The sequence below is a fragment of the Heterodontus francisci genome, chromosome 1 (assembly GCF_036365525.1).
Source record: "Heterodontus francisci isolate sHetFra1 chromosome 1, sHetFra1.hap1, whole genome shotgun sequence".
In the NCBI taxonomy this organism is placed as follows: domain Eukaryota; kingdom Metazoa; phylum Chordata; class Chondrichthyes; order Heterodontiformes; family Heterodontidae; genus Heterodontus; species Heterodontus francisci.
The window spans coordinates 199,745,940-199,818,028 of NC_090371.1; the positions used below are offsets into that span (position 1 = coordinate 199,745,940).

The following is a 72,089-nucleotide window of genomic DNA, read 5'->3' on the forward strand; positions in this document are numbered from 1 at the left end:
GCAGACCATGCACCAGCTCAGACAGTTGCACTTCGATGGGACCAGTAACAGAGATAGTTGGGATTTTCAGTTGGTGACTCACATTTCACAAGTGAGGAAGAGCAGATGGTGGAAACATGGATTGCAGTGGAGAGTGTTCAAAGGGCACAGTCCTCTGCAAGCTCTGCTCAGCTGAGTTCAGATGCTGTATCCCGGGGGCTGTCGATGAAGTGGATAATCATTGAGCAGCAGCAGAGAATGTGTGATGTACGGACAGGCCTTCCAAGCATACTGTCTATGACTGCAGAGAGACTGAAGGAGTCCACATCGAGCATGAGCGGGTTGACGTCACACAGCAATGATGTCTTCTTGCATTGATACAGTGGCCAACTGGATGGAACATCAAATGCAACAATCAGATGAGTCCATGCCAGCCTTGAGCAAGGGGTTGCAGAATCTGGATGCCTTCTTAAATAGGATGAACAATACCTTAGCCTTACAATGCCTCACTAATCTGCAGCAAAGTACTCTCCAGCACAGTGGTCGAAGTGAAATGTGGCTGGGCCAAGAGAGGGATAATGGTAAATGGAGACATGGAAGTCAGGATTCCAATTAAAGCACTTCCACTTCTCACCTGTTGCAACCATGCCCCCGCCCCCCACACCAGTCAGTACCCAAAATACTGCCTCATTTACTAATGGCAGAGTTTGCCCCTACGCAGGTGAAGCAGTCCTAGGCAGGGTCCTCAGGGGCTCCAAAACCCAGAAAATGTTGGGCACGAGCACCTCAAAAGTCAGAGCAGGGATGTGAGTAACCTTACTCTACCCCTGCTGAAGTCACAGAGGTTACACAATGTAGAAGCACTAGGAAAAGGAAGATTAAAGATTTGCAGTTGCACAAGGATGTGCACAAGGGTGCCTGGGACATTGTCATCACAGGCAAAATGGACATAATTGGCAAAAAAGCCATCAGCTGCCTGTCTTATACATTTGTGGGCCACCAAGTGCAAGATCCTGCAAATATCTACAGCAGAGCCCTGGAAGGATACAAAGGCAAAGAAGTTGAGAGTGGTGGTGACGTTGACCAGGTTCAGCTAGCAGCAGGTCTTTTCCCTACAGATGTCTGACAGCACCTTAAGTGACAGCCTGAGCCTCCTGAGACACTGTTGTTCTGATATGTCAAGGAAGCTGATCTTTTGCCTGTAGACCCTATGTGGTGTGTATGGCCTCCTGTGAGCTGCAGCCTTCTGCTGCTTCCCTCTCTCCTGTGCAGCCCAGCAACCTGCTGCTGTTGTTGCTGGTCATCTTGGTCCTTATCTGAGTTCCAATCTAAAGCAGCATATGTGGCATTGCATCCTATGATACCTCCAAAGTATAGAATAAACCTCTAAAATGTAAAAGAAGTCTTTCTTCTGGTGAGTTTCAGGAAGCCTGGGAAACCTCTGACATCTTAAACTGAAAATACTGTGTTAATATAGCTCTAATTGAGCAATTAACATATGGTATTTGGCAACCATCTCTCCCAAGGGGGATATGCATACGCAGCCTAATACACTGGAGTGAAACCTGGTAGTCGATGGGTTGAAGCCATTTCCTGATACACTGCCAATTTCACCTGCTTTAACCACCCCCCTCTCCCCTTCCATATTTAAATTCAGGTCTTGCTCTCTATTTGTCACACAGTGTATATATATATATATATATATATCACTGTGCATCTCTCAATAACTCGCTATATATATTCCTGTACCCTCTCTCTCTTGCTCCCTGTCCCTTTTCTCTGTATCCCTTCCATATCTGCTTCCCCCTCACTATTTCTCTCACAACTCCTTCTTTATCCCTGTCTCCATATCCCTCTCTATGTATCCCCCACTCACTGTATTCTCTTTGTATACCCTCTGTCTATTCTCTCCTGTATCTCCCTCTCCGACTCTGTGTATCCCCCTTTCTTTGTAGCCCTCTTTCTATATCCTATCTCTGTAGACATCTCTCTATGTATATCCCCTCTCTGTATATTTCTATTTCCTCTCCTCCTCAACGCAATGGAAGCCCCTGCGCCGGCGGTTTAATGTTCAATGGGAACGGGGAGGGGGAAGGAATTTAAAGGCGGAACCTACAAGTGCGTTCATTGAGAGAGCAGGACGAGATTGCGCAACGGACTGGGGAGCAGCAAGTCGGTGCTCTGGCTGATGGTGTTGTGGATTCTGTCGCAGTTTCTTCAATGAGCTTTGTATAATTCTTTGCTCTTTCTATATTTTCCTGCGCCTGCTACTAATGATGAACTCAGAGGCGAGGCAGGAGGTGAGTTTTAAATGTTGCGGCTGGCAGGTCGTCCCGCGCCGATCTCTGGTCGCCGATGACGTCGCCGCAGTCCTGGGCATGACGTAATGGTAGCTGGCCTGTCAATCAGTGACCACGAGCTCTCTGACCGTGGTCATGTGTGCAGCAGAATTTGCAAATGGTGCTATTTTAATGTTTTTTATGTATGAAGAAAAATAAGGAAATGTTTTTCTAACGCCACAAGCATCTGTCCTCAGGACTGTAACTGATAAACTCTGGCAACTTAAGGGAGTGTTGTGTCTTTTGAAGTTAAATGCTATTATGTGTGAGATGGCTTTTCGGCTGGGGGTTGTGTGCCTCAGGATTTTAATATTATCGAAACACTTCTGTTGATGTGTACTTGAGATCACATTATATTGTGAAACTGAAAGGATATCTGGAACCCAAACTTCCCAAGTATCATTCTAAGTGGGGCTGATCTAGTTTGATGTTTAAGACTACAATAGGCTGGAAGTAGAGTTAGCTCATTTGCCCTTCCATTTTATTAGCCATGGTATTTTTCTCTCTCTCTCATTTTTTCACAGGAGCTTCTAAAACAAGCCACATAAAGAGATATTAGGACAGGTGACCAAGAGCTTGGTCAAAGTGGTAAGTTTAAAGGAGGAGAGAGAGGCTTAAGGGAATTCCAGAGCCTAAGCCTGAGCTGCTGGAGATGTGGCTGCCAATGGTGGAGCAATTTAAAATTGTGAAGTAACAGGCCAGAATTGGAGCAATGCAGCAATCTTGGAAAGTTGTAGGCCTGAAGGAGATTAGGGATGGGGAGGGGAAGGCCATGAAGGAATTTGACAACCAGGATAAGAATTTTAAAATCAAGGCATTGCTTAACTGGGAGCCAATGTAGGTGAATCAACACGGGAGGGATGAGTAAACATGACTTGGTGTGAGTTAGGATATGGCAGCAGAGTTTTGAATAAGCTCAAGTTTATGGAGGGTGGAAGTTGGGAGGCTAACCAGGAGGGCATGAGATGAGTCAAGTCTAGAAGTAACAAAGGCATGAGTGAGGTTTTCAACAGCAGATGAGCTGAGGCAGGGCTGGCGAGGGGTGATCTGGAAGTAGGTAGTCTTGGTGATCAAGGATGTTATGGCTATATTCTAGCAGGACACCATCACAAATGTAGCAGTCCTCACAAAGGCAGAGCTTCCAAGTGTGTTGGCACTAATCAGATAGGCAGATTTGGTGGATTGGACACATCTGCAGAATGGAAGACGGTTGCATACCCAAGGACCTTCTGTATAGTGAGGTAGCTGGGGCCAGACAACCAGTGGGGCACCCAAAGCTCAGCTTCAAGTATGCTTGTAAGTGTGACATGTGCTAAATGTCAACCATTGCACCTGGGAGACACTAGCTGGCGAAAGAGGGAAATGGCGATATATCCTGTGGACTGGTGTGCACTACCATGATGACCAGTTGCTACAGCAGCTTAGCAACAGGTGAGAATGTCAAAAACAACAACTGAGCGTCACTTGGCCACTTCACGTGTAGCACTTGTGGCAGAACCTGCCTCTCGAGGATTGACCTTCACAGCCATCAGCAGAGGTGCACCAAGAGAAGACACCCCACTTAAAAGAATTGTCTACTCCTTTCCCATCATCTTTCATAGATGGAAAGATGCCAACCTAACCTAGTCTTGGTGATGGAGCAGAAGTTCATCTTTGAGTCAAATAGGTTTCTATGGTAATGAATGCCTCCAACAGTGACCAGAGAGAACGCTGGAATTGGTGGTAAGGGAGCAAACTTTGTGGCAGAGAACAAAGATTCTCTGGCTCCATATATAATTGGAGGAAATTTCTGCTCACCCAGACCTGCGTATCGGACAAGCAGCATGACAAATTGGAGACTGGAGGGGTTGAGAGAGGTAGTGGTGAATTAGAGCTGGGTGTTGCCAGCCTGGCTGATGAAAATAGGAGGGGGCAAAGGCTAGATCCTTGAAAGACTTGACTTACCTTCCTTCTCCTGCATGGGTAAGCCATAGCAGGTGATTCTCTGGCTATGACTAGGTAGATAAGAATGTGACCAGATGAAGGCAATCCCACATAGCTGGATGACGGAAGAGAGACATTGGAGAATGCAGCCTTTGATGACACAGTTGACCACACCAGACAGATCGACAAGGAAGAGGAGGAATAATTTTCCATGGTTACAGTCACATGGAGCTGAATTTTACTAGCCCTCCAGTGTCGGGGGTCATGGCGGGGGGGCCTGGAAAATTCTTGAGACCCACCATATTTTGCCGGTGGCAGTGAAGCCTCTGTGCGGCCCCCCACCACTCGGGGGCAAGGCCTTCATTTGCCTAATAAAACCTATGCTAATATGTGTTGTTTAACTTACCTGGACCATGTGGCCATCCCATGCCAATATTCCAGCCAATGGCCGGAAGTCCCATGCCTTCCGATTCCCCGTTTAGGGATTCGATTTCAAGGCGAGACACTGGTGGGGAGGGGGGAGGAGTTTAATTTTCAGGTCGGGGGGTGGGGGCGGAATCGAAGGAAACTTACTCCATTGGCTAAGGGGATGGTGGGAAAGGGTTGAAGGGTAAAGATCATAAAGTTTGGGGGTGAAAGGTCAGGACTGGCAAAAATGGCTTTTTGGGGGAGAGGGAAATAAAATTTATTGATTTACAATTTGGGGGGGGTGGAAGAGGGGCTTTGTGTACTTTAATGTTTTTATATAAATTAAAGATAATGACTCCCTTAAAAATTAAAATTGCTGGTAAGAGCTTGCACCCCTTTAAACAGGGTGCAGCGTCTGCGTGGTGGCACCGGACACCATTGCCAGGTACGGAGCGGCCACCCCCTCTGTCATCGGTGGCAGCAGTTCTGCCCCCTCCATTTAAATGAGCCCCCACGCAAAATATCGTGGGGGTTCTGCGATGGCAGATCCATGCGAGCAGACCGCCGAGATCAGAGCAGCGATTTGCGGTACGCCCATAAAATTTAGCCCATAGGGTACCATTTGTGACTTCGATAGGGGCTCTTTCAGTACTGTGGCAGGGCAGTAGCCTGATTTGGAGTGAATCAAACGGGGAATTATCAGAAAGATAGGTACAGATTGGGGAGGCAACAACATGTTCATGGACTTTGGAGAGCAACTCTTGAGTTTCTCCCAGACCTGCAGGAAAAGCTTCTGTCGATTTGCTCAGTAAGAACCCCTGTAAGATAGGAATTTGAGTCCCGCAGCAGCTGCCTGCCTGTCTGGTCCTATTGCAGCTTTCCTTTGCTTCTCTACTGGTGCTTGGTGTATCCTTGTGATTGTCCTCAATCTGATTATTCCCCCGCCCGCCTGCCACCCTTTTAAAAAGCAGATGGTTTTTGGGCTGATGCTTAAGAGGTCTGAGTGCAGTTGTGATGGGGTGGCTACCCCACCACCCCACCTTTCCCCATGGTGCTTCTATTGGGAAAGCCCTATGCAAAGAAAAGCAAATACGGTCACTGAGTGTAGAGTACTAGCAAGAAGAGGAAGTTAAAGTGAGGACTTGTCTTTTATTGCTGGCTTTATTTCTCATCCATTCCCTCAATTACCTTCTGTTTATGGAGAGGGCCTGCTCCTCCTATCAGTTGAAGTGGTGTAGGTTAGGTCGTCTATCAGTGTGTGTAGCATTCTCCTACCAAAACACTATGAACAGAGAATTTATGTATTGGAGTCTATACTGACTATCCACTGGAAATGAGGAGCAGGGAGAATGCATGTAGTTAGAGGAGCCACAGTGACTCAATGAACAAGCATGCAACAAATCCAGTTTTGCATGAATTTGAACACTTCCCTTTTTGAACTTTCTGTATTTTTTCAAAATACTTCTGTTTTTCTTTAGCTTTCTTCCCACTACCTTACTGAAACACTGGCTTTATTTTGAGTCGTTTTTGATTTTGATTTTTCCCTCAAGACTGTTTTCATAGCTCCCAAATCTACACTGCCAAAGTCTTCCATTAGCACATTGTCAAAGTAAAGCCAATACCAACACTCTTAATCATATCTAAGCAGGTGCTCAACCTTCAGGTTAAGGAACAGTTCTTATGGACATTAATAAACAACACATCCAACACCGCCTCTGTTTGAGTAACAGAAAATGTTGGAAATACTCAGCAGGCCAGTCAGCAATTGTGGAGTGAACCGGCAGGTTTATGTTTGTATATAACCTTTTGTCATAACTAAAAAAATTACAGATAAACAAACAGCGTTTTAAAAAAAGGAAATTGGAAAGGTAAAAATAGAATGAGCAAGAACATATGAAATGTTTAAATGGGGAAATCAAGATGTGGTTAAAAGGGCTGAAGTGATATTAACAGATGGTAAGAAGAAACCTATTTGGTGAGGGCAAGGCAAATATGAATTGAAAATAGTGCAAGCTGACAAAAGTGAAACAGAATCCAGCAATCTGAGGGAAATAAAAACAGAGATTCAATGCCAGAATTCAGGCTGCCCTACCAGCACACAGTTTTTCAGCAGAAGATCCCCAACCTTGAGTTTTAATAAAAACAGAAAATGCTGGCAATACTCAGGTCAGGCAACATCTGTGGGGAGAGAAACAGCATTAACGTATCAGGTCATTGGCTTTCACCAGAGCTGGGAAAAGTTAGAAATGTAATAGGTTTTAAGCAAGTGAAAGGTGGGGGGATGGTGGGAAAAGAACAAAGGGAAGCTCTGTGACAGGGTGAAAGACAAGAGAGATTAAATGAACAAAAGCGTTGATGCAGGGAGTGGTAATGGGACAAGTAAGAAACAAAAGATGTGCCTGGAGGAGGTGTGAATGGCAGAATGATGTACAGCTGCTATCTGAAAGCAAAAATACAAGGAAAAAAATGTGTAAAAGCTGCAAAGAAATGGGAAACAAATGAGGCAGAGGTTGTGGTCTGGAATTGTTGAATTCAGTATTCAGTCTGGAAGACTCTAAAGTGCCTAATCGAAAAGTGAGGTGCTGTTCCTCAAGCTTGCATTTGAGCTTCATTGAAATGCTGCAGGAGGTCGAGGACTTGTCCCATGACCCATTGCTTTGCCTTGTTCCTCTCGCTTTTTGGCCTTGCACCAGCAACTCCTTTTTTTTTGTCATTTAATTTCACCTGTATTGCTCCCTATTACAGACCATCCCTTTATTTTGTTTTTCCACCCCCCACCCATCCCCGCTTGTTTAAAACCTATTGCATTGCTAACTTTTCCCAGTTCTGACAAAAGGTCATCAACCTGAAATATTAACTCTGTTTCTCTCTCCACAGATGTTTTCTGACCTGCTGAGTATTTCCAGCATTTTCTGTTTATTTTATTTCAGATTTCCAGCATTTGCGGTATTTTGCTTTTGTGCTCTAGTTTTAATAGTCTGCTTTATGTTGCGAGGAAACACTTCCTGATCAACTCAGTGAATTTGTTTGCATTTTCACTCTTCCTCTCATAAATTATCTTTCCATTCTACCTCCAGGATGGTGAAATCTGCTTTAGTTAACTTTCCCTACATTGTAATGTCCTTCTCTCCACAAACAGCTGTATGTCTGTTTACCTTTGGCTGATGTTTTGTGGTTACCGATTTAATTATTTTCAATCCTTATTAAAGAAGGAACTTGCAGTTATATATTGCATTTCGCAACATCCAAAAGTACATCACAACCAATGAAATATTTTTGAAGTTCAGTCATTTGTAATGTATTACTATTCTCATCTTTGCTCTGTATAACATCATTACTTAATACAACTATTTCACTTTAAGTCTAAGGTTGCAAAGCATTTCATATCTCTCAACTCCACTGTCTCCAGCTATATTTTGGCAGTTATCAATATCTTTGATTTAGCATATACTGCACATTTAATTCCAATATTTTGATCCTTTTATTTGTATAAAACATGTAAGCTGTTCTTCAAACATTCTTTTTCTTATTTGATCTCTCTAAATGAATTTAAATGCTATTTGCATTAATTTTCCTCTTTGTTCTGTTTACTGCTGTCCTATTTACGGCTGTCTTGTTTTAACACTTCCTTGATTTGGAGTTGTACAGTGTTGTGTGTAAATGTAGGAAAGAATATATTTCACTAAGATTATGCCAGCTTTAAAGCCATTTCCTTAATTGCTAGAAAGTGCAAAGATCCTTCTGTTGGATATTTTTCTTGTTTTTTTTTTCCATAATTGATCTAGTTTGTGTTCTACTTTAAAAAAAAAGTTAAAACATTCTATTGGTATTTAAACCATTTCATACCACTCAGCAAAGGAAAGGAGAAAATTGGATAGGGGAGGACTTGAGAGATGATGAGTTTAGTAAATACCAGTTGTCCTCCAGTGCATTGCCCAGGTTACCATTCTTCATGTGTAGATGCTGACTGTAAACACCATTCAATGGTGCAAGGCAGGAAAAACAATATTTCAATGAACCCAGATCCAGCCTTAGCCCAACATCACATGCATGCTTTCTATCTATGTAGCAATCAGTCATGGGATACCTGACTGATTTTTGCTTTCCCTAACCCTCGAAAGGAAGACATTGTAGCACCTTTACTGCCTCTCCGCTGATCTACACAGCTCGGATACAAGCTACCCCTGTGCTTTGGAATAAATATTGTGGACTTCTTTGGAGTTAGACTGTTAGACTCATTTCTGGAACACCATACAAAGTCCTCATTTATAAATTTATTGGCATTTGCCGCCCTTTCCATGCATATATGCCCTTCTGACTTTGGCCTACATTTTGTCTTTCCTTCCCCTACTGAAACCTTTTTTCTCTACCCAATCAGCAATTTGAGCCCTCAGCCATGTGGCTTCACTTTTTCTTTAAAGATGTATCCCTAAACCCTTGATAAGTCTCTCTCTCTCTCTTCCCAACCCGTAACTTGCACCATACCTTATTCAATCCACCCCAACCCCCTCACCCTGCTATTCTTTATTCCTTGGTACCTCAGATGTCTCAGCTAGCAAGGCACTAAAGACCTCTTGGGTGCCTTAAGATGCTTATTGTAAACGGTGCTTTATAAATGGTGCAATGTCAGCTGTGGCACAGTTGGTAGCACACTCTCCTCTGAGTTGTCAGGTTGTGGATTCAAGCCCCATGCCAGGACTTGGGCACAAAAATCAAAGCTGACACTAGTACATAGTCAGAGTGCTGTACCTGCTGACTTTCTCTGTTTCTTTTACGGGTACATCCAAGTCTCTCTGTTCATCAACATTTAGAAGTGTCACAGCTTTTTAAAAACATTCTGCATTTCTATTCTTCCTATCAAAGTGAATAGCCTTACAGTTCCCAACATTATACTCCATCTTCCACCTTGTTTCCCACTCACTTAACCTGTCTATATCTTTTTGCAGTCGCTTTGTGTTCTCACTGTTTACATTCTCACCTAACTTTTATTCCATCAGCAAACTTAGATGCATTGCTCTTCATTTCTTAGTCTGTCATTAATATAGATTGTAAATAGCTGAGGCCCCAGCACTGATCATTGTGGCACTCCACTAGTTACAGCCTGCCAACTTGAAAATGCCCCGTTTATCCCTACTTTCTACTTCCTGTCCATTAACCTAACCTCTATCCATACATATATATTAACATCCAACTCCATATGCCCCCTATCTTATGCGTTTGCCTTTTGTGTGGTACCTTATCGAATGCCTTCTGAAAATCCAAGTGGACTACATCTACTGGTTCCTTTTTATGTACCCTATTAGTTACATCCTCAAAAAGTCTGATAAATGTTTTTCAAATTATTTCCCTTTCGTAAAATCATGTTGACTTTGTCTGATCATACTATGATTTTCTAAGTACACTATTGACTTTCTTAACAATAGATTCTAGCATTTTACCAATGATTGATGTCAGGCAAACTGGCCTATAGTTTCCTGTATTTCCTTTCTTACTCCTTTTTTTTGAACAGCAGTGTTACATTTGCTAACTTGCAATCTGCTAGGACTGTTCTAGAATCTAGGGAATTTTAGGAAATCATAACCAGTGCATCCACTGTCTCTGCAGTTACCCTTTTTTTTTTTAGAACCTTACTGTGTAGGCCATTATGTACTGGGGATTATTTAGTCCCTTAAGTTTCTCATACTTTTTCCTCTGCTGATAATTACCCTAAGTTCCTTATTAACTCCATGGTTACCCTGTATTTTTGGTATGTAATTTGTATCTTCTACTTTGAAGACATACACACAATATTGGTTCAGTATCTCTGCCATATTCTTATCTCTGCCTCCTAAGGGACCAACATTTATTTTAACTCCTTTTTATAAACTTGTAAAAGCTCTCTCAATCTATTTTTATATTCCTGTCTAGCTTACTGTCCTATTCTATTTGTTCCCTTTTATCAACTTTTTGACTGCCCTTTGGTTTCTAAAACAGTCCCAATCCTCAGGCTTATTACTATTCTTTGCAACATTATAAGCCTTTTCTTTTAATATAATACTATCCTCAACTTCCTTAGTAAGCCATGATGGATCTTTCTTGCTGCATTTTTGTTATTAAGTGGAATGTGGTTTTGTTGAACATTTTGAATTATTTCTTTAAATGTTTTCCACTGTTTATTAACTGCTATACCTTTTACTCTATTTAACCAATCAACCTTAGCCAGCTCTCCCCTCACACCAATGTAATTGGCTTTAAGTTCAAGATTCTTGTTTGGACTGGAGTATGTCACTTTCAAATTTCATATGGAATTCAATTGTATGAAGATTTTTTTCCTCGAGAGGATCTTTTACTTATTGCACAATACTAGGCCTAAAAAAGCTTTATCCCTCGTTGGTTCCACAACATTTTGTGGCAGTTTCCTGGAACAATAACATTTTACAAACTCATCTTCTGGACTACTTCGCCAATTTGATTTGTCCAATCTGTATGAAGATTAAAGGTCAGAGGTGCTGTCTTTCGAGTAAGACATTAAACTGAGTCTGCCCTCTCAGGTGGATGCAAAAGATCCCGTGGCATTATTTCGGAGAAGAGTAGGGACATTATCCCCAGTGTCCGGCCAATATATATCCCTCATTCGACATCACAAAAATGGATTATCTGGATATTATCATGGGCCGTTTGTGGAAATGTGCTACCTACAATTTGGCTGCCACATTTCCTACATTACAACAGTGACCACACTTCAAAAGCACTTCATTAGCTGTAAAGTGCTTTTGAGGTGTCCTGTGATCGTGAAAGGCACTATATAAATGTAGGTCTTTTTAATAGATCCTGTCCTCATGATGCCATTAAACTTTTCTGAGTAAAGCAAGTGCTTCGTTCCCAGAGGTTTCTTTCTCCAGGTTCTACATCTCTTCCACATATTCTTCTTGTTTGCAACTATCTCATTCACCAGATAGATGTCTGCTGTTCCTATTGTCATGCAGACCCTCCCACCTGCCAATAATGAGGCATGTTAATTTTGTCATATGAACATTGATTTTTAAACTGTTGCTGGATCGAGGAAATGAATTGTTAAATAGATCAGTCATGGCTGAAAAGAATATTTGCATACTCGCAGACAGTGCTTGAAGGGACAAAGGGGCTATTCTCTGCTCCAATTTAACCCACAATGGAGCACCAGGTATTGTGTGTAAGAAGAGACATTCCAGGGTCAGCTTCAAACCGATTGTGGTCAGACCAGCTAGTCACATGACTAACCTGCTTGGCAACCTGGGTTTTTCTGAATTGTATGAAGAGCTTGAACTGAGGAAAGACTGTTTGTTTGCTCCTGGAGTGAGAAGACGTCTCCTGTCTGCTCCCATCTCTCAAGACTTTGGTCCCACTGCAGGCACATGAACTTCAAGAAAGAAAAGTCTCCTACCTCAAACAAGGTATAAGAAGAATAGTGGGCCCCAACGCAAAGCAAGACCTACCTACAATCAAGGATTTTACAGTGAGCTCGAAGGACAGTAACCAAAACCATCTTCATATTGCCTCAAACCTTTCCACTTTATTTCTTGTGTGTATTGTGCATGCATGCTAGCGTGGGTGCGTCGTGTATTCGTAGGTGTTAACCGAATTAGAGTTTAAGTTTAATAAAGTTCAACCTTTTTTCTTTAAACCTAAGAAAACCTGTCTGACTAGTTTCTTTGCCTTTATAATTGGAAAACGGTGAACAAGGATTCACCAGGGGGGAGTTTAAAAAAAAAAGTGTGTTTAAAATTAAACGCTGTTTTGGTAAGACTGGGTGAAGGCTGAGAGGGAACCACTGACCTGGTCGTAACACTATGTAGATTTTTCTGAGTTCCAGAAAAGAATTTGGTTAGATTGCCTCTCAATTTAAGGGGGTGCCCCAGTGACTAGCTGAGTCAGCCAGACTATATGAATTTTGATTCACATGAAGTCTGATCTCAGTTGTGCTCGTTTTGGGAATATAGCAATTGGTCTTGGTATCCCTAGGTTAAAGAAATTCAATCAGCTCTGTTTCCACATTGCTCATTGCTATCCAGCATCTCTAGTGTATGTCATAATATCTCTCATCGATGCTAATGTGTTGCTGAGAACATTCTCAATTTCATAATAATTTCAAAAGACTCTTTTAGAATAGCTCCAAATGATGCTTCACCTCCCGAAGGACGTAGATGAGCTTTCCGGACGTAGATGGTGGGCACTGAGGAAATGGCTTATTACCTGCACCAGATTCCACCCCCCCTCCCCCCCCCTTTACCCCCCTTCCACCCCCCCCACCCCCGTCCCCTTCCCTGCTCCACCCTCTCAGCTCACCCCCTCACAACCCCGTCCCAGCCCGCCCCCCCCCCCGCACCATCTTCACCCCGCACCCCCTTCCCCTGCACCCCACCCCCCACCCCCTCCCTCTACCCCTCCCCCTTGCATCCCCTCCTCCCACCGGCACCACCCTACACCTGTGTAGGGGCCCCAACAACCCCACTGCCTTGTGGGCGTCTCGGGAGAGACCAAGGCTAAGGGAGTAAACCCTAACAGAAAATCCGGAGCGGAACCCCGTAGGCGGTCATGTGTCACCTTTGGCATGTTTCCGGCAGTTCCTGCAGCCATACTGGTGCCAAACGTCGTGTCCTGCACTCCTTTGGACCCCACCAGAAAGGCCGAGAGGGGGGTTTTGACGACTGGGCAACTCTCAACCTCCATAAATTTGCCCAGGCATGCGCCATGGAGAGGTCACTCCATAGTTGCCTCACAGCGACTGAAACAACACGGAAGGCAGCAGTTACGGGTTATAAGTCCAGATAAATTGGCGTAGAAACTGGGCGCCACGGGTTGCCTATGTCGGTGGGAGAGGTCATTGCACCTCACTGGACAGCTACCGCCCGCCTCAAACCGGGCAGCCCCCGGTCAATAAGGTTCTGTCCCGCCACAGTCTGCCTGCTTCAATGGGTGCTTGGAGCTCAGGGTCATTGCCCGAAAGGTGGACTGATACACCGCACCAAACAACATGAAAAAAGGAAAGAAGGTACCAGCCCTTCGCTTTGCAAGCTGGAACGTCAGAACTATGTGTCCTGGCCTGTCGGAAGACCTTACACAAATCAACGATTCTCGGAAGACCGCCATCATTAACAACGAGCTCAGTAGACTCAATGTGGACATTGCAGCACTTCAGGAGACTCGCCTCCCCGCGAGTGGCTCTCTAGCAGAGCAAGACTACACCTTCTTCTGGCAGGGCAGGGATCCTGAAGAACCAAGACAGCATGGAGTGGGCTTCGCCATCAGAAACTCCTTGCTCAGCATGATAGAGCCTCCCTCAAATGGCTCGGAACGCATACTGTCCATCCGACTGCTCACCACCTCTGGTCCAGTACACCTACTCAGCATCTATGCTCCAACACTCTGTTCCGCACCTGAAGCTAAAGACCAGTTCTATGAACAACTCCATAACATCATTAGCAGCATCCCCAACACCGAACACCTATTCCTGCTGGGGGACTTTAATGCCAGGGTTGGGGCCGACCATGACTCATGGCCCTCCTGCCTTGGGCGCTATGGCGTTGGAAGGATGAATGAGAACGGGCAGAGACTGCTTGAGTTGTGTACCTATCATAACCTCTGCATCACCAACTCGTTCTTTCACACTAAACCCTGTCACCAGGTTTCATGGAGGCACCCAAGATCACGTCGTTGGCACCAGCTAGACCTCATTGTCACAAGGCGAGCCGCCTTAAACAGTGTTCAAATCACACGCAGCTTCCACAGTGCGGACTGCGACACCGACCACTCCCTGGTGTGCAGCAAGGTTAGACTCAGACCAAAGAAGTTGCATCATTCCAAGCAGAAGGGCCACCTGCGCATCAACACGAGCAGAATTTCTCACCCACAGCTGTTACAAAAATTTCTAAATTCACTTGTAACAGCCCTTCAAAACACTCCCACAGGGGATGCTGAGACCAAGTGGGCCCACATCAGAGACGCCATCTATGAGTCAGCTTTGACCACCTACGGCAAAAGTGCGAAGAGAAATGCAGACTGGTTTCAATCTCATAATGAAGAGCTGGAACCTGTCATAGCCGCTAAGCGCATTGCACTTTTGAACTACAAGAAAGCCCCCAGCGATTTAACATCCGCAGCACTTAAAGCAGCCAGAAGTACTGCACAAAGAACAGCTAGGCGTTGCGCAAACGACTACTGGCAACACCTATGCAGCCATATTCAGCTGGCCTCAGACACCGGAAACATCAGAGGAATGTATGATGGCATGAAGAGAGCTCTTGGGCCAACCATCAAGAAGATCACCCCCCTCAAATCTAAATCGGGGGACATAATCACTGACCAACGCAAACAGATGGACCGCTGGGTTGAGCACTACCTAGAACTGTACTCCAGGGAGAATGCTGTCACTGAGACTGCCCTCAATGCAGCCCAGCCTCTACCAGTCATGGATGAGCTGGACATACAGCCAACCAAATCGGAACTCAGTGATGCCATTGATTCCCTAGCCAGCGGAAAAGCCCCTGGGAAGGACAGCATTACCCCTGAAATAATCAAGAGTGCCAAGCCTGCTATACTCTCAGCACTACATGAACTGCTATGCCTGTGCTGGGACGAGGGAGCAGTACCCCAGGACATGCGCGATGCCAACATCATCACCCTCTATAAAAACAAAGGTGACCGCGGTGACTGCAACAACTACCGTGGAATCTCCCTGCTCAGCATAGTGGGGAAAGTCTTTGCTCGAGTCGCTCTGAACAGGCTCCAGAAGCTGGCCGAGCGCGTCTACCCTGAGGCACAGTGTGGCTTTCGTGCAGAGAGATCGACTATTGACATGCTGTTCTCCCTTCGTCAGATACAGGAGAAATGCCGTGAACAACAGATGCCCCTCTACATTGCTTTCATTGATCTCACCAAAGCCTTTGACCTCGTCAGCAGACGTGGTCTCTTCAGACTACTAGAAAAGATCGGATGCCCACCAAAGCTACTAAGTATCATCACCTCATTCCATGACAATATGAAAGGCACAATTCAACATGGTGGCTCCTCATCAGAGCCCTTTCCTATCCTGAGTGGTGTGAAACAGGGCTGTGTTCTCGCACCCACACTTTTTGGGATTTTCTTCTCCCTGCTGCTTTCACATGCGTTCAAATCCTCTGAAGAAGGAATTTTCCTCCACACAAGATCAGGGGGCAGGTTGTTCAACCTTGCCCGTCTAAGAGCAACGTCCAAAGTACGGAAAGTCCTCATCAGAGAACTCCTCTTTGCTGACGATGCTGCTTTAACATCTCACACTGAAGAATGCCTGCAGAGTCTCATCGACAGGTTTGCGTCTGCCTGCAATGAATTTGGCCTAACCATCAGCCTCAAGAAAACGAACATCATGGGGCAGGATGTCAGAAATGCTCCATCCATCAATATTGGCGACCACGCTCTGGAAGTGGTTCAAGAGTTCACCTACCTAGGCTCAACTATCACCAGTAACCTGTCTCTAGATGCAGAAATCAACAAGCGCATGGGTAAGGCTTCCACTGCTATGTTCAGACTGGCCAAGAGAGTGTGGGAAAATGGCGCACTGACACGGAACACAAAAGTCCGAGTGTATCAGGCCTGTGTCCTCAGTACCTTGCTCTACGGCAGCGAGGCCTGGACAACGTATGCCAGCCAAGAGCGACGTCTCAATTCATTCCATCTTCGCTGCCTTCGGAGAATACTTGGCATCAGGTGGCAGGACTATATCTCCAACACAGAAGTCCTTGAAGCGGCCAACATCCCCAGCTTATACACACTACTGAGTCAGCGGCGCTTGAGATGGCTTGGCCATGTGAGCCGCATGGAAGATGGCAGGATCCCCAAAGACACATTGTACAGCGAGCTCGCCACTGGTATCAGACCCACCGGCCGTCCATGTCTCCGTTATAAAGACGTCTGCAAACGCGACATGAAATCGTGTGACATTGATCACAAGTCGTGGGAGTCAGTTGCCAGCATTCGCCAGAGCTGGCGGGCAGCCATAAAGACAGGGCTAAATTGTGGCGAGTCGAAGAGACTTAGTAGTTGGCAGGAAAAAGGACAGAGGCGCAAGGGGAGAGCCAACTGTGCAACAGCCCCAACAAACAAATTTCTCTGCAGCACCTGTGGAAGAGCCTGTCACTCCAGAATTGGCCTTTATAGCCACTCCAGGCGCTGCTTCACAAACCACTGACCACCTCCAGGTGCGTATCCATTGTCTCTCGAGATAAGGAGGCCCAAAAGAAGAAGTGTAGATTCCTGATGGTGTTTGTGTTGGTATATTGCATTATTTATCCTCGATCAGCTAAAACCAAATGGTGTACCTTTTGGTCTTGAAATTTATTTGCTGACTTGCATACTTGAAGACATTGGAATGAATATCAGCTGTTTTGGAAGTTAATACTTGTTGTCTCATGCTTTTGCATATCTTGAGTCTGTGAAGATCTGTCAAGCTGACGGTAGGGTTATTTCCAATTGGCCTCTGTACCCCAGATCAGGAAGTTGAAAATCCTCCATGTTTCCCACCCAGCAACACTGGTACATTAGCCATAACTCAATAGCCACTGTAACCGAATACAAAAGCAAAATACGACAGGTGAGAATTTGCTCAGCAGGTCAGGTAGCATCTGTGGCAAGAGAAACGGTTAATATTTCAGGTCTGTAATCTTTTGTCAGAACTGGAAAGTGTTACAGATGTAACCTGTTTTAAAGAAGTACAGAAGTAAAGGGAGGGGAGGAAATAATAAAGGTGATGTGTGATGGGGTAGGCGGTACGCATGATTAAATGAACAGCAGAATCAATACCAGCACCTGCTGTCCTGAAAAATGGGAGCAGCTGTTATGAACTGAAAATGTTGAATTCTACATTGAGTCGGGCAGACATAGGAAAGGAAATGGAATGCAAAGAAGACAAATAGAAATGCTATCGCAGAGAAAAGTAGAACTGCTTTGAGATGGGCATTCCTGAAAAAGAAGTGGCCATGAATAAAATTCTAATAAAGGCAAGATACTGCAGATGCTGGAAATCTGAAATGTAAAAAGAAAATGCTGCAAGTAAAAGCCCATGAGATTCAAGGGAATGCGGCGAGGTAGATCCAAAATTAGCTCAGTGACAGGAAACAAAGGGTAATGGTTAACGGATGTTTTTGTGAATGGAAAGGGGTATCCAGTGACATTCCACAGGGTTCAGTGTTGAGTCCTTTGCTGTTTGTGGTATATATTAATGATTAGGACTTAAATGTGGGAGGCATGATTGGGAAATTTGCAGATGACACAAAAATTGGCCGTGTAGTTGAAAGACAAGAGGATATCTGTAGACTCCAGAATTATATCAATGATTTGGGTGAGTGGGTGGAAAAGTGGCAAATGGAATTCAATCTGGAGAAATGTGAGGTAATGTATTTGGGAGAGCAAACAAAGCAAGGGAATACACAATAAACGGGAGGGTATTGAGATGGATAGCGGAAGTGAGAGACCTTGGGAGTGTATATCCACAGGTCCCTGAAGGTAGCAAAACAGGTAGATAGAATGTTGAAGAAGGCATATGGAAGGCTTTCCTTTGGCTGAGATATAGAATATAAAAGCAGGGATGTAATGCTGGCACTGTATAAAATGTTGGTTAGGCCACAGCTGGAGTATTGCATACAGTTCTGGTCACCACATTACAGGAAGGACATAATTGCTCTGGAGAGAATGCAGAAGAGATTTACAAGAATGTTGCCAGGGCTTGAAAGTTGCAGCTATGAGGAAAGATTGGATCGGCTAGGATTGTTTTCCTTAGGACCGTGGAGGCTGAGGGGTGACTTGATTGAGATGTACAAAATTTATGAGGGGCCTAGATATAGTAGACAAGAAGGACCTGTTTCCCCCAGCGGAGAGGTCAGTTACCAGGGGGATAGATTTAAGGTAATTGGTAGAAGGAGTAGAGGGGACACAAGGAAAAAGGTTTTCACCCAGAGGGCTGTGGTGTCTGGAATTCACTGCCTGTATCAGTGGTGGAGGCAGTAACCCTCAACCTGTTTAAAAGGAACCTGGTCCTGCACCTGAAGTGCTGTAACCTGCAAGGCTGTGGACCAGGTACTGGAAGGTGGGATTACAATGGGGGGCTTTTTTCCAGCTGGCATAGACGTGATGAGCTGAATGGCCTCTTTCTGTGCTGTAACTTTTCTATGGTTCTAAATATGCAGCAGGCCAGGCAACGTTTGCTGTTCATTTAATCACTCCTGTTTTCAGCAGTAGTACTGGTAATGATTTTTTTTTAAACTTCCACCTAAGTATTCTGCACATTATGCATGCATTACAAGGATGTTTTTCAGTTCTGTACTGCAAACCTTGGGACACATGCCTGAACTGCAAAATACCACAGTCCCTACTAAATTCAACCCCCCCAGTGCTGCTAATTACCAGGTAACTACCTCTAACCTGATTTTAAAAACTGAGTTGTTTATTAACACTGATCTACATACTGACAAAATTTTAGAACTTAATCCATAAAAAACTTTTTTTTTTTAAAAACCTAGCTTGTAACAATTAAGAACACTATAATTTATTGCTGCAGTAAAATTGTGGCCCAGATAACACATTGTGTTGCATGCCAGAGCATCTGTGACAAGCGGCCTCTTTGACTCGCCATGGGCAGTACCATGAGATCTGCTAGTAATACTGTATCGTAAAAACTGTACTCCTACCATACAATTTTCTTCACATTAAATTTTCACACTTTCTGGTGACTCATTTAAAAATACAAATCAGAAATTTTGACTGGTTTGAAAAAAAGCAAGCTAAACTTAAACCAATCCATAATCATTCAATCAATGTTTCTTTCAAACAAAAATGCCTGCCTTGTTTAAAATTGTGCCCTGTAATTTGCAATCACCACTGACCTCTAAGAAATCTGCATTGAGAGATCTAGCAATTTCTGTGGCAAGAACTTTACAAAGCAATTGCACATTGAGAGGTAGTGCAGCTTAATGGGGATTCCCAGTGTTGAGCTGCAGTGATGTCATCAAGCTGTCCAGGCAGCCAATCACATTAAAGAATTTTCAGAGTGCAACCAGGAAATGAAAACCACTGATCCACTTTTTTTGTTTTGCACTCTCAAATCTTTAAAGATTGGGACATACACATGGAATTAGGATAGCTGAAATATCATGAACAAACTTTTTTATTTAATTTAACATTTTCTTTATGAATAATTGAGAGATTTTCTTTTTAATGTGGAAATTTAACAACATTCCACATTTTTAGGGCCAGATCAGTTGTTCAGTATTTATTCTGATTGCTGTTAAAAACTCAGTTACACGTCATATAGAAACCCCATTTAAAAAATTAAGCCTTGTTCAAACAAAGAAGTGAGAGCAGGAAAACATAGGAATAAAAGAAATAGGAGCAGTAGTAGGCCTTTCAGCCCCTCAAGCCTACCCCACTATTCAATAAGATCATGGCTGATCTGTCCCAGGCCTCAACTCCTCTTTCGGGCCTGCTCTGCCTAACCCTCGACTCCCCGAGATTTCAAAAATCTATCTACCTCCTCCTTAAATACATTTAGTGCCCCAGCCTCCACAACTGTCTGAGGTAGAGAATTCCAGAGATTCACCACCCTCTGAGAGAAGAAATTCCTTCGCATCTCAGTTTTAAATGTGTGCTCCCTTATTCTGTAATTATGTCCCCTAGTTCGAGATTTCCCCCACTAGTGGAAACATCTTCTCAACATCTACGCTGTCGAGCCCCCTTAAAATCTTATCTGTTTCTATAAGATCATCTCTCATTCTCCTAAACTCCAATGAATTAAAGGCCCAACCTGTTTAGCTGTTCTTGATAAGACAACCCCTTCATCCCAGGAATCAGCCTAGTGAACCTTTTCTGAACTGCCTCCAATGCTAGTATAACCTTCTTTAAATACGGGGACCAAAACTGTACACAGTACTCCAGGTGTGGCCTCACCAACATCCTGTACAGTTGTAACTGGACATCCCTATTTTTAAAATCTAACCCCCTAGCAATAAAGCCCAAAATTCCATTTGCCTTCCTAATTACTTGCTGCACCTGCATGCTAACCTTTTGTGTTTCATGTACAAGAACACCCAGATCCCTCTGTACTGCAGTATTTTGCAGTCTTTCTCCATCTAAATAGTAATCTACCTTTTTAATTTTTCCTACCAAAGTGGATGACCTCACACTTTCCCACATTGAACACCATCTGCCAAGTTTTTGCCCACTCGGGAAGTTCTTGCCAGATCAATTGATTGTTACTGATTGCTGGCTCTGGGGGTTTTGGGGGTGGGGGGGGGGTGGGGGTGGTGCAGCAGTGGTGGCGGGGGAGCAGTTGTCCTTAGCACAGCCTATGGCAAAGCAGTAAATGACAGACTGCAACTGCAGGATTTTTATGTTAATCTGCACTTGTGCTAAATCCTGAAGTTGCGGTCAGAATCAGAGGAGTAATGATGGTGAATGCTCGCAGTTTATGTCAAAAACCTCATTCTGGGACAAGGGCCAGAATTTTACTTTTGTCGGACGGATGCTGTCTACCGACTAAAAAGTCGCCGACAATCACGGCGCCATCCGGCCTGGTGATCCAGACCACATTTTAGTCCCCAGGCCCTTAATTGGTCTGAGGCGAGTCTTCCACCTTCATTGAGACAGGAAGTCCTGCTTAATGAAGCTGCAGACCACTCAGCAGGCCGGCAGCTCTTAGTCCCAGCAGCACTACTGAGATTGGTGGCCACTGCTGGGCCCGCAATCCGGCATCAACAAGAAGAGGAAGGATGCCCTGGGAAAAGTTAAGTTTTTGTGCCCTTGCCAGGGATGATTGGTCCGGTCCTGGCGAGGCAAGGGTGGTCGATTTGGTGGTGGGGGGATGTTGGGATGGTTGGGACATCGAGGGTGGCCCACCGTCGGGTGCAGGGTGCCTGATCAGGAGGGCCCACCTCCCCCAGGCCATCAGAAAGCCGCCTGCTTTTGTCAGGCGGCTTATCTCCGACCTGGGCCGCCCGACCAGCCAAGGGTAAAAATCCGCATAGCGGTGGGCGGAGGCCCTTAAGTGGCTGTTAACTGGTCACTAAAGAGCCTTGATTCGTCTGGGACACGCGGGCCGGGTTTCACCATTACCCCACACAGAATGGCGACAGGAGTGGGTCAGGAAGGGCCCCACCCCACTCCCCCAAGCCTCCCACTCCATTTTACGGCCCCCCCCAGCCACCAACCCACCCTTTGAGGGGGGTGGGGGCATAAAATTCCGGCCAAGTTTTCTGTCTTAAATTACTTAACAATTACATTAACATGATCAAGTTACCTGTAACATTTTTGTGTGAATACCCTTCATTAATGTGCTTACTCCAAGGCCTCAGCTTTCCACCAAAGCCTGGGTTTGGAGTTGATGTTTTTCCTCGATGTACCACTATTGTCAGCTGAAGAGGATTAGCAACTATACCTATGGTTGCAATTCCTTGGATGTCAAAGGCTGTGTGTGTGGAATGTGAATCTTTCCTAGGATGCCTTAATACAACTGGAAGTCTGTCTTTACCTATTTTGTCACTTCTGTGCTTTGTATTTTCTAAATGATTTGAAGACAAACTTGAGCTTTTTGAGAATTTTGCATGAAGATTATCCTTAGTTCTTGCACTTGAGACAAGAATAAAGGGTTGATTTGAGCACATCTGCTTCATTTTGTTTAACTTGGAATTTGAAAATAATATCTTACAGAAAATGTATTTTTTTTCACAGCAAAGATTGAAATCTGTCTTTGACCAGGCTATGAGTCTGTCTGCATATTTGTCTAAATATTTTGAAAACAAACTGGAAGATTAACCTCTTCTGTAAACATCTGTAATTGAATTATAGTTGTATTTGAATTCTGAGTATATATTGTGCATTTGACAGGGCATGTGAGCATTTGTCCTCCCTCAGCAGCCTATACCTAAAATAATTCATCATGAAATTTATGCCACTAATCTGTTCCCTGGACAATTGTTCATTTTTATATTTAACAATAGAAGAGAAGCCCTTTATGTTCTGAGATGTTTTAACATGAAACAAATTTGCAATGGAGTATCAGTGCAGTCACTGTTAATATGTTGCCAGGCTACTCATGTCTGTTTCTTCACAGTGTGCTGAAGAAAGGAACTTGTACCCTGATGAGCTGTGGATGGTACTATGGTGTCTGTAATTCATGTGATATGCACCTGGATTCCTTTCATCATGGAAACGTTTGTGCTGTGTATGAGGGGTTAATGTGGGATAACAGGATGTGAAGTTTTCACTGTTGAATGTCACCTTTGTGCAGTTAAAATACAAAGCTGAAAGTGTGTTTATTACAGACTATCAATGCTGTACTAATTGCTCTGAATTGTGTAGGCAGACATCTTGCAGATGCTGTTGGACAAAGGATATAGTCGGATGTCTCAAGCATTCTTCATGCATCATTCGTTTTTTTTAGGACTCATCCATTGATGTAACCCAAAGTGTGGAAGAGGATCTGTTCATCGACCAACCTCTTCTTTATGCTGATGCTCTAGTCGGTGATGTGAGAGCTCATTTCAAAGGTGTATCAACAGTATGGTGGGGAATTCTGCTTATGTTTCTCAATGTGAGTGTTGGATTTCCTACGTAGGAACGTCTCTGAATAGACATTCTTTGTGTTGCTACACAATGTTGTGTTTTCTGTATGTAGTGCTGTACTAAAAACTGCAAAATGTAATAAATCTTCAATAGCTACTTTATTTGACATTCTGAAAGCATATTCTCTATTTTAAGATAGATTAAAGTTTAGTTTCCCATGTAATGAATATTTCATGGTTTACATATTTTGTTCTAATTAAACTAAACTTTTTTTTACACTGAAGAGATTTATTTTCTAAAGCAAATAGAAAAATTAATTTATTTAAAAACAACGTTGGAAATATTGTCAACAATGAATGAGTTGTCTTTCAGATCCAGTTCCAAGTAATGGTGATCTTCAATAGTAACACTTTTATGGCAAAATTTCTTCAAGCAAATTTAACAAAAAACATTTTGTTTTCCCTTGTCCAATGCAAAACATATATAAAATTTATATTTGAAATATATAATATGGTTATAGATTGAACACTTCATAATCTGCCCAAAGATTATTTTGGTGCTATTAAATATTTTTCACCCCATAAATTGCGATCTTCAAACCGGTGCAATGTCTTTTAAAATCTTATGATTGTAGTGTTAAATTCAAATTACTATATCCTGGTTCAAATTTGACTTGCAATTGAAATGTCAAACTGGAATGGTTGAAAAACCATTTTGTAAACAATTTTTATTGTCAATGGTCTTCACTACAACAGTGGTGAACTATTTATCAGAAGAATGAGAGTCTGTCATTTGACGCTTTTTGTAACCCTTGAAGCCAGTCGATCCTCAACATATACAGCATTATTAACAAAACAAAGCTATGAATGTAGTATGAATGTCACTGATGAAGGCATTCACTTTTAAAAAAAAAAAAAAATCATAAACCCACTTGGGCACTCCCAAATAATAGTAAATAACTGACTTGTTTAGATCTCCTACAAGTCATGTCCAAGGCCACTTGGATATCTGAGATGTTTCACACCCAAAACCTGTTTGTTCATGAAATCTCCATTAACTGTGAACTTGTGATGTTCAACCATATACACAAAACTAAAACGTCCTGTGGATTCATTGATATAGTAAATTAGCTTTGTTCCTGATTTTCCTTTTACAATTTAATGAAGTAAGTGTAACTTCTTTGTTCTAGGTTGCTTTTGTAGCACTGGCATTTCCTTTGGGCTTTTTGTGTGTTACACCAGCTGACATTTGTAGAAATGTCCTTCAGTCCTTCAACCCTACAACTATTATAGTAATTACAAAAAGTATCCTTTGGGCTCTATATGCTCTCTTTGAATGTTACTTGCAAGCTCAGCATTCCAATGCCAGGAATAGAGGCTATCTCTCACTTTACCGCTCCACAAGGCATCTGAAGCGCCTGCCATTACTTATTCATTCTGCAGGTGAGCAAAATTTACTGTAATTGGGAAGATAAGCGTGTGTGAGTGTTTTAACTAATATGTGATGTTTTGCTAACATAGTGTGGTGGATAAAGATGCCTGATGCTCTGCTAAGTTATGCAGATCAGAAAGTCACCAATTTGATTCTGGAGTGGGAATGCCGGCAATATCGAGAGGTAGTCAGTGGTAGCACACCTCTGGAGGAGACAACAAAAGTCTTTTGGTTGTCGTGGACTGCACTGGAAAGGGTTTTGCTACCAGTGATTTTTTTTTAATGGTACATTTTTCCAGGCATTTGAGGGCAGCTACATCCAGCAAAATGTCGAATCTCAGCATCAAACCATTACACTTATGTATTTATAGAATATAGTGTGAAAGCTGTACAAAATACCCCACAGTATAAATGGGGTTATTACTACAAAACTAAGAGCTTCAACGGGTATTGCAGAACCATTTCCTGAAGCACTATGATAACAGTATTAAAAAAAAAATTTGTTCACTTAACAAAACATTCTACAATTGATATATTTATGGCAGTTTTGTACTCTTAAAATATTGCAGGTTCTTTATAATGCTTGATGACTGATCCATTTTTTTTTTTAAATTGTAACCAGCAATCACTAGTGCAGTGCTACATATTTCTTATTTCTAAATTATACAGTCTGCTAAACCAGGACAGCCCACTGTATCATTTCCAGTACAAGGTAATGCGTATTAAGCCAAAGCCTGGTCAATAAGTACACATTGCTTTTTGTAATCTCATTTTAGCTTTTCTGGACAGTACAGTAATTTCATCTTTGTGCCTGTGCATAATGCCATACTCTAATCGTCTCTAAACATTTAGACCGACTTATTCTATGTTTTTTGTTGCTTTGTCTCGGGTGAAACCAGTGATGATTTTTTTTTTTATTTGAAACAAAATGCCTTCAGTTTCTGAAGGAGTAATACCAATAATGTTATTTTCATATGTGGCAGTGGACGAAGGGAGCGTGAAAAATAACATTAAACAAAATCCACCTGCTTGCTATCTATCTTTTTCTGTCCTCCTTATTGTACTCTGATTACAGTCAACCTGGTGTGTACATAACCCAGCACATGGTTCAGGAGTGTCCAACCATTTCTTTAGAGATAGCTACTTCTGATAAATGAAAAATATCATGAGCTATTTAAACATATATTGAAAAATCAGCAAGAGCAACACAACTAGTCCCATTCGCCTGCCTTTTTCCCATAGCCCTGCAAAATTTTTTTTCCTTCTGTTATGAAAGTTCAATTTTTTAATATTTATGTGAGGACTCGTGTTTTTACAAATGTGGAAATGGATTCCTTTGCAGGACTGGAGTGGTTCCATAGATGCTGAACTTTGTATTTTTTTTAAAAGGTCACTGGAAGGACTTTGTTAAAAACACTTACTGGAAGTCACATTTCTTCGGCTAAATATAAAGCAGGTGCCTTCTGACCGTGGGAGTTGCTTACAGAGGAGTGACATGTCACAATTAATGGTGGTCAGGCGTTGGTTTTGGTTTAAATATTGGTTTGAATCAGTTGGGGGTCAGTCTGCTAAAAGAAGACCAGTTCATCCTGTCTCCACTTCTCTGAGAAACCCTGTGAATCCAGTGTGTGATAACTGAAACCCTTGATTTTTTTTTTGTCAAGGGAGCTTTATTCTGTATCTAACCCTGTTTTCTTTTAATATAAGGTGGCCTTTATTCCCCAGGCCCCTTTTTATATACATTTTAAAATAACTTTATTTAAAAACAGATAAATGAACCCAAAACTCAAATTAAAATACCATTCTCTGCATCAATGATGCAATCCAGCCCCTGTGGTGTCCACTGGTCGTGGAAGGCCTCAAGAGTACCGGCAGACACCACATGCTTCTTGTCTAGGGAAACCCGGGCGCGAACGTAACTGCGGAAGAGGGGCAGGCAATCAGGTGGACGCCCCACCCCGCCACCCCCAGACGGCCCGCAGCCTGGACCTGTGAATTGCCACCTTGGCCAGGCCCAGGAGCAGATCGTGCAGAGATCCTCCTCCCAGCCTCCGCACCGGGTGCCCAAAGATCAGTAGCATGGGGCTGAAGTGCAGCCAAAACCTGAGGAGCAACCCCTTTTTAAATACTAACTGAAACCCTTGATGCTGCATTTCTCCTGGAAAGCCTGCCAGACTAATCTTTGATATCGTCTGAAGAGAACTGCTCCAAAACTAATTCCCAGTGATTGTCTATGCGTATTTGGGAGACTGGGAAAGGGACAACTGATAATTCTTGAAGGAAAAGATATGGAATGATGACAAGTATTTGGCCAAAGTATTTTTTTTAAATATTTTTACAATTTAAAAAAAAAACTCTGCAGAGAAAACCCTTATTTTTTTGCTTTAACTGGGGTGGGTGTGTTAGTGAGTATGTGTGTGTGTGTGTATTGGACCAAGTTAGAAAGGAACTTTTTTATATTGCAATCAGTGTTAATGCTTTGCATCTTTACTGAATGTCTTTTTTTATAATTTGATGATTTTGTTTATTAAAGAAACCTGGTGGTGGATTCTATTCTGCAATAAAAATAGAGTATATAATTGGCCGTATCGGTAACTGAGTAAACGTTATGTTGTGACCTGTGGAGAAGTGAAAACAGTGCATTCCACCTGCCACGGTAGTAACACTTCAGATAATTATTCAACATCCTTTTGAAAGCCACAATTGAAACCGCTTCCACAACACACTTGGGCAGTACATTCCAGATCCTAACCACTTGCTGCTTGAAAAAGTTTTCTACTCTTGTCACCATTGCTTCTTTTGCCATTCACCCTTTAACTTTTGGTTCTTAACCCTTCTGCCAGTGGGAACAGTTTCTCCTTATCAACTCTGTGCAGACCCGTCATGATTTTGAACACCTATCAAATCTCCTTTCACCTTCTGTTCTCCAATCTATTCTCATAACTGAAGTCCCTCATCCTTGGAACCATTCTTGTAAATCTTTTCTGCACCCTCTCTGATGCCTTCACATCCTTCCTGAAGTGTAGTGCTTTAAAATTGGACACAATACTCTAGTTGAGGCCAAACAAGTGTTTTATACAGGTTCAACATATCCTCCTTGCTTTTGTGCACTGCCTTTAATTGATAAAGGATCCCATATGCTTTTATTAACTGCTTTCTCAGGCTGCCCGGCCACCTTCAACGATTTGTGCACATTTACCCCCAGGTGCCTCTGCTCCTGCAACCCCTTTTTGAATTGTACTCTTTTTATATTACCTCTCTTCCATTCTTCGTCCCAAAATGTATCTAGTGATACATTTCTCCGCATTAAATTTGATCTGCCACGTGTCTGCCCATTCCACCAGCCTGTCTATGTCCTCTTGAAGTCTGTCTCTCCTACTCACCGTTCACAATACTTCCAAGCTTGTCTTCCTCAAATTTTGAAATTGTGCTCTGTACACCAAAGTCTAGGTCATTAATATATATCAAGAAGAGCAGTTGGCATAATACCAATCCCTGAAGAAACCCACTGGATACCATCCTGCTGTCTGGAAAAACAAGCAATCACCACTACTTTCTGTTTCCTGTCACTAAGCCAACTTCATATCCATCACTGTCCCTTTTATTCCATGGGTGTTAATTTTGCTGACAAGCCTGTTACGGCCATGTAGTGCGACGTGGGTGGTTCCTGCTGTTCAGTTCCCCACTTGACCGCAACAAGTATATTTGTATTAAGAGTTTAGCCCCTTTTATATTTTTCAAATGAACAGACAGCAACAGGTTTTCTCGTAGGTTTTGTCAAAACCTTAAGTCGATTGTTTATTGATTAATACATCTTATCCCAAAATTGTGTCTTGCATATATAGAAAGAGATAGGTAGGTTTTAGCAGGGGGAGAAGGATTTGTGGAGTTGTGGCCAGTAAAAGTGTCTGCTAATTTGGGCTTGAGTCTTTCGGATGCCCATGTGTCCAGCCATAGGGATTTCATGGGCAATTTGCAGAATCTCTCTGTGATATTTAGGGGGGAACCACAGTTTGGTGAACTACTGTCCACCTCTCTCTGGATCGCTGTGGGGGTCTCCACTTCCTCATTTAGGATTTCATTTTTTAAATAGTAACATTTAGGCAGCTTCTCTACATCTGCCTCAGAATAAGCTGTCTGTTTTAAAAATCAGGATCTACTTTTAGGCTTCAATTATGGGGGGGGCGGGGTTCTGTTATATACTTCCCTAAATCTCCGGGGGGGGGAAAAGTTTCAGCCAGCCAGACCTCTGAGTCATGGGGCTGATATTCTGCTTCAGCTCTGTCTGGGGGAACTTGTGTGGCCGTGGCCCTTACTGCACAGGCAGAAAAGATTCCAGAGACTTCCTCCTGTATTTGCTCTGTCTGCTTGGCCTCATTTGGCTGGTCTAATATCACTGGGGCTGTGACCATCTTGCCTCCATCCAAATCCTTGCTGAGTAGCAAGTCTATGCCAGCTACCAGTAGACTAGGGACAATTTCTACAATAACTGGCCCAGAAGCCAGGTTGCACTGCAAGTGGACTCTACAGGGGTACATGCATATATCATCCTTCAGTTCCATTTACTAGAACCTTCATTTTTAGTGAACTCTCTGGTGGGAAGGTCATTCCTTTTTACCCAGCATAAGGGATTGAATGGCCCTAGTGTCTCGAAGCAGGACAGTGGGTTTACTTCTCTTACTAGAGGGATTTGGAGATACTGTTCCTTTTACAACAAAATCCTGATAGCCTTCAGGAATTTTCTCCTACTTCTCCCATAATTACAGCAGTATTATTTGTGAGGTTCTTTCCTACGGCTCGGGCCACAGTCGGATCTGCTGGGGCACCCTATTCTTTGTTAGTCTTGTGCGCTCCTGCAAGATTAATGTGCTTCCCCTTTGACCTCCAGCAGTCAGCTTTGATGTGCTCTATGTTGCTGCAATGGAACACACAAGTCTGTGGTATACATTCCTGTCCTCTGCATTTTCTTTCCTTGCTGGTGGAGGGCTTTTTGTGTGCTCCCCTTTTGTTTCTCTGTCGCTGATACTCCATCTTTTATCACTTTCCCACTTTCTGCCCTTTCCGAACCTCTGGGAATTATCATGAAAGACTATTCCCTGCGTAAAGGATTTGTGTAAGATCAAAGTCATCTGCCATGGTGGTGGCTTCTCTCGCCTTGTGAATTCTTTGTTCTTCTGTGTGAGTTCTTATACTAATTGGAATGCTATTTTTAAACTCTTCCAGCATATCACTTCTCAGGTTTGATATGAGGGTTCTAGCTTGAGAGACTGTATCCAGTGATCAAAATTCATATGTTTGATTCTTTTGAATTCAGTGTAAGTCTGCGGTGTGTCCGGGTGTGTCGGAATTTCTGTTTATATGCTTCCGGTACCAGCTCATATGCATTTAGAATTGCAGTTTTGGTTTGTTCATAATCAGACAAACTTTCTTCTGATAACAGGGAAAAAGTTTCACGAGCCCCACCCACGAACTCTCCTTGTGAGAGGAGAGTTGAGAATTCTTTTGGCCGTTTTAGCCTGGTAGCTGTTTTCTCAAATGAGATAAATATGACTCTGCCTCCTGCTCATTAAATTTTGGCAGTAGTCTTGTGTCTCAGCCCATCCAAAGTTTTTTGCTCTGAATTGGGGATAAGGTTTGAGTGACTAGCAGCATTTTCATTTTGGGTTTGCATTCTCCTACTAAAACGTTATTGCTACTTCCTCTCTTTTTTGCATCTCTCTTTCCTCTTTTTCCCTCTGAAACTCTTTTTTTTTTGAAGCTGATTCATTATTTCTTCCATTTTCATCTGCAACTGCATCTCTTCCCTTTTCCAACTGAATTCTAGCTAGAATTATTATTTCAGACTCTGATTCCATGCTGTCATCTTCTAACTCCAGGATAAGTTTAAAATGGTTGGCTAGACTTTTCACCAGTTCACGTTTCTTTTGTTTTTTGTCTGAAATTGATTCCCACCTCCTGTAGCTAAGCTTTTTAAATCTTCAACACTTAATTTGTTTAACTTATCATGGGATATCGCTCCCTGCTGTACAAATTCCTCAGCATTAAATGTGGCAATTTCTTTTGTTTCTAGCACTGTAGAGAGAGAAAAAAACAAGAAAACCTGTTGGTTTATTTTTCCAAAATTTGAGGTTAATTTTCCTCGCGTTTTCCAAATCTCTTGTTTGTTTGGTGGTTCAGATCCTGGCTTCAAGCCCCCAATTTGTTACAGCCATCTGGTGTGACGTGGGTGGTTTCCACTGTTCAACTCCCCACCTGACTGCAGCAAGTGTATTTGTATTAGAGTTTAGCCCCTTTGCTGTTGTATTTTACAAATAAACATAGATGACAGGTTTTTTAAAAAGTCAATTGTTTATTGATCAATACATTTTGTCCCAAAATTGTCGTAACTGCATTCGCTAGCATGCTCACACAGGAAAGGGGTATGTGGGTTTTAGCGGGCGTGGGGCAGGAGAGAAGAAAGGTTACAATAAACCTGTTGAATTCTCTTGAGTCGAGTTTTATAGAAGGTTGCAGCCCTGTGATTGTAAATTTCTCTCTTGATTGAAGGTTCTGTTGACATTGGTGGGTTACTTCTAGCTCTCTGCTGTATAATGTAGATGTTGGATTTTCTCTCGCAGGGCATGTGCTTTCTGGAATGGCAGCAGTTACAATTGGCTTCACCTTCTGGGTCAGTAAAACAGTCCCTTCTCACCTCCTGTTAGTAGACATTCTGGTTTCTATCCCATGGTGATCGCACAATGACCCAGGATGTGGCTACTTCACACCTTCTTTGTCTTAGAAGTCATTCAATTCTGGAATGTTTCAATGATAGGTGTGAGGTGGGTTTCATTATTACCTTTTGGCTTTGAAGATTTGTCCTTTTGTCTTTGTCAGACTGTTTGAATATGCAGAAGATTAATTCCCTCTTCAGCCATTTTGGATCATTGTACATTCTTTTAAAAAATAAATGTTCATTTTTTAAAGACAAAATCAGTATTTTCATAACTCTTCAGAGTTACTCGATGCATGTTGTATCATTGCATCTCCGATGTGCGTGACAAGCCTGTTATGTGATTAAAGTATCACATGTCTTTTGGAAGTCCATATACACCACATCAGCTATATTATCCTCGTCAACCTTGTCTGTTCATTTTATTGCAAGTGATATTTGTTTTCCTATTGTTTAAAAGATTCGTTAGGTCTAATCCATTAATACTGTCCTTAATTGTTTGTTTATTATTGCACATTCTGTGGAGCTAAACAAGGACCAAGATGATTTGCAAACATTATGAGATTTTGTGCTGGTTTGTTGCTGCAGCTGCCTGACCTTTGCTTATATTTTTGAGGGAAGTAACAGAAGACTTGTGATCATCCAACGCAAGGAACAACAAATTTTAAAAGTTAAGAATCACGTTGTCAAACTCTGGAAGGGGGTGGGGGGCAAGTGGGTGGTGTGGAGGCATCCAAGGAAGTGATGTCTTGCATTATTCCTTTTGCAATTCTCATGACTGCTTAACAGTGGCATTTTCATTTTCCACACATCTGCCCATATCTCCCTGTATAAGATTTCTGAATGTAAAAATGAACTACTTTTGGTTGGGTAAAACTGATTTGCAGCTGCCTCAATCCATTGAATAACTTCATAGTGAAGAAAGCAGGTGATGACAGTAAATCAAACTTGGACATCTTCGAGCTCGACCTTGCAGCTTCGCTGCTGGACTCACCACTCGACTTCGCCATGGACTCGCTGTGTTGTGACTCAATGCGTGCTGACGTCAGAATGTGACGATTAATGATAACTGTGGATAATGCAGGTGATCTGAATGCCTTGCAAGCTACTCAAAAGACTGTCCGAACTACCGGCAGCTCACGATTGATGTGCTGCCGACCCAGACATATATGTATGCAGGAAGTCTCCTTGTGTTCCGTACTGACCTTCGGTGTGATTCTGCAGCATGAACAAGATACTAAGTGCCAAACGCAGTTATTTTAATGCAAGACATCCCTTTCCTGTATGCCTCCACACCATCCCAGAGTTTGACAACATGATTCTTAACTTTTGAAATCTTTCTTGCATCCTGGACATTCTAGTGTTGCTTTGATCTGTGTTGGCTTGTATGACTGGCCTGCTTTTCAGCTTTTGCATATTAATGCAAAGTGTTTGGTATCAAGTGCACAATAGACCTCCAAAGAGTGTATAATGCATAATGACAGATGTGGTTTGTGTGTGTGTGTCAACACATTTTTTAAGTTGGCAGTATAACTAGATAAGACCATATTTACAGAAGAAAGCAAAATGATTCCTTGGTTTTCTATTTGGTTTGAAAACCATGAAATTGTACAGGACTGCACTTAAGCTGCATATGGAATATTGTGTACAGTTTTAGGCACTTCATCCTGGATCATTGGAAAAGATGCAGTGTATATTTACTAGAATGTTACCAGGGATGAATGGTCATAGTTAGACAGGAACAAAAGGGCACAAATCTAATATAATTACAAAAAAGTTAGAAAAAATTATTTTATTTTGAAAGGAAATTGGATAGTTTCTTGAAAAAGATAGACTAAAGAAAATGGTAAGCAAGTAGTAGGTAGTTCAAATGAAGAAAAATACGAGCATAGACTTGTGATAAATGGCTTGTTTCTGTGCTGTAACATTGAATACAGCTGAGTTTAGGAATAACATTGGAAGTACAGTACTTGCATTTATTGTAATGAATACAGGAGACGTCAAACTGGATTCGAAGTGAGCTGGCATTGTTCATATTCTCAAAGCTGACTAAATTGGAAAAATTTTGAAATTGGTTATTTAGGAACATTATGGAAATAATCTAGTAACTGGCAGCCAGCATGGTTTTGCAGATCCTGACTAAGGAACATCCTTGACTTGTTGGAGAAAGTGAGAGCCCATGTCAATAGTGAAAAACTTTGTGTAGTATGCCAAGATTTCCCAAAAACCTTCTGTAAGGTCCTGCATAAAAAACAACTACACAAATTTGAGATAATGATCATTCTAAGTAAAACTTGGGCTTTGGATAAGGAATTGGCTGAAGAAGCAGCAGCTGTTAGTTAAAGGAATCATGTCGAGCTGTTCATACGTACTGAATGGGGTGACGCTTGGATTGCTGCTGGAGCCCTACTGCTTTGTAATCTAAATACAAACAACCTGGATCCAGATTCCCAATGATGCTAAATTGGGAATGGGGTAGTCGAATTCTTTAAAAGCTGTGGAATTCATGAAGGACTTGAACCATATTTGCAAATAGGCAGAACGAGCGTGGATGAAATTCAATACAAATTAAATGCAAGGTGTTGCACATTGGAAGGAAAATGGAAAGCATATTTAATGAAGTCAAAATCACTAAGAGAATGGCTGAAAAAGGTCATGGAGTGATGATCCATTCAACACTTGCAATCTTCAAGTATTGCAGAGTATAATCAACAGACCAATCTGAATATGGAGTTATGTTGAAGTTTTGAGGTCGCATGCTCTGGACCGGCCATGCATTCAGTAGTGGTCACGAGGGAAACATCCAAGTTGGCAAAAGTTAGGAGCAGAGACCCGGAAGGGTTGTCCGTTTTGAGGAGGCTTTTGAAGATGAGAGAAAAATAGAAAGTTGGAAGATATAGGAAGAAAATTCCAATTGAGACTTCGAAATCGAAAGATATTTTTGACTGAGCAAAGAAGGTTGGGAGAGTAAAGGAGGGAACTGGCTGCGATATTTTAAGTGAAATGGAAGAAATGAATCTGGATGTCTATTTCAAATTAAACTACAACTTCAGGACATTGTAAAAACTAGTGAAAGCTATGTTTGAGATAGATGGCCTGGAATGGTGTTCAGAATTATTTAGAAGGGGTGTTGCATAATAGGTGTTGGAGAGTGAGGACCATCGATTTCTGTGGTTAGATGAAATATCTGTACTTGCCTTTATTTGAATACTCTCATTGAGAGTACTTTTTTCCCCCTTGAATGCCAAATTACTGTGTATAATTATCATAACTGCTGTGACTAAGCAGTTTATGGCATTTATATGATTTGCAGTCCAAACTTGAGATACCTACCTTGGTGATGGAAAACCCTGCTCCAGAATGTTGCCCATTCTAAAAGTTCATATGAAGTCATCTAGGCAGAAATGCCTCCTCAAAGAGGCTGTTATGAAAACCCCACATGCCAAATGGAAAATATTAACTTAATCGAGTGGAACTTTGCCTGAGACTTTTACTAGAAATTGTTACAAATAACCTTTTAAACAGAAAAGCGAGCAGCCAAGATGGCCACAGCAATTTGCACACAAATCAACAACCCAGCAGACTGGAGACAAATATGATTGACTCAACCTAGCCAGAACAATGAGGTGCTCTCTTATTAAATTACCTAAAATGATTTTGCCAACACTGTTGTCAAGAGCCATCAACACTCATTGACTTTGAAAGAGCCAAACCCTTCCAAGTGTGACTGAACAGCTTTAAGGTGAGACTCCTTGAATCTCGAAGAATTTTCCAGAAGGGCCTCACTAACCCAACAAAGAGGTTTGGGAATATCATGTGACTACTGTGCAGCTTTGGAGAGGCTAAGCTTAGTCTGTCAGAAGGCAGACTAACTGGAAGCAAGCAAGAAAACGACGCGCACTCTCAATCTCTCCAGTCGAGATCGAGAGAAGCCTTGACTGAAGCTGCTAAAGCCTCAAACCTCGAGACCAGCACAGCCGGTAACTAGGGGACAAGGGTCAATACCCCCTTTTCTGCCTTGTGGAACCTGAGAAGCAAGCCTGAACCGTGCACGTGGTCCAGCGAGATTACAATTTCAACTAAAGACTGAGACTAAGATTTCAGTATTTAAATTATATTTATTTTGGACTCTACTCCAACCACCCAACTTGGTTTTTGCCTCTGTATCTATTTGTGTGTGTGTTCTTGTGTGAATGTGAGCGTGGATGTGTTGCATATTTTAGTAATTTTAATCGGTTTAGAGTGATGAGAATAATAAACTTATCTTTCTTGTTTAAATTCAAGAAAACCTTTTCTGGTTCACTTGCAATTTTATATTAGAGGAACTGGAGCAAGTGCTCACTGAGGTGGTGAGTTCAATTGCTGTTTTTAAAAAAAAAGGATGAATCCTGTTGCAGTCAAACCAGAGACGGGCAAAAGGAGAACCTAAGACCCCTTCCTTACCTAGTCATAACGGGCACGCTGGCTTCACATGATTTGTGTTTAGGTCCTGAATCCTACATAGTTTCTCTCGAATATTATTGACCTCGATCAGCTTTTTTCTGGTCTGATGGCTGTATGTTTGTGCCTCTTGCAAGCTACCAAATTAGCCATATGTCAATTTGAGCATTCACAATCACTTAGCATCAGCCAGCTCATTTGGCATCCTCACTCTTAAGATTTTTCAAAGCCTTTAAAACCTGTGACTTCGGCAAATTTATTCTATTTGGACAACAATTCTAAGATTATGGATTTTTTTTTTTAAAAATTCATTCATGGGATGTGGGCGTCGCTAGCTAGGCCAGCATTTATTGCCCATCCTTAATTGCCCTTGAGAGGTGATGGTGAGCTGCCTTCTTGAACCACTGCAGTCCATGTGAGGTCAGTACACCCACAGTGCTGTTAGGAAGGGAGTTCCAGGATTTGGACCCAGCGACAGTGAAGGAACAGCGATATAGTTCCAAGTCAGGATGGTGTGTGACTTGGAGGGGGACTTGCAGGTGATGGTGTTCCCATGCATTTGCTGCCCTTGTCCTTCTAGTTGGTACAGGTTGCGGGTTTGGGAGGTGCTGCCTAAGGAGCTTTGGTACGTTGCTGCAGTGCATCTTGTAGATGGTACATGCTGCTGCCACTGTACGCCGGCGGTGGAGGGAGTGAATGTTTCTGGATGGGGTGCCAGTCAAGTGGGCTGCTTTGACCTGGATGGTGTCGAGCTTCTTGAGTGTTGTTGGAGCTGCACCCATCCAGGCAAGTGGAGAGTATTCCATCGCACTCCTGACTTGTGCCCTGTAGATGGTGGACAAGCTTTGGGGAATCAGGAGGTGAGTTACTCGCTGCAGGATTCCGAGCCTCTGACCTGCTCTTGTAGCCACAATATGTGTATAGCTACTCCCAGTTCAGTTTCTGGTCAATGGTAGCCCCTAGGATGTTGATAGTGGGGGATTCAGCGATCGCAATTCCATTGAATGTCAGGGAAGTTGGTTAGTTTCTCTCTTGTAGGAGATGTTCATTGTCTGGCACTTGTGTGGCACGAATGTTACTTGCCACTCATCAGCCCAAGCCTGGATGTTGTCCAAATCTTGCTGCATTTCTACACTGACTGCTTCAGTATCTGAGGAGTCACGAATGGTGCTGAACATTGTGCAATCATCAGCGAACATCCCCACTTCTGACCTTATGATTGAAGGAAGGTCATTGATGAAGCAGCTGAAGGTGGTTGGGCCTTGGACACTACCCTGAGGAACTCCTGCATTGATCTCCTGGAGCTGAGATGATTGACCTCCAACAATCACAACCATCTTCCTTTGTGCTAGGTATGACTCCAGACAGCAAAGAATTTTCCCCGATTCCCATTGACTTCAGTTTTGCTAGGATTCCTTGATGCCATACTTGGTCAAATGCTGCCTTGATGTCAAGGGCAGTCATTCTCACCTCACCTCTTGTTCAGCTCTTTTGTCCATGTTTGAACCAAGACTGTAACGGGGGCAGGAGCTGAGTGGCCCTTGCAGAGCCCAAACGGAGTGTCGCTGAGCAGGTTATTGCTAAGCAAGTGTCACTTGATAGCACTGTCGATGATACCTTCCATCACTTGCCTGATGATTGAGAGTAGACTGATGGGGCGGTAATTGGCTGGGTTGGACTTGTCCTGCTTTTTGTGTACAGGACATACCTGGGCAATTTTCCACATTGCCGGTTAGATGCCAGTGTTGTAGCTGTACTGGAACAGCTTGGCTAGGGGCGCGGCAAGTTCTGGAGCACAGGTCTTCAGTACTATTGCCGGAATATTGTCAGGGCCCATAGCCTTTGCAGTATCCAGTGCCTATCGTGCGGAGTGAATCGAATTGGCTGAAGTTGTTAATGTCTTGTGCAGGCTTCGATCAGCATACTCTTTCTGCAGGCTTTGCACCTCTTTCCTCTCGCGGGACAAGTTTTGTAATGAGGATATGCACCACCGCAATGATTGCATGTTCGAACTTGAGGTGATCATAATCTCTGTCTTGGTTTTCCTCGACGTGCCCCAGATTTTTCTCTGGGTTTCCTCTGTGCCCTTGTGTTTAGTATGTTTCTCTCTCTGGTGAACCTTTCCTCTTCTTGGCATTCAAGGATTCGGTCAACGATCCTGAGCTGGCCTCGGGGATTCTCATGTTTTTTTGCCTCCTTCCCTTCTAAAGCTTAGTCTTGTCTTTCTCTGGCTTCCAGCATTCTGCCAATATCGAGTAACCTTTGCAAGTTTGACAATTCTCCCTCCCCTTCTTAGTCTTGGTGATTGGCAGGTCATAATGATCTGGGATATGATTCCTTTGTCCATGTCTGTGAAGTTGTAATTCTAATTCAGATTTCTGAGTCGCGTCGCACAGTGGTCAGGGATCTCGCACTTCGCTTGTTTTACTTGCCTGAAGACATAAAATTTCATAATGAGGATTTGGCCTCGATTTGAAAATATCGTGTAAGAGCATTATTCGCTGCATCATAATCAGTCTGTTCTGGTGTCTGAGTGTATCGAAGATATTGTCGACTTTTGGACCAGCATAGTGTAGGAGTAATGCTCTCTGTGGTATATTGATGTCTGGTGCCATTATTGCATGTTCAAATTTGACTAGCCATTTGCTTCCAGTGTGACCCTGGGTTGCCATCCGTCTCTAAAAGCTGGAAAGAATGGCAATTGTTGTGCGTACATGTTTTTAAAAAATATCTGGTATCCTCATTGCAAGTCTTTTATGTTCCTGAGTTGTCTGTGTGGTTTGCCGCCTTGTAACCCCTTTTTACTTAACATGGCTAGTGTGTTCAGGTTTGCACCCCTTTTTAATAATTTATGGGTGTATCACGTTTATCTTATTTCTGCATACCTGCAAAACATTTTTGTTTCTATTCCGGCCCAGGTTTTCTCTCCTGATCCTGTCCTGGTTTTCTCTCTTTTTGTTTCACAGAAGAATGCCATTTGGCCCATCGTTTCTCCACCAGCTCTCTGAAAAAGCAGTTTGCCTAGTGCCAGACCCCAGGCTTCTCCCTGTAGCCCTGCACATTCTTCTTTTTCAGATAACAATCCAATTCCCTCTTAACTGCCTCAATTGAACCTGCTTCCACCATGCTCTCGCAGTGCATTCCAGATCCTAACCACTTTCTGCGTGAAAAAGTTTTACCCTCATGTTGCTAATGCTTCTTTTGCCAATTACCTTAAATCTGTGCTCTCTTGTTCTTGATCCCTTCACCAATGGGAACAGTTTTTCTCTATTTATCCTGTGCCGATCCCTCATGATTTTGAATACCTTTATCAAATCTCCTCTTAACCTTCTCTTCTTAGAAAACCGACCCAACTTCTCCAATCTATTCACATGACTTAAGTTCCTCATCCCTCGAACCATTCTCATGAATATTTTTCTGCACTGTCTCCAATGCCTGCACTTCTTTACTAACCTTCTGCGCTTCGTCTTTTTTCTTTTATTTCTCTTTTTTTTTATACTCCTCGTTGCCAGAAATTGTAGTGTTGTGCTGGGTTCTTGAGTCTTTAAATGACAACCGCAGGCTTTATATTTGGATTCAACATAAACACTATTTATTGTCTGTCGTATTTTCATTGCATGATCAGAGCTACAGGTCTTTTCTCTCTTTGATGTGTACCTCAAAAAATGGTGTATCCTTTTTTATCTATCTACAGTTTAAGGGTAAAGTCACCACTACACTAGATTACACTGCATCTGAATCCTATTCTGTCACTAGTATGAATTTATCTCCACCTAGTGGTTTTGGAGTATAGCAGGGGTTGGCAGAATATACAACATTTTAGAATGAGAGGCCAACCAACCATTGCAACGCAGAAGGAGGCTTTTTGGTCTATTGCGCCTGCACTAGTGCTAACTCTTTTTAACTGGAACTACCTGTGCTATTCTCACTTCCCTCCCTTTTATCTTTTAAAATTAATTTTCAAATGTCTAGCCATTTCCATTTAAATCTTTCAATAGCTGCTTTATAGTCCATGTCCAAATAACACTCCGTTGAAAAAGAATTCTACCCACCCATATTTCTTGAACCTACATGCTCTTCTTACTGGTGGAAACATTTTTCAACGTTACTCACTGCTTCTCCCCCACTCGTCTCTCCGCTTCCTCCCCTGTGCTTTGCTGGCCGCTCCGTCCCCACTTCTGCTCCCCGCTCCGTCCCGCGCTCAGTCTCCCTCCCCTGCCTATTCTGTCTCTGTCTCTCCCCTTCCGACAGTCTGTCCTGTGGTGAGGCGGGGGCGAGTGGCCCACAGGTAGGTGGGGGAGAGAAGTGGTTACACTACGGGATGACGTTTTCGTGCACTTATGCGAATTAGTCCTGACAAGCCTGGTGCTGACCTAGGCTGCGCATGCGCAGCACCATACTGACAGCAAGAGTCTATTCTGTGTTTGTGCGAAGCTGGGAGCGCTCTGACGACGACATGCTAGGCTGCGTTGTCAAGCGGCATTTTGTTTCCTCTATAGATACCTGATGTAACAGAGAACAAAACCCTTGTGATTTGGACCTGATGTTGGTGTCTTTTGCACGTATCCTGCAATCTCTCCAAAGGCAGACCAAGTTAAACTAGGCAGGGAGAAACTTGGTTCAAATAATTAAACTGCTTTAATCCACAGTAAGATGATGTACAGAGCAATAGATTGAATCAGTTTTGCTTAATTCACTTATTGCAATTCATTATTGTGTAATGACTGAAAAATAATGAAGGTGTAAAGCTTATTTCAGATTCCAGCATTTGCAGTATTTTGCTTATGTAAATATGCAACACTATCCCACTTTGGCAGGTCCCCTTACTTAAACAGAATTACCACTCTGCATTCTGTCCCACAGTTTATAGGGCAGAACCTCCATTTGCTGTGGTCTCCTGATTTGTGCAGTGTACTTCTTCCAAAAGCCAAACTGCATTCATCTTTATCATATTCTGCTTTAACCCTGACTGTTCAGTTCGGAAAAGATAAAGAAATCTTCCACCACAAGGAATGGGAAGGTGCTTTATTAGTTGCAGCAACAAGCCATCAGAATTATTTAATTCTTAAAGCCTGTGGGGAAAGCCAACTTCTAATATAGCATATTCAGCACTTTCCATCTGATTTTTTTTTTAGGTTTGCATCTCATCCTGCATTCGTTCTCTTTGTGCTGTTCAACACTGCCCTGTTTTGCCTGTTTCTGTTTAGGTTTCGGACATGGTTTACCCCCATTATCTAGCACCATAGCCTAGCATAAGTAACCCTGCTCTCAGAGGCACTAAAAGGAGCAGTAGTGAGGGAGTATGAACACCTTTTTTAATTTGCCTAACCACTCTGCACCCCCCGCCCCCCCCAACTCTCAGGATAGAGATTTATTTTTAACTAGCTTGGGTAACTTATTGAGACGTGATTTAATGTTTTCATACAGTACAGCTTTGAAATGTCAGGAGATTTTGGTAAAATGCAATTTTATCTACTTTCGATAGGCTGGTTTACATTTGAAAAATTTGGCTTTGCGGTATCCTATGAAAGGATCATTCACTGATCTTTGTACTTGCTTTTTTTTAGGAAATGTGATTCTCCTGCTTATACTTGCTATACTGGTGCCAATTGAACTAGAAACCCTGGTGATCTACTTTATTCTTGGAGTCCTGACAGTGGAGCTTTTCTTTTCTTCAATGTGCCTAATCATTTACACAGGTGAGGGGAGAGAAAAGAGGCCAGTATTCCCTGCTGTGTACTTACAAAGTGGCAGCTATAATAGATTTAACACATCTGTATTTACACTTGAACAGTTTCCCACCATCTTTTAAACTACTTTCATTTTTGTTTTTTTAATTAAAGCTGCTGATGGGGGGCATTTATTTTTGGGAATTACACATTTAGCAAAATATTAATAATCCATAAACCAGTTTATAAAGAGTGGTTTAATTTTGCTAAACATGTTGCACAGAGGACCATCTCCTGCTCCTCCCCACATCCAGGTTTTAGGTTAAAGAGAATGACTAGTCTTAACAGTTGTTGCTACATGAAAAACAAAGGCATCCTAGGATCACTGGAAACTATCTGAATACCCAGAAAATAATGAATTAGCCACAGAACTTACATCTTGGTACTTGTTCTAAATTGCAGTTATACATTTTTAAAAAACTAGAAAATTAGAATACTTTCATCTGCTAAATGGTGTATTTACCAGCAATATCTTGATGCCATTTTATAACTTTCCTCAAATACAATTCTGAAGTTTCTTATGGAATTTATTTTGTGAATCTTTCACAACTTTGTTTATTTCTTGCCCCTTTTCAGGAATTTATTTCAAAGTTCTAAAAATGTTAACTTCAAGTACTCATTTTTTAAACTTACAGTCATAGAATTAACCACTTCCTCTAATTCCTGTAATATACTGGTGTTAGCATTGATTTAAAATGAGCAGTGGCTTGTCTACAAAATATTAACTCTCAGCAGTTCTTTACTAATAGGGTTTTAAAATTTAGTGACAAGTTTTTTTTTCTGAAGTGGCTTTCTTTGAGGAGAAATATAATGCAACAGAGTAACATTGTTCTTTTTGCATTGGGTATAGGGTGGGAAGGAGGCCTTAAATCTCATTTCTCTTGGAAATGTCTGAATTGTGCCATCTCGCATGGCCTCGCCCATCATAACAATCACAAAAATCAGGCCATCTCTGATCACGTCCTAGCATTTTTCTACCAGCATCCCCCTTCCATGTCCCAATCCTACCTCCTGCATCAGTCCCTTGGAAAAAAAAGACTGTCCTTTTAGAATATTTCGCTTTCAAAATCCCAGTTGATCAGTCTTTGGCCCTTCATACACCATGACATTTCAGAGGCTACTGATCTGCTGAACCACATCCTCACCTCCATCTTTTGAATCCCTCATTCCCAATAAAATCATTACTCTCTTTCTTTCTCTCTCTCACCTTGACCATTTCCCCCTAATATGGCCCTCATCTCTACTCCCTTAAATCCAAGGGACACAAATTTGAACAGATGGTGGACAACTAATTTAGCCATACACTGCCAGAGCTGGCTGGACCAGGTAAAATATTATTGGGTCCTTCTCCCATCTATTGAACTGCTCAGTATTCCAGGATTATCCTTTCCTTGTCCCTTCCAATACTAAGTGCAAGGAGCTCATGGATGTCTTCCGTCACCAAGATTGAGACCATCTAATTAGCTGCCTCTGCTGTTTCCCTCTCTTACCGCTAGCTCACTGGAGCAAAAGTATCCCCCACCAGAGCCCTGAGCTCGCATGTTTTCTCCTATTTCCCCTCATGCTCTCTCCGGGCTCATCATGTCACGCCATCTTGCTTTGTTGAATGATGATTTTCTTTAATCCACTGACTGGAGATCTGAATTTATATTTTTTTGAAGAAATTTTTTTTAAAATGACTTTGGTGACTTGGGATACAGGTTTTCTTGTGTTTTTTTTTTAGTGCTCAAGTGCTAAATTGTCCACGTTTGAAGCCACTACCTTCCCAGAACAGAGTGCAATAACTTGGGCCAGGTATCTGTCGAAGAGTTGAGGAATGTAGCTGGGCAATTAGAGACTACTATCCATTCAAAAACTAGGAAGCCTTAAATCCTAAAACTTGTGGCCAACCATTTTAAAATTGACACTGAAGAACCAGAGACAGGCGTGGAATCTGAAACAGACAAAGTTATATTACCTAAGGTATAACGTGAAAAGAGAAGACTAGAATTAGAATTCCAGGAGAAAGAGCAGAGAGTGTTCAGTAAAGGGAGAAAGAGAGGAGAGAGAATTCCAGGAAAGGGAAAAAGCGAGGAAAGGGAAGAACAAACTTTCCAAAGGAGGTTAAGACAGCTCGAACTGAATAGGAAAGACCCAATGTACCCAGTGAAGGCACTGCTGGTGAGGGAGTTACCCCTAGCTCAGGACCAGGTAAGTTCTTCCAGTTCATCCCAAAGTTTAATGAGGGGTATGCGGAAGCATTTTCCGTCTCTTGAAAAGCTTGCAAAACACCTGAAGTGGCCGTCAGAGAGCTGGACACTGTTGCAAAGCAAAGGAAAACCCATTAGGTTTATTCAGTGTTGCCTGATTAGAGTTGATCAGACTATGAAATGACAAAAAATGCTATTCTGGGCGCATATGAGCTAGTACTGGAGGCATACCGCCAAAAGTTCCGAATCCTCCAAAAGCAGCATGAACAAACTTAACTCCAGTATGAGAATTAAGCAGCTTACTTTTGACCAGTGAGTACAGACACTTAAGATAGAGTCCACCCACCCATGAAAACCTCAAGTGATTTTCCTCGAAGTTCAAAAACTCGCTTCCTCTTTCAGAAGAAACCAAGTGGAGGAACAAAATGTTCCAAGAGCCAGGCATGCAGCAATACTGGCTGATGATTATACACTTATTCACAAGCCCTTTCCCCAAGGGAAACCCTTCCCTAGTCACCTCCAAAAACCTGAAAAGGATAGAAGGTGGGAGGGTGATAGGAGGATAAACAGCCATGGGTGAGAAGGGAGAACTGGAAAAACAGGGGGCCCTCCTCAGGCCAAAAAGGAAGGTGCTGAGAACAGGAGTGACGCCCAAAAGCCTTTGAGCCAGACCAGTGCAGGAAAAGGGGCCCTGATGGAAAGCACAGCAGACCAGGCTGTGGCTTTAACTGTGGCGGTAAAAACCCAGTACATCATCTGCTGAGAGTGCGGGAAAACTTAAAATCCCTGAGAGTTACCAGGATTTTGTTTCCAGAAGAAAGGTGACCCCCATACCCCTCGAGTGAGACGAGTAAGCCCATAGTCATACTTAGGGATATAGGGGCCACCCAGTCCCTTCTGCTTGGAAAGGCAGAGAGTGCATTGAATGCTAGAGTGCTAGTAAACTGTATCAGAGGAAAGTATATGCCCATACCTTTATACCGGGTGCACCTGGAGTTCGACCTTGTTTCAGGACTGCTAACTATGTGCCTTGTCCCTAGTTTACCTGTGGTCGGGGTCGACCTACTCCTGGGTAGTAATCTGGTTCGGCCAAAGGTGGTAGCTTCCCCAGTGGTTTTCGAGAGACTGAAAGAGGTCAGGGAGACAGCTTGCAAGAAAAGGTCCCTGGCATTTTTTCTGACTCTGTTGACCCGGTCCATGGCCAGACAAGCTCCGTCAGAGGAGGCTGAACTGGCACTGTACACAGATGACCCTACTGTCTGGTTATCAGAAACCACCTTTGGGAAGTTAGAGGACGCAAAGGGTAGGTTAAGCAGGTCGTCCTTGGTTGAGGCTCAGCAAGCCGACCCAGGGTTAAAAAAGTTAGCACAGACTGCCCAAACTGAAGCTGAAGTAGAGGAAGTCCCAGAGTGCTACTATTTAAAGAATGAGGTGCTGATGAGGAAGTGGCGACCTCCTCACAGACCTGCAGACAAAGAGTGGACAGTGATTCACCAGATAGTGGTGCCACCAAGGTACCGTAGTGAAATATCAAATAGCCCATAAGATTCCAATTGGTGGACATGTCTGTATCGTGAGCAACCCAAGCCTGCATCAGACAGCATTTTCACTGGCCACAACTCCACAAGGCTGTGGTGGAGTTCTGTAAGACTTGCTACACATGCCAGGTTGTGGAGAAGCCTAAACCGGTACCCCTAATTCCCATACTGGCTTTTAGGGAGCCATTCAGCAGAGTGCTGGTAGATTGTGTGGGGCCCCTGGTGAAAACAAAAGGAGGTTACCAGTATCTTCTCACCATTATGGATGTGGCTACTTGATTTCCAGAGGCAATCCGTCTAAGAACTATCTCTGCCAAGCTAGTGATGGAGGGGCTAACCCAATTCTTCACCCAATATGAGCTGCCTGTTGAGATCTGGTCAGATCAGGGCACTAATTTTATGTCCAGTATTTTTCAAAAGGTCGTGGGTAATCTGGGCATGACCCAACTAACGTCCTCAGCCTACCACCCACAGTCACAAGGGGCTTTGGAGCGGTACCACCAGATCCTAAAGACAATGATCAGAGCATACTGCTATGAGTACCCCCGTGACTGGGACAAAGTCCCTTTGAATTAGTTTATGAACACTAGGTGAGAGGTCCTCTAAAACTGATCAGGGAGAGGTTTTTGGGAAACCAGGATGAATCTTCCCTCTTGTACTACATCTCCATGTTCCGAGAACGGCTCCCGAGAGCCTTTGCGGTGGCTCAAGAACACCTTTTTATATAAATAAAAACCTCCCAGACGGATAAGCATGCCAAGTGCAGAACATTTCAGCCTGGAGATCGTGTTCGTGCTATTGCCAATACAGGGAGAACCATAAAAAGCCTGGTTCAGTGGCCCTTGCAGAGTAATAAAGGGAATTAGCCAGATGAATTATATAATTGACACCCCAGATCGTAGGAAAAAGCAAAGGTTGTGCCACATCAATATGTTAAAACGTTATCTGAGCCGTGAAGGGGACAAATGAGCGCAGGTCTGTCAGGAAAGAGGAGGGCGAAAGGAACAGTGAGGACGAGTTAGAGGGAGGCCAAGAGGATTCCGAAATCGAACCCCCAACTGTCTGGTTAGCTAACACTGAAATGTTAGGGAAATTAGACACCGTACTCTCCCATTTAAATGCAGAACAGAGAGGAAACCTAACAAGGCTGCTCACAGTGTTTAAGGAATCTTCAGGGACATACCAGGGTGCACAATCCTCATCCTACATGATGTGGAGGTAGGAGAGACCTCTCCCATAAAACAGAATCCCTATCACCTATGTCCCAGGAAACTGACCCAGGTTCGGAAGGAAATTCAGTATATGCTGGAGCACAAGCTGATTCAGCCCAGTCAGAGCAGTTGTAGTTCCCCAGTTGTGCTTCGGCTCAACAAGGCTCTGCATTGATTTCTTCTTTGATCTCCTTGTCTCGAGAGACAATGGGTAAGCACCTGGAGGTGGTCAGTGGTTTGTGAAGCAGCGCCTGGAGTGGCTATAAAGACCAATTCTAGAGTGACAGACTCTTCCACAGGTGCTGCAGATAAAATTGGTTGTCGGGGCTGTTACACAGTTCGCTCTTCCCTTGCGCTTCTGTCTTTTTTTCCTGCCAACTGCTAAGTCTCTTTGATTTGCCACTCTTAAGCCCCGCCTTTATGGCTGTCTGCCAGCTCTGGCGATCACTGGCAACTGACTCCCACAACTTGTGATCAATGTCACAGGACTTCATGTCGCATTTGCAGACGTCTTTAAAGCGGAGACATGGATAGCCGGTGGGTCTGATACCAGTGATGAGCTCGCTGTACAATGTGTCTTTGGGGATCCTGCCATCTTCCATGCGGCTCACATGGCCAAGTCATCTCAAGCGCCGCTGGCTTAGTAGGATGTATATGCTGGGGGTGTTGGCCGCCTCGAGGACTTCTGTGTTGGAGATATGGTCCTGCCACCTGATGCCAAGGATTTTCCGGAGGCAGCGAAGAAGGAATGAATTGAGACGTCGCTCTTGGCTGACATACGTTGTCCATGCCTCGCTGCCGTAGAGCAAGGTACTGAGGACACATGCTTGATACACTCGGACTTTTGTGTTTCGTGCCAGTGCGCCATTTTCCCACACTCTCTCTTGGCCAGTCTGGAAATAGCAGCGGATGCCTTTCCCATGCGCTTGTTGATTTCTGCATCGAGAGACAGGTTACTGGTGATAGTTGAGCCTAGGTAGGTGAGCTCTTGAACCACTTCCAGAGCGTGGTCGCCAATATTGATGGAGCATTTCTGACGTCCTGTCCCATGTTTCTTGATTATATTTATTACTGCATTAATTACAGAAAGATTAATGCAGTGACCAGAGCTGATTCCTACCAAATTCCCTGCCTGGAAGACTTTATAGATAGAGTAGGAAACACCACCTGCATAACCAAAATAGACTTGTTAAAAGGATACTGGCAGGTTCCCTTAATCACCTGACCTAAAGAAATCTTGGCTTTTGTCACCCCAGACAGCTTATTCCAGTGCTGGGTGATGCCCTTTGGATTAAGAAATGTCCCCGCTACCTTCCAAAGGCTGATGAACCAGGTAATGGCTGGCCTACCCAACTGTATAGTGTACCTGCATGATCTGTTAGTGTACAGTGACACCTGGGGGGCCATCTAGACCAGTTAGAAGCCCTCTTCCGAAGGTTACAGTTGGCTGACCTCGTGGTAGATCTTGCAAAGAGTGAGTTCACGAAAGCTTAAGTAACCTACCTAGGGCATATTGTGGGTCATGGGCGAGTGTTAATCAGAGAAGCAAAGGTACAGGCGCTGATGCATTTCCCCATCCCCACGACCAAACGGGAAATAATGCGATTTTTTATTTTTTGGGATGATTAGGTTTTACCGTAAGTTTTTCCCAAACTTCAGCGCTATAACCGCCCCGCTGACAAACTTATTGCAGAAAATGGCAAAGGTAGTGTGGTCGGAGAGGTGCCAAACAGCTTTTGAGAGGCTGAAAGCCATCTTAACCAATGAAACCGGTGTTGGCAGCTCCAAACCTTTAACACCATTTAAAGTGGCAGTGGATGCTAGTGACCTCGGGGTAGGTGCCATCCTGGTCCAAGATGATGAGTTAGGCATTGGATATACCAGTTGGATATTTCTCCCAAAAAATTTAACAAACATCAACAGAGATGCTTTATGGTGGGAGAAGGAAGCCCTGGGACTGTTGCTGGCTCTCAAACATTTTGAGGTATATGTCCAAAATGGATATGAGAGATCGTAGCTCATACCGACCACAATCCTTTGACCTTTTGTAGAGAAATTCAAAACCCAGAATGCAAGACTTTTTTGTTGGAGCCTGATTCTGCAACCTTACCTAATAAAGATTATCCACATTGCAGGGAAGAACAATGTGACAGCTGACGTTTTATCTAGGGTTTAACTCCGCACAGAACCATCCTTGATTTTTTAAAAAACGGAACCAGAGCATGGCTGTGACAGTGAGACTGCGTGTACATGTGCATAGTTTCTTTTTAATTTGTGACCTCGTAATGAAATGTGACGCCGGGAACATTTCATTTTCACATGGTGGGGAGGTGTCACGCCAGCTTGCTTTGTTAAATGATTTTCTTTAATCCACTGACTGGAGATCTGAATGTATTTTAAAATAACTTTGCTGGCAGCTTAGGATGGCCACCTAATTTGTAACATTGTATCCTACATTGTAAGGCCTGTGAGGGAGATGAAATATCTGCTCATAACCCAGCAAAAACCAAGCCCAGGAAGTTTAAGAGGACTACCTGTTACTTTTAGCAAGCAGAGAAATACTGCTAACTGCTATGTTTGAATCCGAGTGACGGTCATGTGACAAGCCCCTCCCCATCTGTGTTTTTTGTATTTCTCTGCAGCAGAAGAAGCAGCTTCTGGACTCTGACACGTGCAGACCCAAAATGGGAGTCTGTCTCTTTTTTTTTTCTTCTACCCACCCCTTTCCTCCCCATTCCAGCTTCAAATCCTGCTTGTTGACTGACCACCTTTGCATTCTCCAGCTACAGTCAGAAACCCCAAATCATCTGCATTGCTGTCTCCAAGAGACCCACCAAACCAGTCATCTACCTCTTCAAACTAAAAGCCTCAGGACCACCGAATTCAGCTAGAAGCCAGCTGAATCGCCAAACTCCACAGACTGTAAACCCTTTTCTTATATGGACTCTAACTCAACCAATCTACCTTTCCCCACTCTGTGTAACCTATTTGTGTGTGTGTGTGTGTGAAAGTTGACGTGTAATGTATTGTTTTCAGTAGTTTGGTTTGGGTACAATAAAATTAACCTTTCTTTGTTAAGCTCAAGAAAACCTGTCTGATTCTTGTTATCATAGCAATCGAAGCAAGTAAGTAATCGAACACCTACTGAATTGGCCAGTACATCCACTTTAAGAAAGAATTAAACTGTTGTGGTCAAATAAGAAGATGGAAAAGAAAAAAGCCCTTCAAGCTCCTCCTCACATTGTCCATGATGCCCACCTCCTGCGCCCCCCAACCCTATTCGTACTGAACTGCTGACCACCTGTTCTCTTCCTGGGCCCCATGTTAGCTGATATTGTTAATGGTTCTGTATCGCTCGCTTACAAATCTACCATCATTACCCCTCAAAAAAAACCTTGACCCCACTGTCCTTGCAAACTACCACCCATCTCCAATTCTTTTTTTTTTCTTTTTTCTGCTCAAGTCCTTGGATTTGGGAGGCAACCACAAATTCATGTTTGAATCCTTCCAATCAGGTTTCCACCCTGTCACAGTACTGAAACCGCTCTTATCAAAGTCAGAAATGCCATCATAAATGACTGAAAAAGTAAACTATACCTCCCTAATCCTTTTCAACCTGTCTGCAGTCTTTGACGCGGTTGACCACACCATCTCCTTGCAACTGCTCTCCACTGTCATCCAGCTGGGTGTGACTGCACTTGTTTGGCTCCATTCTTTTGTAACCAATTGTAGCCACTTGCAATGGCTTCTCTTCCCATCCCTGCACCATTACCTCCGATGGCCCGCTCCTATTTCTCATCTACATGATGCTCCTCGGTGACACCAGTTTCCACTTGTATGCTGACTCCCAGCACTACCTCACCTCCAGCACTTTATCAGACTGCTTATCTGACATCCAGTATGGGATGAGCAGGAATTTCCTCCAATTAAATATTAGGAGGACCGAAGCCGCCGTTTTCAGTCCTCACTCCAAACTCTGTTTGCATTTCACCAACTCCATCCTGCTCCCTGAAAACTGTTTGAAGCTGAACAAGACTGTTAGCAAACTTGGTGTCATACTTGACCTGTAGGTGAGCTTCTGACCACAAATCCGTGCCATCATTAAGACTGCCTATTCCCATCGCCTGACTTTGCTCCTGCCTCAACTCATCTGCTGCTGAAACCATCACTCATGCCTTTGTTACATCGAGACTGGACTATTCCAATGCACTCCTGGCTGGCCTCCCACATTTTACCCTCTGTAAACCTGAAGCCATCTAAAACTGTTCTGCCTGTGTCTTGATTCACACTGAGTACTGTTCACCCATCACCCCCTGTTCTTGCAGACATACCTTGGCTCCCAGTCAAGCAATGTCTTTTTTTTTATTGTAAATTCCTCATCTGTTTTTCAAGCCCCTCCCTATCTCTATAATCTCCTCCAGCCCAACAACTCTCATATATATCTGCACTCTTCTATTTATGGCCTCTTGAGCATTTTAATCGCTCCACCATTGGTGGCCATACCTTTAGCTCTCAAAGCCCTAAGCTCTAGAATTCCCTCTCTACCCCCTTTCCTCCTTTTTTAAGATGCTGCTTGAAAACCTACCTCTTTTGACCAAGGTTTTGCCATCTGCCCTAATACCGCCATATATGACCGTGTCAAACTTTGCTTTCTAACACTCCTGTGAACTGCCTTGGGCCATTTTATTACATTAAAGGCACTATATAAATACAAGTCGTCATTGTCAACGACTGATAGTAGCTGTGATGGGTTTTTTCCTGTTCGGAGTCATTTTATTTGTCATGGCTTTATTTTTAGTTTGGAGATGAGAAAATAGACTAGAAGCTGTATGTAATCACTAAATAGCATCCATAAGCCACTTATCAATTCTGTTTAATTCGATTCATGTTTAGAGATTTGGAATTTCACACTTCTTTTAGTATAAATTTTGAGGTAGTTATATGAAATAGAATACACTGGTCTTTGAGTTTAAAATAAACTTTTCAGGAAGTGGATAGATTAAACCCATCTAGACACAAAGCCCCACACGCTGCATTAAAACCTGTTGGAAACTAATTTTTATTTGCTTTCTATCGTATTATTCAAAGAACAAAGTACTCTGCGTTTTGTTCTAGTTGTAATCCTGTTAGGTTGCAGTACTGAAGGGCTTGATTCATTTTGAGAGCTACATAGGGCTGAGTTTTACGCCACCCCAGTGGGTTGGATGGTGGTGTGGGGGCGGCGTAAAATTGAGTGGGAGGCTCCGGGAGGCCTATCCACCCCACTTCCGCCTCCAGCCAAGTTTATGGCATTGGGCGGGGGGTGAGAAACTGCCAGCCTGAGGCCAATCAAGGCCCTTAAGTGGCCACTTAAGAGCCCTTTCCCGCCTCCACAGGTATTTTCCCTATGGCAAGCAGGCATGCTGGGGACGTGAAAGGCCGCCCAGCGATAACTGCCAGCATTTCCGCACCTGGGGGGGGACGTGTATGGCAGACAGGCACAGGGTGCCCGATTGAGGCCCCCCCCCCCCCCAAACAACCACTCCAGCCTCAGCAGGGAAGGACCGAACCCCTTGGTGAGGCAACCCCAACTTACCTTCCCTCCATGCTCCCTGGCGTTGGCTGGGCTGCAGTCCCAGCAGCGGCCACCGCTCCCAGTGGTGCTGCTGGGGCTAAGAGCTGCCAGCCTGCTGATTGGCCGTCAACTCACTGAGGCGGGACATCCTCCTTCAAGTGCGTGGACGTCCCGTCTCAGAACAATTAAAGCCCGGGGACCCGTAGAATGCGGGACGGATCCACGTCGGTGGCGAATTCCCATCCGCCTAAGGTAAAATTCAGCCCATAGATTCAAATATGAAGAACTAGGGACCTCAGCAAAAGTTTCTGAAGTGGGTCACTGTAAAATAGCTGACAAACTAGGATGAAGGAGTGTACAGAAAAATATTTTACTGATTCTTGGCAGTCTTCCACCAAAGATGCTTCTACTACAAGTTCACCCTCACTTGAGTCCTGTGGAGCTCTAGTTCTAAACCAGAACAGATCTGAATCTAATTCTATTGATTTTCATTCTTTTTTAAATGCAACTTTATGTAGCTCTAGACAATTAATCCAATCTAAGATCTCTGCCTTGAGTGTCTACTAACTTTTTCAATTTATTTGATTACTAGTGTTTTACTTTTTAAAGAGAAATTTAGCGAAGGTCACATCTGCACTTAAATGATGCTGTGCATATTTTTCTGACTGGTGTGTCCAAAATAAAGATAGTGGCTTTTGTATTAAGTTCTGCATCTATATAAAATTCTGGAACCAGTAAAGGAAAAATACTTTGGGTTGGCTTGCCAGCTACTGGTAGCTGTTAGAACCCATATAGTTAAATTAATCATTGATTCGTGATATTTGCATAAACTTTATGCTAGGAGTAATTCTAGCTGTACAGCAGTTATTTTGTATCTGAAATGTGATGTCTGCCCTGGAGTCCAAATGGGCCACCTAGGAGTGACCTTGGTGGTCTGGATTACTTTACAACTTGCCCTTTTTGAAGCTTGTGGTTCACTGCAAGGATTTTTTTTAATAATGTTTTATTTATTAACTCTATGATTGTCCTCCTGAAACAGATGGTCTCTAGTTACATTGCTTGCAGTACTGCTCTTTTGCTCTTTTACAGGAGAGTTGTCCTCAATGTTGGTTAAGAGACTAGTAGGAAGCGTAACTCACTGGCTGTACATTTTAGCTAGTCGTTCTCAGCAGGCATCCTCCTGCAGTTGTAAAATGAAATGATAGTAGTTTAAGGCCCAAGTGTGCACAACACTCAAATCCATTCCAAACATGTTCAGTTTATTGGTGTCCAGTGACTTCAGTTTTTTTAAATGTCCATAACTTTGCAAACTTTCTCAGCTCTTAATTTAATCTGTTTATTTCACATTTTAAATTTGTATTTTTTGAGAGGTTTGGAATTAATTATTGCTCTTTGATTACCAGAGTGGCAGTGGAAGTGTTGTAATATGCCTCTCTGCCCCTGGACTAGACAGTTACACCCTCCTCTTCCACCCCTCTCCCACTTCTAGTACAGTTTTGAGGCCCACACTATAGGAAGGATATTGAGGCAATAAAAAGATATAGTGTCGATTCACTCTGATTTTTCTTTTTGTATGAGGAAACACAAGTGAAAAACAGAAGAGATTAAGGGGTGGTTTAAGGTGTTTAAAATTATGAAGAGATGAAACAGAGTAGATGGAAATAGACTCAGTAGCAGTTAAGGAGTCTAGAAAAAGGAAATATAGACCAAAAAAAATTAAATGGAAGAGAATAAAAACAGATGAAACTTTTTTCCACCGAGGGTTTGGGATGCTGTGGAACTTACTACCAGAGTTGGTTGAAGCGGCATATTTCCAATTGTAACCTGACCAGCTTAGCTCAGACTGGGTTGGTTTGGGTCAGGCACCTGAACCATACCCCAAATTGTTCAATAGGTGAAAGAAAAGAATATTGAAACAAGTCTGGCATATGAGATGGAAGACTGCTTATGCACAGGCTGGTTGGGAAAAATAGTCTTTTTCTATGTTATGATTCTACCTGTGGACTTCAGAGTACAGGATTAGCCTTGACTGATCTACAATTAAGTATCTTGCATATGCTTGACAAACTCGCACATGAATGGTCACGAGGGAGAAACAAGAGGCTGCCTCTACCAGTGAAACTTTAACTAGCATAGGCTGATGTCTACATGAGAAGATAAAATGGGGAGATGCAGCAGTAAGTCTAACTCTTCCTGTGCCCAAAATACCAACCAAGATCAACATAACAGCTAAAGCTATCGTTCTTTGGGTCAGATTTTGATTCAAGCCTTGATTTTTTTCCTTTTAGTAGAAATACTTTTGTTTCCCTTCATACCATGGTTGATTGCCTCCATAGTAATTTGTTACTTACGGATTTGGTTTTGTTTGTGGGTTATCAACTATTTTTTCCACAGAAAGGATTAGGATTTGAAAAAGAAGCATCTTGAAGTATTGCATTTAATTTAGTGAGTTCACAAATCTATCGTGCAGCTATTGTACTGGAGCTGTTGGGACAATGAGGGGATTAGTATATTAATGAGCAGTCACTGTTGTTCATAGCTATTTGGGATAAGTAGGTGATTTATTACCTTGTTTCAAATGTTTCTAGTGGGCATTCATGCTTTGAGATCAGAAGGAATTGAAACCATTCAAACATGGAATGAGGACAAATGGAGGGATTGGGGAGGGATGTCAAAGGTCCAGTTGCTCCAACCCATGGACCCTGGGGATGAAAGTAGAGTGAAACGTGATCAGGATCCGTTTCCAAAAAAAGGGCAGACCAGTAGAGAGGAGTCAATTCTTTAAGAAAGCTAGCCAAGTTTTAGTGAACACTAATCCGTTTAGCCAGCTAAAAAAGTGTGGCGTAACTTCCTTGTTACAATATCAACTCCTATTGATGAGTAATGACATTTCCATCATCTGTGAAGCCTTCTAGATTTCTCTTCATTTTTAAAGAGGTTTTTTTTTCAATTGAAAAGCATTACATTTTCTCTTGCACATCAGTTCTGTTCCGCCTCTAACTTTCCTATTTTATTTTACAGCAAAGATTATAAAATTCAATCGGAATAAACCATGTCCTGACATCCAAGAGGAAGAGCGAAGACATAGATATCCTAATGTCACCAATGTTCTGTCTGAGACTGGATTCAGGTGAATGACTCATCACTTTTAGCACCCTATAGTGATTATTGGAACTTTCATCCTTTTTTTAGTTTGCCTCCTGACAAGGTAGTAAAGTGTCTTCCTTTCCTGACAAACCAATTGCTATCTTGAGTATTATGGTTATTGCTCCAGCTCACCTGTTGAAGGTATTTATTGAACTTGGCTAGAAATTGGGGCACAAAAGGAAGAGGTAGACAACTTGCTATGCTCTTTGCAAAGAGGCTCTCTAGTGTGGAAATTCTTCCTATAGATCAGGACACTTATTAATTTAAATCTTTTCTTTATTACTGTATAAAAGCTCCACTCTTTATGGCAAACAGGAGGCCGTAAAGCATTTATTACACTCAAGGCTTTGTACATTATCATTGCTCCACTGCACTCCCTGCTCGGATTCCCATGTATAGTATCTTGATGTTTTGTTACGTGAAGGCTCTACTGGACAGTTAATAAAAATGAATGTAGTTTAGGAATGGAAATCTATTTGTGGTAGGATAAAGTTAATTGTCACGTGTGACTGCACAGTGATGCTTGCTCTTTTTGCCAAGCTCATTACCTGACTGGGACATACTTCCATGGATGTAGCTCATCCTCGAGTACCACAATCACCTTGTCATTCATTTGAGGTTTGATACAAGAGAGCAGTTATTCATGCATGAAGTCCATCCATGTGTGCCAAATTAGTACACCAAAATAGGAACTTGGTCTCTGTTCCCCTGTTAATTAGGAACAGTCATGGCCAATTTTAGCATTAGTTATGATCAGCTAGTACCTCACTAAATGAAAATTGAATTAGGAATCTTCCTGGTCTTTATGGCTCAGCTATCTTTAGATAAACTTGCTAAACCAGAGAAATGTAGCACTTTTTTTTATAAAAGCCTCTAACTTACTGAATTTGTTTTTGTGGGTTATGATGGAATATTCCATGTAATTGAGTTGCTGTAATATGTTCATGGTAGAATCATCACCGATGTGACAGAAGGTTGTGAGTTCAAGCCCCATTAGAGTCTTAAGCGCATAGTCAAGACTGACACTTCAATGGAGTACAGAGGAAGTGCTGTGCTGCTGAAGGTGCCATCTTTCAGATGAGACATTAAGCAGAGGCCCTGTCTGCCCCCTCATGGATGTAAAAGATCCCATGTTTCAGAGAAGAACAAAATATTTATCCCACAACCAACATCGCTAAAACAGATTGTGGTCATTTATCTCATTGCTGTTCGTGAGACCTTGATATGCACAAATTGGTTGCTGTTACCCTACATTGCAATAATGACTACACTTCAAAAGTACTTCATTGGCTGTAAAATGCTTTGAGATGTTCTATAATGAAATGTGCCATGTAAATGCAGCCTTTTATTTAGTGCATGTAAGTCCACATGACTCATCAAACTTGTAAAGCTGTCTTTTTTTTCCTGAAGGGATGGATCAAACTTGGAAAACCTTGTAGAAAAGCAAGCAGACCTCATTGATTACTTAAAAATGCACAATGTGCAGTTAAGTAAAAGACTGTTGACTTTAATATCCCAGCAAGTCAGAGACTGAGATTCTGAAAGAAGAGACATTAAAGATCGTGGCAAACCAAAGAATGAAGAAAGGCATAGCTTTGTGCTATAGATGAGTAATATCAGAGCTGTTGTAACTGTTTGAAAGAAATGTGAATGTGGAGTGTAACTTGGTTAAAATAACAGCTGGGTGAAGATTATCTTCAGAAGAATTTAATTTTTGTATAACCTATGGGATTACATTAGGAGAGAACATTTGCTACAAATGTTAACAACTTGTTTTACCATTTTGACAAACTTGTTCAAATCGATCATGTAGCAAAATTACCTTTGGCCTGTGCTTAAAAAAAAAGCTTTCAATTGTTAATTGCAATCTAGGACAATTTAATCTGAAGAGATTTTTCTCTTACTTTTGTAATCTTGACATTCACTTCTTTGGCATTGTTGAAGATGCAAGTATTCTTAATTTACATTTTTTTAAATCATCTTTTAAGCTATGAGGATGTATAAAATGTTCTTTAAGTTGCTTTTGAGTACTATGCTAAATATCCCAGGTTTAATTTAGACCTACTTGCTCATCACGTCAATACAAAAATGGATAGATAAACTTATGCTGGACACCCACATAGTACAGGAAGTGGCTGTCCTATAATATTTGAATTTTGTGACTTATATAAGCTGCATTAGAATTGTAAGTTAATAGTAATTGTACAATAAATTTTTTCATAACTCACCAAGTTTTTTTCAATCCCGTTACTACTTGGTAACACCTTGCCGTTTGGTAAAAATGTTGAATTCTTCCTCGTTCATTCAGCCTCCCCGGGAGAAAAAATAATTCATTTTCATCCTATCCACTTCAAAGATTTTTTGTTCTGTACGTATCCATCTTGGGAACATAGGGAAGATAGGAACAGGAGTAGGCCATTCAGCCCCTCGAGCCTGTCCTGCCATTCAATGAGATCATGGCTGATCCGCGGCCTAATTCCAAATACCTGCCTTTGGCCCATATCCCTTAATATCTTTCCTTAACAAAAATCTAACTATCTCAGATTTAAAATTTTTAAAATTAACAACTGTTAATCTTGATCTATGCCATAAAACCATGAGAAATAGGAGCAGGAGTAGGCAATTTAGCCCCCTGAGCCTGATCCACCATTCAATAAGATCATGCCTGATCTGATTGTGGCCTTAACTCCACTTTCCTGCCTGTCCCCCATAATCCTCGACTCCCTTGTGGATCAAAAATCTGTCTAACTCAGCCTTGAATATATTGAATGACCCAGCCTCCACTGGTCATTGGGGAAGAGAGTTCCAAACTAACAACCCTCAGAGAAGAAATTCCTTCTCATCTCCATCTTAAAATTATTTTTAAACTTGTGCCCCATTGTTCTAGATTCTCCCACAAGAGGAAACATTCAGCATCTACCCTGTCAGTCCCTTTTGGTATAGTTAGGGCGATTGACGCTGTTCTCTGCAGCAAAGAGCGAGAGTCCAGATGGCTGTGATGCCTACCTGGTGCCAGGGTTCGGGACATTTGCTCAGGGTTGGAGCAGAGCTTACAGTGGGAGGGGGAGGATCTAGTCGTTGTGGTCCATGTAGGTAACAACAACATAGGCAGCACAAGGAAAGAGGTTCTGCATAGTCAGTATGAGGAACTAGGCACCAAATTAAGAAGCTGAACCTCAAAGGTAATAATCTCTGGATTATTACCTGAGCCACGTGCAAATCGGCATAGGGCAAATAAGATTAGAGAAATTTAATGCGTGGCTCAAAGACTGGTGTGGTAGAAGTGGGTTCCGGTTCGTGGGGCACTGGCACCAGTACTGGGGAAAGTGGTAGCTGTACCATTGGCACGGTCTACACCTGAACCATGCTGGGGCCGGTGTTCTAGTAAGCCGCATAACGAGGGAAGTAGAGGGTTTTAAACTGAATAATGAGGGCAAGGGATCAAATTTGAGAGGATGTGCTAAATCAAGGAGTAGAGACAAGTCAAGAGAGAAAGATATTAATATGGGAAATGAGTACAATCTGATGTCCTACAGCCATGTCTCTGTAATGGCTGACATAGATTGGAACCTGAATATTGAAGGGTACATGGCATTTAGGAAGGATAGGAAGCTAGGAAAAGGTGGAGGGGTAGCTCTGTTAATTAATGATGGTATTCGCGCAATAGAGAGGGATGACCTACGTTCAGGAGACCAGGATGCAGAAGTAGTTTGGGTAGAGATGAGAAATCATAAAGGCAAGAAATCACTTGTGGGACTGGTGAACAGGCCACTTAACATTAACCACACTGTAGGATGGGGTATAAAGGAAGAAATAATGGCAGCTTGGCCGAAAGGTACAGCAATAATTATGGGGGATTTAAACCTACGTATTGGTTGGAAAAATCAGTTGGGCAGAGGTAGCCTAGATGAGGCGTTCATAGAATGTTTTGGGGATAATTTCTTGGAACAATACAATTTAGAACCAACCAGAGAGCAGGCTACACTAGACCTGGTAATGTGCAACGAGATAGGATTGATTAATGACCTGATAGTTAAGGCGCCCCAAGGTAGCAGTCATCATAATATGATTGAATTTTACATTCAGTTTGAGGGAGAGAAGAGTGGGTCCAACACTAGTATTTTACACTTAAATAAGGGAAATTATGAGGGCATGAAAACAGAGCTAGCTAAAGTGAACTGGCAAATCAGGTTAAGGGATAGGTGAATAGCGATGCAGTGGCATACATTGAAGGGGATATTTCAGAATACACAATAGATACGTTTCAACGAGAAAGAAAAATTCCAAGGATGGGACTCGCCATCCATGGTTACCTAAAACAGTTAAAGATCGTATCAAACTTAAAGTAAAAGCCTATAATTGTGTGAAGATGGGAGGCAGGTCAGAAGATTAGACAGAATATAAAAAACAGCAAACAATGACTAAAAGATTGATGAAGGTAAAATTAGAGTACGAGAGAAACTAGTTAGAAATATCAAGACAGATACTAAGAGATATTTTAACAATAAAAAGAGTTAACGAAGTGCGTGTTGGTCCGATTTTAAAAAGTGAGTCTGGAGATTTAATAATGGATAGTAAGGAGATGGCAGATGAATTGAACAGATTGTCTGTGTTCACTATTGAGGATACAAGTAACATCCCAGTATTGTCTGTAATTCAGGAAATGGAAGGGAGGAGGAACTCAAGAAAATTACAATCACCAGGGAAGTGGTACTGAACAAATTGTTGGAGCTGCGGGCTGACAAGTCCCCGGGTCCTGATGGACTTCATCCTAGGGTCTTAAAAGAAGTGGCGAGTAGGATAGTTGATAGTTTTAATTTTCCAACATTCCCTAGATTTGGGGAAGGTTCCGTTAGTTTGGAAAATAGCGAATGTATTTTATTCAAAAAGGGAGGGAGACGGAAAGCAGGAAACTACAGGCCAGTTAGCTTAACATCTGTCTTAGGGAAAATGTTAGAAACTATTACTAAAGATGTTATAGCAGGGTATTTAGTAAAATTCAAGGTAATCAGGAAAAGTCAACATGGTTTTGTGAAAGGGAAATCATGTTTAACCAAGTTATTGGAGTTCTTTGAGGAAGTTACATGTACTGTGGATAAAGGGGAACCGGTGGATGTATTGTGCTTAGATTTCCAGAAGGCATTTGATAAGGTGCACATCAAAGGTTATTGCAGAAAATAAAAGCTCATGGTGTAGGGGGTAACATATTGGCATGGATAGAAGATTGGTTAGCTAACAAGAAACCGCGAGTAGGCATAAATGGGTCATTTTCTGGTTGGCAAGATGTAATGAGTGGTGTGCCACAGGGATCTGTGCTGGGGCCTCAACTTTTTACAATTTATATAAATGACTTAGATGAATGGACCAAAGGTATGGTTGCTAAATTTGCTGATGATACAAAGATAGGTAGGAAAGTAAGTTGTGAAGAGGACATAAGGAGGCTACAAAGATATACAGATAGGTTAAGTGAGTGGGCAAAGACCTTGCGGAGTTTGCAAGTTCTCCCTGTGATCGCGTGGGTTTCCGCTGGGTGCTCCGGTTTCCTCCCACAGCCAAAGACTTGCAGGTTGATAGGTAAATTGGCCATTGTAAATTGCCCCTAGTGTAGGTAGGTGGTAGGAGAATTGAAGGAAGGTGGGGATGTAGTAGGGAATATGGGATTAATGTAGGATTAGTATAAATGGGTGGTTGATGGTCGGCATGGACTCGGTGGGCCGAAGGGCCTGTTTCAGTGTAGTATCTCTCTATGACTCTAAGTGGAGTAAAATATGGGAAAGTGTGAAATTGTCCACTTTGGCAGGAAGAATAAAAAAGAGGCACATTATGTAAATGGTGAGAGATTGCAGAGCTGTGAGATGCAGACGGATCTGGGTGTCCCAGTGCATGAATCGCAAAAGGTTAGTATGCAGGTACAGCACGTGATTGGGAAAGCCAATAGAATGTTATCGTTTATTGCGAGGGGAATTGAATACAAAAGTAGAGGGGTTATGCTTCAGCTATACAGGGCATTGGTGAGACCACATCTGGAGTACTGTGTACTGGTCTCCTTTAAGGAAGTATGTAAATGCATTGGAGGCAGTACAGAGTAGGTTTACTAGACTAATACCTGGAATGGGCGGGCCGACTTATGAGGAAAGACTGGACAGGCTAGGCTTGTATCTGCTGGAATTTAGAAGAGTAAGAGGCGACTTGATTGAAACATATAAGATCCTCAGGGGTCTTGACAGGGTGGATGTGGAAAGGATGTTTCCCCTTGTGGGAGAATCTAGAATTAGGGGATCACTGTTTAAAAATAAGGGGTTTCCCCTAAGACAGAGATGAGGAGTAATTGTTTCTCCCAGAGGGTCATGAGTCTTTGGAATTCTCTTCCTCAAAAGGTGGTGAAAGCAGAGTCATTGAATATTTTTAAGGCAGAGGTAGATAGATTCTTGATAAGCAAGGGGGTAGAAAGTTATTGGGGGTAGGTGGAAATGTGGAATAATCAGTTCAGCCATGAGCTTATTGAATGGTGGAGCAGGCTCGAAGGGCAGAATGGCCTACTCCTCCTAATTTGTATGTTCGTAATCTTATATTTCAATAAGATCACCTCTCATTCTTCCAGACTCCAATGAGTATAGGCCTAACCTGCTGAACCTTTCCTCATAAGACAACACCTCCATCCCAGGAATCAGCCTAGTGAACCTTCTCTGGATACAAGTATATCCCTCCTTAGGTAAGGAGACCAAAACTGTACACAGTACTCTAGATGAGGTCTCACCAAGGCCCTCTATAGTTGTAGCAAGACTTCCCTACTTTTATACTCTAACCCCTGGCAATAAATGCCAACATTCCATTTGCCTTCCTAATTACTTGCAGTACCTGCTTGCTATCTTTGTGATTCATGCAAGGACACCCAGATCCCTCTGTACCACAGCATTCTGCAATCTCCATGTAAATAATATTTTTTTTTCTATTCTTCCCACCAAAGTGGACAACCTTACATTTTTCCACATTATACTCCATCTGCCAATTTTTTTCCCACTCACTTAACCTATCTATATCTTTTTGCAGACACTTTATCCTCCTCACAACTTGCTTTCCTCCCTCTCTTTGTATCATCAGTACATTTGGCTACAATACACTCAGTCCCTTCATCCAAGTCATTAACATAGATCATAAATAGTCGAGGCCCCAGCACTGATCCCTGTGGCACTCCACTAGTTACAGTTTGCCAACCTGAAAATGCCCCATTTATTTCAACTCTGTTTCCTGTTAGGTAATCCTCTGTCCATGTTAATATGTGCCATATTGAAAAGACCTGATTCTGTAATGTCCATTATTTCCTTCCTCCAGCATCCCATCGACATTGGAAGGAAAACATAGTTGAAGTTTTTTTTTTAAGTTTGCATCTTGCTACACCAGCTGGGAATAGTCTTGCAAAAGTTTGCATTGGTCTGCCAAGTGGAAGTTTTCTTTAGTGTCTCCATCTGGCCAATTTAAAAAAATTGTAATAACTCAATATCTGCCCGATGCCACCAATATCTTATAAGATGATGTCTACCAAGGAAACCCTTGGACTTCCTGGAGAACTCCCTCCTGCTGTGTCCTTGGCTGGTGAAAGATTAAACCAAGCCAGCCATATGCTGACAATGACAACGTACATTCCAAGAAAATGCTCTCCAATCCTGAATATAAGATAAATATACACTCATCTCTTTTTATTCTGATCAGAATAAACCTGGAAGCAGATTTTCTGAATTATTCCTGAGACTTCAATAAGGGCCTACCATCACTAGAAAATTGGATAAATACTTGAAGGGGAATAAAATTGTTACGCTATCAGGAAAGAACAAGGGAATGGGTACAATTGGATCGTTCTTTCAAAATAGCTGGCACCTGCATGATGGGCTGACTGGCCGTGTTCTGTCCTGTATGATTCTAACCATCTGCTTTTAATCATGAGGGCTGATTTTAATCTGACCCATCTACTGGAAATCAGGCGGGTGGTTAGTTTTTTTAAAAGCTGGGATTTACCTAGCTGAACATACCTTCTCGCTTTCACAACGTTAACCATTTTAACCTGGAGTGTTCTGCAGGCACATGATGCTCCCATTTAAAGATGGTAGGCATCATGTATTTATGAATATAGAGGTCCTATTCCATTGAAAGGACCTCCACTTGCATTTTAATTGGGGTCTGAATGGGAAAGCTGTGCAGCTTTCTGGTCTGCAGATAGTGAAAGCCCTTCAAGGTAAGTTGGGGGTGGGGGAGAATCCTTATTATGGGGGTTAGGAGGTGGTTACAACACCTCAGGACTCTAACTTAGGCCAGGGAGTGTGATTCGCTAAAGTTTCTTTCAAATCCTGGCCACATTATATGACAGGTGGGAAAAGGTACACATCCTAAAAAGAAAAATGCACATTATACTGGTTGTAGTTTGTTTTTGCTTCAACCTATTGATCAGGTAACTACTAGTGATTTCCCCAAATACTTTTTTTAATAAAAGAAATACAGATGCCCCTACTTAAGCTGAACATCTGGTCCATCACTCAAGATTACCTATTTACATCTCTGTTGTTTCCCCTTCCATTCCTACCTCAGGGCTACTGAAAGTGATTTTTCACCAATCCTTTTTATTTTCCAGCTTTTTGAACTGGGAGCATACCAGGCTAAAAAGAGGAGGGAAATCACCCATTTGTATTTTTCATTGCTGTCCACTGACCTTAGCTGATTCCCTCAGGGTAGGGTCCTCGGCCCAACCATCTTCAGCTGCTTCATCAATGACCTTCTTTCAATCATAAGGTCAGAAGTGGAGATGTTTGCTGATGTAAAAACAAGAAATGCTGGAACCACTCAGCAGGTCTGGCAGCATCTGTGGAAAGAGAAGCAGAGTTAACGTTTCGGGTCACTGACCCAAAACGTTAACTCTGCTTCTCTTTCCACAGATGCTGCTAGACCTGCTGAGTGGTTCCAGCATTTCTTGTTTTTATTTCAGATTTCCAGCATCCGCAGTATTTTGCTTTTATGATTGCACAATGTTCAGCACCATTCGCGATTCCTCAGATACTGAAGCAGTCAGTGTAGAAATGCAGCAAGACCTGGACAATATCCAGGCTTGGGCTGATAAGTGGCAAGTAACATTCGCACCACACAAGTGCCAGGCAATGACCATCTCCAACAAGAGAGAATCTAACCATCTCCCCTTGACATTCAATGGCATTACCATCACTGAATCCCCCACTATCAACATCCTAGGGGCTACCATTGACCAGAAACTGAACTGGAGTAGCCATATAAATACCGTGGCTACAAGAGCAGGTCAGAGGCTAGGAATCCTGCAGCGAGTAACTCATCTCCTGACTCCCCAAAGCCTGTCCACCATCTACAAGGCACAAGTCAGGAATGTGATGGAACACTCTCCACTTGCTTGGATGGGTGCTGCTCCAACAACTCTCAAGAAGCTTGACGCCATCCAGGACAAAGCAGCCCACTTGTTTGGCACCCCATCCACAAACATTTATTCCCTCCACCACCGATGCACAGTGGCAGTAGTGTGTACCATCTACAAGATGCACTGCAGCAATGCACCAAGGCTCCTTCGACAGCACCTTCCAAACACGCGACCACTATTAACCTTGAAGGACAAGGGCAGCAAATGCATGGGAACACCATCACCTGCAAGTTCCCCTCCAAGGCACATACCATCCTCACTTGGAACTATATCGCCGTTCCTTCACTGTCGCTGGGTCAAAATCCTGGAACTCCCTTCGTAATAGCACTGTGGGTGTACCTACCTCACATGGACGGCAGCGGTTCAAGAAGGCAGCTCACCACCATCTTCTCAAGGGCAATTAGGGATGGGCAATAAATGCTGGCCTGGCCAACGATACCCACATCCCATGAATGAATTAAAAAATAGCTGGAATTATGCAAATGTAAATATCAGTGAGCATAGGTTTGCTGTGATATCTTCACAACAGTTTTTTGACACATGAAGAATATTTATGTGGATAGGGTTCTGGAGGATACTGGCACCTATGAAACCTGGAAGAATCAGTGCTTGTAGTAGAGAAGGGGGAAAACTTCCCCTCCCATTCTCTCTGATTTTGTGCCACATCATGTAGTACATTTGCTTACAGAGTAATTATCTTTGTTTAAACTAATCACTCACCGCTCACAAAGTCTAGTTGCCAATTATAGTTCGAAACTTATCTCTTCATTGGTTCCTCCAGTTTTTTAGGAATTAATTTGGTGTGGTATTTTGTACACTACACTTAGTGGAATGATACAGCATTTCAAGTGTATAATTTTCCATGTTCAAATAGTGTGTAATTAAGCTCAAAAGTCATTTTATTAAAAACTCGACAGCCATAAAGGACAATGCAAGATAAAATAGGCTTGTTCAACACAAAACATGTTAATTAGGTTACTGAGGGGAAATTTCTTCTGCTATATTTGTAGTAAAACATTTCTAGACGGTGACCAGAGGAAATGGTACCACTTGGAATACCTCTAAACGATTAACTTGATGTACTGTATCTTGATTTCAGTTTTGGTCTATGGAGATGGTGTCTGAATCATGCTCTTGGCAACAATTTTGTAAAGTCATATCCTAATTAAAATGAGCAAAAATAGTAAACCATTCAGATTTCCAGTATTTTCAGTTCCACGTTTTCATACTTTGTCATCTTCTCTGAGAAAATCTTTTTTTTTAAAGCAAGATGAGTAGCCAGTGCCCAAGATGTGTGATGTCATTCAGATTGAATGGTATAGAAAAGCAAGAGCCTGAAGATTATAGGAGAAAGGGGAAACTCAAAAACAGTAAGAAATTCCACATAAAGGATGTATTCCTGTACAAGTCCTTAATATGCTCATTCTTAATCCTATTTTTTTAGAAGGTATTAACCCATCTCCTTATGCAGCAAATTACTGACTGTGTGTGTTTAAAATGTGTATTCAGTATTTGGGAAATGCACTGGTTGGAAAATATTCCACAATAAAAGTTATCATTGGATTATTGGAAGAAACAAGATTTTCATTGCCATTTCAAATTTGAGATCAAGCTGTTGTAATTCAGCCAATGCAGTTCAGTCTTAGAACGGCATGAGGAATGGACCTTGTGAGGACAGAGGGTGTAAGATCTGAAAAATGTCTATGAATGTAGAGTGGAATCATTAGCAAATGAGTGGGACGGTTAGATGAAGAGTGGAGGGAATTGTGATGCAGATGGAATGAAGTGAGAGACGGCAAAAAATCTAGAAAGCCCTGTGTAGATATAAAAAGAAGCAGGGAATGAGACATCAGTTACAGCATACACATCCTATTGTGTACTCTGACTTGCCATTATAAATTCCTTTGGAGCCATAGACATTTCCTTCACATAAACAAAGTCTTAAAATGTTCTTGTTTCATTGGTCCAGTCCCATGTGCATACCTTATGCAGTTCTGTGCCTTCAGAAAGAAAATCTCACACTGATATAGTGCCTTTCATGATCTTGAGGCTTACCAGAGCACTTTATAAATAATGTAGTTGTGAAAGGGACTATATAAATACAAGTCCCTTCTAATTACTATATACCTCCACTGCCCAGTAGCAGTGATCTGTATATTTGGATACAGTGCTTGCCTTACAGTTAAAAATGTTTGACAGAATTAAATTGCATTAGTTTCAATAACTATCCTTCACTGATTTCCACCCCCGCCCCCCTCCCCCCACCACCACCTAACATCCCATAAAAAAACCTTGAATACTGGTGAGATAACACAGTTGACAAAATGAGTTTTATTTTACAGTAGCATGATGTAGTTTCCTTTAACTGGAATATGGGTTGCTAAACCATATATGTTCAGAGTTAAAACTATTAAATTTTGAATGATGCACTTGGGATTAGTTGAATTATAGTGACAGGTGAATTTTAGTCACATTGGTTGCCCTTTACCCGAAGGAATAGTAAGGTTTATCTGGAAAGTATTCTTTTTACACTTCCTGCCAAACACTTCTTGAAATCAGCCTTCCTTGGATTCTGCATTTCCACTTGGAACGGGAAAAACCGTGCACTGGTCCAAGTCTTGAGTGATCATCTGCTCACCAATTACGTACTCATGATCCTTCCAGTTTGAGTGCATTGAAATTAACAGTCCTTTTCTTTCCCCACCACAAAACATTGAGAAGGTGTTGCTGTCACAGACGTTCTCGTTCCTCCCGTCACTTAATTTGCGTTTTCACAAGAACTATATTTTTAGGGGGAAACAAAATTAGGACATTTGTAATAACTGATTCTGTGAACTGCTACACACATTTGCTTTGGCTCACTGGGCCAACAATGCCAAGAAATGTTAGGGGATTTTAGCACTCAACTATGTAATCCTTCTGTTGCAACATGTGTTCATGCCAAGTCCTCATACCTTTAATATTAAATAGATATTGGATTCCGTACAATTTGCAAACGAATCATAACACTATCCAGCGAGCTTACAAAACTGTCCTCAAATTCTTAAGTTTCTTTTATTCCTTTTTTTTACTGATGCCAATTTTCACCCCTCCCTTTTCTTGAGGGATTGGTTCTTTAAGATATAGTTTCACAGGTACCAGCCAATATACTCTGGCAGATTTTCCCCTCTGTAATCCAGGGAGGGGTTTGAGGCCTGTATTGTTGCCTTTGATTAGTTAACACAGACCAAGTACCAACTTGGGATCTTTCTAGGCTACATTAAATTTACAGCATACAACACAGGAAAGAGATCTGGTGGTTCTGGGGGGATAGCTCAATGAAGCTATCAGCATAGCAACAGTAAAGAAAGCAAACAAGATCTTGGGGTGTCTAGCCAGAGGAATAGAACATAAGTACCAGGAAGCGACCATGAGTTTGTACAGAGCACAGATGCAACCCACTAAGCCATATTTATATTACCCTTAGGTACAGAAGTAGGCAAGTTAGCCCCTTGAGCCTGTTCTACTGTTCAGTTATATTATGGCTGACCTGTACCTCAACTCCATTTACCCACCTTTAAATCACATTCCTTGCCACCCTTATTGAATAAACATCTGTCATCTCATCCTTGAAAATTACAATTTCCCCTGCATTCTGGCATTTGGAAAGGGTACAGCAGGAGTAATGAGAAGTTTTGAGAAGAGGCTGCAGAAACTGGAAGTGATTACACTGGAGAAAAGGCAACATGGGGGAAGATCTTTTTATGGTATTCAAGGTTCTATGGGGTAGAAGTAAATCAAATGCAAATAATACTTCTGACAATCACATGCTTTACAACAAGGAGACAAGCACGGCTCAAGCTCAGAAGAGGTATGGTGAACAGATATTTTAGATGTAGCTACTTCACACAGAGTGGATAAAAAGATGGAGCAGACTTTCTGGGAAGATAGAGCAGTGTCAACAAATTCAATAAAGAGGTGATTGATATTTGACAGAGAAAACAAGGATTGTGAGGATTAGAGTAGTGCCTATTAGTTTATAAACATTGGAGTATCCCTATGAAACACTGACCTCTTTCAATCCTGACAATTCCTATGTTCCTTTATATGTCTCTGATTCTCATTGTTAAACCTGCTAAGTCTGAGAGCTGGGGGTGGAGTGTGGTGCATTCAGGGTGAGTTTATAAATCGTGGAGTGGTGGAAATTTTTTATCGTTACTGGAGTAGTACTTTGGTAAGAGAGTACTCCCCAGAGCTATTTTCCCCCTTTTCATGGGTAATTAACTTAAGAAATTGCATTTAAATAGTGCCTTTCAGGACCCTAGGATACCCCAAAGCGCTATACAGCCAATGAAGTACTTTTGAAGTGTAGTCACTGTTGTAATCGAGGAAACATTGTGCACAGCAAAAATCCCATAAACAACAATGAGATAAGTGACCAGATAATCTGTTTTTAGTGATGTTGATTGATGTATAAATATTTTAAGGCAGGACACCAGGGAGAACTCCCCTGCTCTTCTTTGAAATACTGCCACAGGGTTTTTTATATCCACCTGAGACGGCAGACGGAGCCTTGGTTTAACATCTCATCCAAAAGACGGCACCACCTATAGTGCAACACTCTCAGTGCTGAATACTGAAGTCTGGATTATGTGCTCAAATCTCTTGAGTGGGACTTGAGCCCACAACCTTCTGACACTGAGCCAAGACTAACACTACCTTTTTAAATTCTATTGTGAACACAAAAAATGTAATGTTTACTGTATATCTGGAATTATTTGAGTTTCCTTCTCCTGTTACATTCCACATGTTGCCTCCTCAATACTATTAATTGACTTTGGCTGTGTAGTTTGATACACCAAATGAACTAATTTGGGTACCATAATTTGCTGCAGTCCCTTTGAGTGACTGCATGAAATGTAAACTCTAATTTCAATCCATTACATGTTTCACATCAACTTCATTTAATACCACTAACAATAAAGATCCATTTGTTGAGTTTAAACAACATTTTGTTTGCTGTGTCTGTTGAAACAGCAAAACAGTTCTGGAGGATTAGTTTATTTAGGTGTGAGGTAATTACATAGTTGTGATCATACTTAGCAATGGGACCAGCTGATAAGGTGTTAATGTCTTAAATTGCCTGAGTGAATGGTCACTATATGTGTCTCACTAATAATGAGTTTGAAGGCACTTTTACTTTACAGGAATGCAGCCAACTGCCGTTAGCCTTCCATTAGATGTACTCCTAAGTAAAAACACTTAGATCCACTCTTCAGAGGTCTTGTGCATGCCTGGGTGACTATGGGAAGAGATCACACTGTGTCCACTGATATGCTTAAAGCCTTCCACAACTGGCGGGCACTGTGACATATTAATTCCATCAACCAATCGTACAGGTCAAATTTTAATTTAACTCACGTACAATTTTCATTCGGATAGTCTGCTTGTATTCATGTTGCCCTCCTCTTGAGGAGGGCACTTGTAATTTGGTAGCATTGAGCTGGCATAGTATCATTCCATTGTCCTAATTGAAATAGTCTTAAATGCAAACAGCAGCACCCACAGGGAAGTGAGACCCCCAGTACAGAATAATTCCCGATCTACAAATCTACCTTCAGGTTAAAGCCACCTGTTCTTAAAAGTAACCCTGAGGAGCTGGTCATGCTATTTGCACTGTAGGATTCTGTATTGCACTGTGGTGTCCAGCACCCAATACAGAAGTGGAAAGGAGAGAGCATTACAACGGAAAATCGGTCTTCCAGTCTAGTAGCCTTAACAAATCTGACAAGTTTACCTTGGCGCTGCATGTTAGGAGCCAATAGCCCTAGCACTCCACTAAACCCCATATAAAGGCAGCTTTAAATTATCCTTAAGATGTGTTAGATGTCCAATATTGAAATCGGGTTTGTTATGGTTTCAAATGTGTTACAGAATAATGCATTTATATGTGTATCAGTAGGATGTTTGTGATTATATGGGCATCAGTAGGGTGTTGAGTTACATTAGTTTGTACTTTGGGGACAGTGGCTCAAACACTCCGCTGACACCAACATAAAAGCAACTAATGACTTTGCTGCTTTGGGGGAGATAGGGAAATGATTGGAGACAGAAAAAAAGTGAATAAAGCCAAGAAGCTCTGACATTGCAAATGACAAGTTAAACCATAGTGACATTACAATTGGCCTCCTGAAAGTGTGGAACTGATTCTTTCAATACCACAATATTTCCAGTAAGGCTGCATTAATGTTTGTTTGCAGCTGCAATCAATTAAATGAGCCTTACTCTTAACAAACCTTAAGGGAAGGGAACTCTTGAATGGAGAGGCATACATCTTCTTTGCAAACACTTGTGCCTTTGCATTTTCCTTCTCCATCTTTTACCTGAAAGTAAGAATTGAAGTAAATTAGTGGGTTGCTATCTAACATTAAACTGAATGTGACATTCTCTAAAGCAGGGACTCAGGAATGCAGTCAGTACGGAGCATTTTTAAGCTTGCACTCTGAATTTTTGAAGTTCTGTTTGTGCAAGTTTGAAGGCTTGACTTGTGCCGTTCAACCAATTAACCTCTCTCATTACTTGCCATAGTTTTTTTTAGAAAGAGAGATTCGTTGCTTTTGAGCACTCTGGATGTGCATAAAATTGTAATGAACCTCCAGAAAATTCCATGTAGTTTTATTCTTAAAGACTAACTGGGAAAAATCATCGCACCTGGAGATTTATCCGGTCTTATTTAATTTCAGTGAGTCTTGTTTTGTGAAAAGTAACACCGTTGTGACTGGCTATAAAATTCCATTTTATTCAACGTTTGCTTTCTTCAAAAAAAACTGCACTGCTTCCAATGTCAAATACAACACACCTTGCAAAATCTGTAGGAACTATTATACAGTAGTGTTAAACAGTGTCATACACTCAGTATCAAACACCTCATAAATTAAAAGCTCAGCTAATACAAGTGTAGGAACCAGTCACTTACCTGTTTTCTGTCCACTGATCAACAGAAGACTTGCGCATACAACAAGAATGATATGGAAGAGGCGCTGAAATCTCATTTTGATGTTTCTGTCCGCAGAGATTGAGCTGAAGCAGACAGAACACAGAATTTCCCAGCACTGGTTACAATAAAAGCCTTCACTTTGCCAACCGTATCTGGCACAAATCACGCTCTAGTGGCAAGCCCCTAACTGAACTGAGCTGCTGCATTTTCTAACAAGGTTAATGATCACATCAGGCGAGGTTATTGGTTATTAGCTGTGGTCAGGGCCTCTTTCTTTGTATGGAGTAAACTCACACCCACTCTTTTCCATAAGCAAACAACTGAGAAGAAAACCGTGTAAACAGTAATTGTCTGTCTGTGGATGGGTAAGCTGGCTCCGAAACAAAAGGATGGTCCTCCTTAAATTCAGCCTGTCAGGGAAGAATATGAATAAAACGTGATGCTTCCCCATTTGCAAGTGTTTGACTTTGTATTTCACATATTGATCCCATATGTAGAAAGCCCTGAGAGTAGCAGGAAGGACCCCTGCCTCAACCCCCC

At 42.3% G+C, this 72,089-nt stretch overlaps 1 protein-coding gene across 2 annotated transcripts; it reads left to right on the top strand.

Moving 5' to 3' along the window:
* Positions 1 to 2,122: 2,122 nt before the first annotated feature.
* tmem192 (transmembrane protein 192) lies at positions 2,123 to 57,370 on the top strand. 2 transcript variants are annotated; one of them, XM_068040036.1, is made up of 6 exons: positions 2,123 to 2,279; positions 23,074 to 23,223; positions 24,385 to 24,637; positions 41,343 to 41,474; positions 55,018 to 55,126; positions 56,554 to 57,370. In XM_068040036.1, exons 1-6 carry the CDS (start codon positions 2,253 to 2,255, stop codon positions 56,675 to 56,677), a joined length of 795 nt encoding a protein of 264 aa, XP_067896137.1. In that variant the 5' UTR covers positions 2,123 to 2,252; the 3' UTR covers positions 56,678 to 57,370. The 2 variants fall into 2 exon arrangements, with proteins under 2 accessions (XP_067896137.1, XP_067896144.1); XM_068040043.1 differs by lacking the exon at positions 41,343 to 41,474.
* The last annotated feature ends 14,719 nt before the right edge of the window (positions 57,371 to 72,089 follow it).

Coding starts and splice junctions, on each gene's coding strand:
- tmem192 (XM_068040036.1), top strand. CDS start 2,253: ATGATGAACTCAGAGGCGAGGCAGGAG. Junction 2,280..23,073: donor ACTCAGAGGCGAGGCAGGAG/GTGAGTTTTAAA, acceptor CGTTTTTTTTAG/GACTCATCCATTGATGTAAC. Junction 23,224..24,384: donor TTCTGCTTATGTTTCTCAAT/GTGAGTGTTGGA, acceptor TCTTTGTTCTAG/GTTGCTTTTGTAGCACTGGC.